This window comes from Macrotis lagotis, chromosome 1 (assembly GCF_037893015.1).
Source record: "Macrotis lagotis isolate mMagLag1 chromosome 1, bilby.v1.9.chrom.fasta, whole genome shotgun sequence".
NCBI lineage: Eukaryota > Metazoa > Chordata > Mammalia > Peramelemorphia > Peramelidae > Macrotis > Macrotis lagotis.
Window position 1 is genome coordinate 277,357,388 of NC_133658.1, and position 72,089 is coordinate 277,429,476.

Sequence of the window (72,089 nt, forward strand, 5' to 3'; positions counted from 1 at the left end):
AGAGGAGGGGAGACACATGGAACAGGTGCCTAGAGCCAGAAGGGATCTGGCAGTGAAGCAGATGGAAGGAGCAAGGTTGGTCAATCTTGTAAAAATCCTGTAAAATCTTGCCTGATCTCAGTTCAGGCCTCATCAGTGGACCCCTCTCAATTTCCCCACCCCAAGGTCTGGGCATCTAGTTACCCTGACTGCTTCTGGTCAGGACTGGCTCTCCCTTTGATGATTTCTACCTTGGCCAGAGCTGGCCATGTGGAAAACACGTGCATGTCCCACATATACAAGCTCAGTGTGTATACCTTATGCACCTGCGCAAACATACATCTTCATATAAGGTACACTGTGCTCTGATGGCTGGCCAAGGACAAATTTTCTTTCTACTTGGCTATGGAAAATGAGGCTATTGTACTCTCTCCAGCCTGACCCTGCAGCTCTAGCACACAAAAAAAAAGGGGAAAAAAGAGAGAGACAGAGGGACAGGGACGAAAGGAGGGAGAGAGAAAAAAGGAGAGAGGCAGGGAGGGAAGTTGTGTGCATCCTCTCCGTGAAGAGCCTGCATATTAGTGGAAATAATTGCCTGGATATAGGTAGAGGAGACAGTTTCTTTAATATTTCTGGAAATAAATGATTCTTTAGAAAGCACTTGGGAAAAGCTGCTTGGGGGGTAGGGGGTGGGAGGTGGATTGGAGTTTAATATCTGTAATTTTTCCCTCTTATTCTTCAGGACCTTTCTCTTCCTAATGAAGAAGAGACATTTCCTTTGGGGAAGTATAGTCTGGGTAGTTTGGGTTGACTTTGCAGGGATATGTCAGTGCTTGTGGTTGGCTCCTGAACTGCAGCAGGTGGAAGATAATAATGATAACAAATATGGGTATGATGATAAAAATAACATTTTATGCAGCCCTTAGGATCCAATGCTCAGCACTTTATATTATTGCATTTGATCCTCACAACACTTCTATTATCTACATTTTATAGATGTAGAAAGGGAGGGTAATAGTTTTAAGTGATCACCTCAGCCCTCAAGAAGCACAAGACAGGGGGCGTCTAGGTGGTGTAGTGGATAAATCACCAGCCCTGGCGTCAGGAGTACCTGGGTTCAAATCCTGTCTCAGACACTTAATAATTACCTTATCTGTGTGGCCTTGGGCAAGCCACTTAACCCTGTTTGCCTTGCAAAAACCTAAACAAAAAACAAAACAAAAAAAACCAGACTAAGGTGGGAAATTGTGCTGACATACATGGGTTCCTTGGGAAATAAAAGGACTTTGCTTATATTAGCAGCCTTTGTGGTTCAAGACATTTTATCCTGGGACTACTGGAAAGGCTTGTTTTTTTCCATTGGAGGGAAGGATAAAGATGGCCAAGCAATATCTGTGCCCTTAGGTAGTTTATAGTTTAATGGGAGAGAAAAGGATACAAAAGTCAAGTTTAATTACAATGCAAAGGAATTCTGGGCTATGTGAAATACCAAGGGAATGAGATGATAAATCTATAGAAGTTCATAGGTGAGAAGAGATTTTGGCAGGTTGAGTGGTACTGTGCAAGTAGGTTGAGAATGAGAACCATTACAAATTTCCCAGGTCTGCTTATATCACCCAAGTCTAAGAATTGAATTCAGGGTGGAGAAAATAACTTGAGTAAACACCACTTGGAACAGGTTGAGTTCAACCCAAAGCCCTTTGTATATGAACCTTGATCTAGGCTATTTAGTCTACCCCACCCTCCTCCTAGGGGGGAAAAAAGAGAAAAAAGGAAGGAAGGAAGAATGAAGGAAGAAAGGTGAGAAGAAAAAAAAATTGTGAGATTCTTCAGCTCTTTTGGAAATCATGAGCTAGTTGGAACAAACTTCAAGCACTGGTCATCACCCCCCCCCTTTCCTCCCCAAAGGTCTTGCAACCAGTAAAGCCTCAAAGATATTTAGCTGCCTACTTAGAATTATGTGGAGAATATTTATCTCTATTTCAATAAAGCTTGTGCAAATAAACCAGACCTTTGAATACAGTAGTAACACAAGTGGTCAGGCATACTTTCTTTTTTTTCCATTATGTAAATCTTTTATTTGTTTTCCAATTACATACAATGGTAGTTTCTACCACTCATTTTTTGGATGAGATTTTTACAATTTTTCTCCCCCCCTTCCCCCAACTGATAAGCATAGATTGAAACTCAACTTGTGAGAGAAGAATCAGATCCAAAAGGAAGAAAACATTAGAGAGGAAAATTATAAATTACAACTTTTAAAAATTGAAGATAATATGGGCGGCTAGGTGGCACAGTGGATAAAGCACCAGCCCTGGAGTCAGGAGTACCTGGGTTCAAATCCGGTCTCAAACACTTAATAATTAACCTAGCTGTGTGGCCTTGGGCAAGCCACTTAACCCTATTTGCCTTACAAAAAAACCTAAAAAAAAAAATTGAATAAACTTTGTTCTTGTTTAAATTCCACAGCTCCTTCTCCAGATGCAGATGGTGTTCTCCATTATAAATCCCCTAAAATTGTCCCTGATTACTGTTCTTATGGAAAGAGCAAGTCCATCATGGCTGAGTCAGGGATACATTCTAGAAGAAATGGGACTTAAAAAAAAAAGTAGAAGAAGTGGGACTTAAAGTGGGATTCAGATAGAGAGTAGAATTTGTACAGTTTACCTGCCTTAATCACTGGGAGTTTCCTCAGTCAAACAGATTTGGGAAAGACCTTAGTTTAAAAAGGCCAAAGTCTCTATGTCCTGATACTTATCTGGCCACTGAACCATGATGACTCTGGAGGAGAAAGTGAGATTGGTGATTTTGCAGTTCCCCTCACTTAAATACAATTCATTTGCAAGTCATGGCATCATCTCCTTGATGTCATGGCCCTCTGAGAAAAGGGTAAAAACAGAATATATAATGTATGTATATGAATGTATGTATATAGGGCCTCTTTGAGAACAAAGAACAAAAATTAACTATATGTATATGAATGTTTATATGTATGATAGCTACATGTTTATATATTCTAGATAATATGTGTGTATATATAACATATTACATATACACACATGTAATTAGCCATGTAATGTCTCTTCTCAAAGTGGCATGGATAATTTGATCTGGGTATCTAGCAAGGGATGTGCTAGAGACATCTCTGGGCTGATTGCTAAATTTTCATTGTGGTCATTTATCTTTAATAATCAACAAAGGATACACAAATTAGGGCTTGATTTATTGTTTTGTTGATTATTCATACATAACAGAAGTGTTAATGTAGAGTAAACTTAAACATGTATTTTGTGAATTTTTTTTTTCTGGAGAGCTAGTTGTTACACTTTTACCAGCACATTGCTGGATCAGATCCACCTGTCTCCAAAGAAGATTACAATTTTCACCCTTGTGGGGAATGAGAAGGGCCAAAGTAGGTGCTTGATTCTTTCTGTTTCTATTTCCTGAAAGTGTATATTTTTGTATCACTCACATATACACATATATGTATTTACAGAAAGGAGAAAATTATTTTAAAATTTTTACATTGATATCTATTTCCCTGGTCAGTCATCAACAAAATACCTTAAAGAGAAGGTATTTTTGCAGATGCATGAGGTATGTATATTGTATGTACATGTATGTATGTATGTGGTATATAAACTATATATGTATTACCTTTTCAATAACAAAAATCTTTTTTCCTCTCACATTCATTGAAGAAAAAAGACAAAAAACCTCATATAATAAATATGCATAGTCAAAAAAGCAAATCTCCATATTGACATATTCAAAATTATGTCTCATTCTATACTCTGAATTCATCACCTTTCTGTCAGGAAGCAGGTAGTATATTTCAGATCTCTAGAATCATAGTAAGTCACTATGAGGATCAATTTTAAAGTCTTTCAATGTTTTATCTTTACAACATTGTTATATAGATTATTCCATTATTCCCCCTGATTCTGCTCGATTCACTCATCTGTTCATATAAATCTTCTCATGTTTCTTGAAATCATCCATTTCATCATTTTTTTTTGTTTTTTGCAAGGCAATGGGGTTAAGTGACTTGTCCAAGGTCACACAGCTAGGTAATCAAGTCCTCCTGACTCCAGGGCTGGTACTCTATCCATTGCAACCTCTAAGCTGCCCCACACTCCATCATTTTTTTCCCCCTAAGAAAAGGATTTAGACTTTCTGATATACAGGATTATATGAATTAACTCTTGAATTTAGTGGCTAAAGGCAATATTTGAATGAGTTCTCCTTATGTTTATATTTATATATTTATATTTATACATTTTTTCTGTTTTTTTAAATGTACAAATATTTTGTTTTCCAATTATATAAGATGGTAGTTTCTATCTATTCATTTTTAGTAAGGTTTTGAATTTTATACTTTCTCCCCCACCTCTCTTCCCTCCTCCTGCCCCCCCCCACAGAGGGCAATCTGATAATTTTTATATTGTTTCTGTTATGCATTGATCGAAATTGAATGTATTGACAGAAAAAACATATCCTTGAGGAAAAGATAAAATATTTGAGATAGCAAAATTATGTAGTACACAAGTCAATTTTTTAAAAATTGAAAGTAATAATCTTTGGTCTTTGTTCACATTTTGCAGTTCTTTCTCTGGATACTGATGGTATTCTCCATTATAGATACCCTAAAATTGTCCCTGATTATTGCACTGATGGAATAAGCAAGTCCATTAAGGTTGATCCTCACCTATTAGGGTGTATAATGTTATTCTGGTTCACTTCATCATTTCTTAATAGCACAGTGGTATTCTTTGATATTCATATACCATAATTTGTTCACATATTACCTAGTTAATGGGCACCCCTTTAATTGCTTGAGTTATACCTATCTACCACACCTTTTATGTTGGTGGTCCAGGAATATAATATTTTGAGGCTCAGAATAAATATCACATTGTCTGATGATTCTCAAGGGAAGGGTAATTCTTAGCTTGCAATGGATAACTTAACTCGCTCCAATAAATTTCTGGTTACAAAAAAAGTCCACTGTGAATAGAAAATATACCTCTTCATCAAAGTAAGAAGTAAATTGAAATTAGAGAAATTATGCATATTAGAATAGATAAGTAAATGAACATTTCATCCTGTGAGTAAGATAAACACACCTCAATTTAAGCAACTTAAACAACTTGAGTCTCAGGAGTGTTAGGAATATGTTTTGGGGATGTTGGGAAGGGAAGCAATCTTAGCAGTTTCTAGGTTTGGAAGCTCTTAAATCAAGGGATAGGTAAAGGGCTTGCTCTTTACATGTCTGCAGGTCTGGGGAGATCTCTCTGCCATTCAAGAGTTTGAGTCTGTCCAAATGGGTATATGACTTAGACATAAAGGTGACATCATAAACAAATGAGGAGTAAGGAAGAATTACCTGTTGGATAGGGGAAGAATAATGACCAAATAAGAGATAAAGGTCACAGAAGGTAAAATGGGAAATTTTGATTACATAAAATAAAGTTTTTATACAAGCAAAATTAAAGCAGCCAAAATTAGAGAAGAAGCGGACAAATGAGGGAAAAAATCTTTACAGCAAGTTTCTCTGAAAAAGGTCTTGCTTTTAAGCTATAAAGAGAACTGATTTAAATTTATAAGAAGTATTCCTCAATTGATACCTGGTTAGAGTCAAGCTATCAATAACCATATAAAAATGTTCAAAATCACTAATGATTTGAGAAATGCTAATTGTTTTAACTCTAAGGTTCCATCTCATAACCGTCTAATTGGTAAAAGTTGATAAAAATGGAAAATGACATGCTGGAGGGGATGTGGTGATACTTGGTACATAAATGTACTCTTGGTAGAGCTAGTCCAGTCATTTTGGACCAAACTCTGACCAAAAAGTATTAAAACATGCATAACTTTTGACCTAGTGTTATGTCTACTAGATTTATAACCCAAAGATGTAAAATAAAAAGAAAAAAACTCATACAAACAAAAATATAGTACTTTTTGTTGTGACAATGGGATATTAAGAGAGTGCCCATCAACTGGGGAATGGTTGAACATGTCAAGAAAAGGATGGAATATTATTGTGCTGTAAGAAATGATGAAAAGGAATGCATTCCAAAACATACTATTTTCATTTTTTAAAAATCTGATTTATATATTTTTCTTATTGCTTCTTCATTCACAACATGACTAATATGGAAATAAGTTAAACAAGATTGTACATGAATAACCTAGATCAGATTACTCACTGTCATGGGGAGAGGGGAGGAAAGGGAGGGAGTTAGAAAAACTTACATAAAGATGAATGTTGTAAACTATCTTTGCATGTAATTTGAAACATAAAATAACATTTAGAAAAAAATTATTAAAGGGATGATTTTAGATAAATCTGGGAAGATTAATGCAGAGTGAAGTAAGCAGAACCAGGAGAACAATTTATACAATAGTAATATTGTTAAGACAAACAACTTTGAAAGACATATAAACTCTGATCAGTTCCAAAGGACTCAAAAGTAAAAATATGTTAGCCATCTCCTGATAGAAGGCAAATTGAGACATATTTTATGGGGGGAATAAGGCCAATGGGGAATTTTTTTTACTTGACTCTGCATGTTTGTAATGGAGGTTTTGTTTTTCTTGCTTTTCAATGAGGGAGCAAGTAGAAGGGAGAGTGCAGATCTGAATATAGAATAAAATATAATTTTTAAGAAGTCTGAGCCTTCCTTTCATGACTACTTCTCTCCCAATTATCCAACCATTTCTTCATGCTGACATTCATTATTCTCTCAGTCAATCAAAAGTCACATTTCCCAACATGTACAGAGTGCAGCAAGACTGTTGACAGAAGCTGTTGCTGAAAGCTTGGGATAAAGTGATACTAGAGAAGGAAGGAGAACCCATTGGATCAGATATAGCATAAGCCAAGGCAAAAAAGTAGGAACAAACTAGATTCATATAGGGAAGCACTGAAATCAAAAATTGAAAAGCACAGTGTGACCTAAGCTACAAGAACAGAAAGATAATGTCAAAAATGTGGGAAGTTATGTCTTATTGTAGGATCTTGGGTTTAGGACAATTTTCATTTTAATCTCCAGAGCAAGTCTTGACTAGAAAGGTGGGGGAAACCTATAAAATAGGTTTGGAGGCTGAGTCAGGTTCATTCCTACCTGCTTGTCAGTTAAAGAGCAAGAGTTAAAAATAAAAGTCCAACACTAAAGGTAGGTGAGCTACACAATTAAGGAAAATTCATTAACTTGGGATATTCTAGATTTGTCAAAGTATTTCCTCAGGTAACAGTGAACTCTACCATTTAGGCTTAAGTGACTCATCAACTCTTAGGTATAATTTTAGTTCTTTGATGAGTCACTGAAGGCATTGCAAGCATTCTTCATTATATGTGACAGATAATTAACTTCTGTAAAGAAAACCCCAACTTCATAATAGAAGGGAAGCTTTACTACCAGAAAAAATTAATTTCCCCAATGTATTCTAGTTGAACATTTTTGGTGTGACTTATAAAAAGTTCAAGAGATAAAGCTTCTAGGTAACTTACTACTCATGCTAGCAATATTTAATAAAAAGAGGTCCGTGGCACTTTGGAGATGACACCTTTATGGTATGCACCTGATGTTTCAGTCAAAACTCAGTCTTCCATTTCTCAACTCTACCTTTCCATAGAATGACTGTCTCCTATATTCAGGTTGATCACCTTTCTCATTTATTATAATTAGAAATTCTGAACTGACTTCTTTTAAAGGTCAGTTTATCTATCATGTCCCATTTATGTGTGTGTGTGTGTGTGTGTGTGTGTATTATTTGTTTTCATGTTGTACTTCTCCACAAAAGGTAATATGTTTTCATGTTGTACTTTTCTACAGAAGGTAAGCTCTTTGAGGGCACAGATTATTTTTTATGTTTGTATCCTTGATATATACCATAATGTCTTACATTGAATAAGTGTAGTACCCTTTTGGGGCTCATTCTACCAAGCTGTCCCTGCAGAACAATATTCTCAAAAGTTCTTGAAGGTTGAGTGTTTCTACTACTGTTGCTCTTGGGCCTCCAGTGGCACGCTCTCATCAAGAATCTGCCAGCACTCTCCATTAGCTTTTCAAAAAGGTATTTACTAGCATGTAAAAAATAATTGGTACAAAGCATCCCCTCAAAAAACTGGGATGCATTCTTCCCAAAATACAGTGAGGAGAGTAGACATAAACTAATGATAATGAAGCATAAATGTAGAGAACATGTTTGACAAAAAGTAAATTCATAACTCAGATACTGAAAGTCCTATTCTCCTTTTGTAAAATCCTCATAAAGTTCTTTAGGTGTAGCTCTCCACTAAAGGTCAGTGTCTTTTAAGAGGATGGGCCATGAAGAGTCACAAGGCCTGAATTGCTCCTGTTTTCAAATGACTGCATCTATCTGTAAGTCACTTCCTCTCCTGGCAGCCATTGTTGTTTGGGTGGGCATTACAGCTACTATCATCAAGCATCACCATCTACTGGTGGATCTTCTAAACTTATAAGATCATCACTTCCATCTTAAAGTATTCATCTAAGAACAAGAAAGGATAGACAATAAGAAAGAGGGGTTTATGAACTCCCAGCCACCAAGGCTAAGTAGGAAATGGTGAAATCACCCTTCGTTCCCTTCACCTGTCTCTCAGGGAGGCAACTTAAAGTAACCCTCCTACTTCAGATCCAAAAGGCTGAGAGGGAGAGATGGGCAGAATGCCCCTTTTATAATCACCCTGAGCTCCATATCTGCACCCTTGAGTTATCAGTTCTCCTAGCTTAGGAGTTAATTAGAAGATTCCCTGTCATCACACAGAACAAATCCCTCAAATCTCATAGAATAGGAAACTGGGTACCCTTAGTTCTGGGACTGGAATAAGATAAGGAATATCTGCTTATACTACAAGGACTGACTCCCACAAGGCCAGTCCACCCATGTTATGTAGGTACTCATAAAATGTTTGATTAGATAGGGCTTTTTTATATTTTTATGTGTAACAGAGTTTGATCACAAAATCTCATTTTGCCAAGAGATCTCCCTAATACTTAGCCTCCCCCCCAGTTTAAATATAATTGCAGTATAATGATTTTATTTGCATTATATAAAAGTAATTTGAGAGGCTTGGCATAATGGACAATGAGTCAGCCTTAGTCAAAAAGTCTTAGGTTCAAGTCAGGCCTCTGATACCTACTTCCTTCATGTGCCTAGACACATGACATCTCAGTGCCCCAAATAACTATCAAAGACAGTGGGTTACAAAGCAAGGGATGGTCTACATTAATAGTTTCCTCTGCACTTCTTACACATCAAATCATATAGGTCTGGGAGATGTTTGCATGTTTGTATGTATTTGTGTATAAAAACACACTCTCGCACACATACATATAAAATAACACCTCAATCAATTTTGTAAAATTTTTAAAAAATGAGTTTTCTTGGATAGAGGGATTAATTTGGACTAAATCGGCAGACTCACTGTGTAGCTCATTGTCTGAAACCCAGAAAGTGAATGCTGTTTCCTCAGGTGTCCCCAGTTTTTAAGGTCTCTGTCTCTGACATCCTGTGGGAGTTCCTTCATTGTCCCTGTTACTAATCCCCAACTGTAATGGAGTCTTGGCAGCTGTTCTCTTTTGAAAGAGAAAGGAAAAGTTCTCGGGAGGACAAGTTGGTCAAATATCCTGAGATACGGTTAATGCCCTCCTACAGAGCTGGCTCCAGGCTAAATAACCAGTCCTTTCTGTCTCCTCTCCTCTCTCTAGATTCCCATTGCCCTGGCAATGCTGGAATTTCTGTTCACAAAGGAAAGATGTGATAAAATGAGCTCACTAGAGGGTTTAAGAGCTGAATATCTTATGTGTCCTGGGTGTTACTTAATGGAACCTGAAGAAGGCAATGCTTCTCACCTAAAAATGGGGTTCTAATGATAAATAGTTTCATGTACTGGCAATCAGTGGTTGAAGAGAATAATTCTGGCAGGGAGTCAGGAAACTACCTTCCCTACACCCAGAGGTGTAAATGTTTAACAAGTTCTGTGGGGAAGTGGGGGTGAGGAAATGTAGATACAATACACTTTTAATACTAATTTGCAATATTAACATTTTCTCCATCACTTCAGTCTATTAAATCAACATAATAAATCAACTCTTAGTTGATAGCCGGATTTCTGAGGTGTAAATGTTCATACTGAAGATTTAACACTCAACCCCTCCACTCCACCCCCAACCCCAGCCATACTGAACTAGCTCCAACACAACTCTGATTTTGTCCCCAAATCTGAATCATATCCCTGACCAGTCCTACCCTTCTGGACTCAAACATGAGAATGAGTTGGAGCTTTGGACCAGTAACTCTGGTATTCAATATCCTCAAGTGAGACTTAGGATAGTGAGTTTCCGAGGTGTGATGGCTAAAAGCATGGGATTTGGGAGTCAGGAAAACCTGGGTACAGATTCTGCCTGAGCTTCTTACTAATTGTAGGACCCTAGGTGAGTTCTCTAACTTCAGTTTCTGCAATAAGGGGGTTTGGACCTGATGTATTATAAGCTTTATTATGTATGTATTATAAGTTTTAAAATCATGGTGCTATGTACTACTAGGAAGTTGAATCCCAAACTGGGCCCACAGATTTAGTCTCAATATTTGAGGTATGGGCCAGAGTTTTTCTTTTTAAATAAATTTATTTTTCCAACTACAAGTAAAGATAGTTTTCAACAACAATTTTTGAGTTCCGCATTTTTCTACCTTTCTCCCTTCCTTACCTCTCCCATTGAGAGCAAGCAATCTGATGTGGATCATACATGTATAACTATATTGTGGAAAAAGAATCAGAACAAAAGTGAAAAAAAACTATGGGGGGAACAAAACAAAAAGCATAAAACAAATTTTAAAAATGGAAAATGGTATGCTTTAGTCTGTATAGTTCTTTCTCTGGACATGGATGATATTTTTCATCACAAGTCCTTTAGAAATGTCTTTGATCATTATCCTGCTGATAAGAGTCCTAAGTCCATCAGTTGGTCATTATACCATGTTGCTGTTAATGTGTGCAATGTTCTCCTGGTTCTGCTCACTTCACTCACTTTATCAGTTCACGTAAATCTTTCCAAGCTTTTCTGAAGTCCAACCACTGATAATTTCTTACAGAACAGTACTCCTCACATTCATATATCATAACTTGCTCAGCCATTTTCCAATGGATGAGCATCCCCTCAATTTTCATTTCTTTGCCCACTTTAAAAGAATTGTTATAAATATTTTTGTACATATGGGTCCTTTTCCCTTTTTATAATCTCTTTCGGATATAGGCCTCGTAGTGGTATTGCTGGATCAATGACCTTGCATAGTTTTGTCCTTTGGGCATAGTTCCAAATTGCTCTCCAGAATGATTAGATCAGTTTACAATTCCACCAACTGCATCAGTGTTCCAGTTTTCATTTCCCATATCCCCTCCAACATTATTTTCCTTTTTTGTCATATTGAAGCAGGGAAATTGAGCAGAAAAAAATATTGCAATCTTTTCTCTTTTTTCTATATTACAGGCAAATGCTATAATCCTTTTCTCTTTCTTATTTGTTACAATACTTTCCTTACAAGCAAACCTAAGGAACATACCTAACAGGCTGTTAAAATAGTTAAATCTTTTGAAATAGTTAAACTTTATATTTATCCTGTACTAGTTTGCAATGTAATCCTATCTAAACTAGTGGCTCCACATTATCTTACCAGGTCCTCCTAATTATACATCATAAATTCCTTGAGGCTACCTTACTCCCTAATTCCCAGGCAAGCTGGGAGTAACTTCAACTAAGTTACTATAAATTATTTTTTTTGGGTTTTTTTTGGAAGGCAATGGGGTTAAAGTGACTTGCCCAAGGTCACACAGCTAGGCAATTCTTTAGTGTCTGAGGTTGCATTTGAACTCAGGTCCTCCTGACTCCAGGGCCGGGGCTCTATCTACCACGCCACCTAGCTTCCCTTAAAATTCTTAACCTTAATTTAAGGTTAATTTAACCTCAAGACCCCTCAGACATAGGCAGGAACACAGCCTATATAATGTATTAAACCACTTAGTCCTTCCCTACTACTACCCTGAACCCACCCCTAACTCTTTCCAGTCCTGCCCATAACTTTACCTGGTCTCTCCTCCAAAATCTGGCCTTAAATACTTGAAATTTACTTAGCTATGTGACCTTGGGCAAGTCTCTTAACTCTATTGCCTTGCAAATAAATGAATAAATGAATAAAAAGAAAAAGCCTATCTTTCCATCTTCAAGCTGCAGGATCCATGTTGATTTTAGCTGAGCCACCCAATCTCTGGCTGTTCCCCTTTTCTTTTCCCCCTTCTTAACAGATGTTCTCACCAACCCAGCTTGTAGCTGTTTCTTTTTTGCTTAAACTTCACTATCTTCTTAAAAAAAAACTCACTCTCTTTATCTTGCTGCCTCCTTAAAGAACTCAGTGAATTAACTTGTAACTTTTTGCAATAATTTGTGAATTAAAATTTGTCTTTTCTTACCCTCCTGAGTCAGAGAGAGACTTGTGATTTCTGCACTGATAAACAAACCCTCACTGATCCTTGTAAGCCCCCTCCCTGGAGCAATTCTCCCTGCTACAATATTAGCTTATCTAGGGGTGGCTAGGTGGCGCAGTGGATACAGCACCGGCCCTGGAGTCAGGAGTCCCTGAGTTCAAATCCCGCTTCAGACACTTAGTAATTACCTAGCTGTGTGGCCTTGGGCAAGCCACTTAACCCCATTGCCTTGCAAAAAAAACCTAAATAAACTAATATTAGCTTATCTGATAAGTGTAAGGTGGTACCTCAGAGATGTTTTAATTTGCATTTCTCTAATCAGTAATGATTTAGAGCTTTTTCACATGATTTGATTTCTTCATCTAAAAACTGCCTGTTCATATCCTTTGACTATCAACTTGGCTTGTTGTATTATCAATTTGACTCAGTTCTCTATATATTGACCTAGAGTTTTTAAAAACTCCTATCTGTTTATAAGGCCTCTAAGGAAGAGCAGCTGAACCAGATTTCTAGTTTTTTTCATACTCTCCTAACCAAATTCATGGTTCATCATGCAAATGTGTATTGCATGTGCAGTGTTCTCTTGGCTAGACACTGTATGGGTCTAAGAATACTAACTAATCAGACTGGTGAATTTCAAGCACTTATCCGTCACATTTCCAAACTGTCTAATAAATTTTCCAAAGCACTTTAATCACAATTCAAAAAGGTAGGTAGTGAAAGTAATATGACCTTTGTTCATTATAGATGATGAGACTGAGTCAGAAAGTGACTCAGCCGGGGTCCCACAGCCAGAAAGGATCCTGTGTGCCAACTATGGTTGTCCTTCATTGCTGAAGAAGACCAAAATGACACCACTATGTTGAGACTCAACTATGGTATTTAGTGAGAAAGGAAAAGAACAGAAATAAGACTAAAAGGAGTAAGTCGGTAGAAAACTCCTTTTTTTTGAAGGGATTTGGGGCATTTAGATGGTAAATAGTGCACTGAGCCTGGAGTCTAGAAAACCTGAGTTCAAATCTAACCTGAGACATTTACTAGCTGTGACCTTTACTGAGTCATTTAACCTGTTTGCCTCAGTTTCCCCATGATAACACCTACTTCCTTAGATAGCTATCAGGACCAAATAAGATAATAATTGTAAAGCACTTGGCACATAGGAAGCACTCTATTAATGTTAGCTATTATTATTAGAGTTTGTTTCCATAATTTCCTAATGATCTTTCTCTCCACCACCCTCAACAAGTCACTAGTGCCATCCCTTTTAGATTACCTTCCAACCACTGTAATTTTCTTGCATTTTCTGTTTTATTTTTGCCATCCTTCCATTAGAAGGTAAGCTTCTGGCTTCTGGAGGGCAGGACCTTTTTTTTTTTTTAAGTTTTTGCAAGGCAATGGGGCTAAGTGGCTTGCCCAAGGCCACAGCTAGGTAATTATTAAGTGTCTGAGGCCGCATTTGAACTCAGGTCCTCCTGACTCCAAGGCTGGTGCTTCATCCACTGCGGCACCCAGCCGCCCCTGGTCTTTTTCTTTTTATCCCCACAGTTAGAATGGTGCCTTACCCGTGCCAAGGGTTTAAGAAATGCTTGTTGACCAAAGGCCCCGGAATCATAAGAGTCGGGCGGGGCCTTGGTGGTAGCTTAGCCCAACTGGTTCCTGAAGGGGTGCCATGGAAGTGTTGGGCTGAGGGAAGAGGTGGCCTCCCGGGGGCGGGTGCACAGGCCGGGGGGGCCCAGTGCCAGAGCAGAAGACATCATCTGCTGCAACGCCCTCCTTTGCAAATGAGGAAACTGAGGGCCTGGGCGTGGGAAACTGGAGAAACCCCGGGGCTGCGGCAGTGAGGGGAGACCTAGCAAGGCCCTGGGAGGAGAGGAAGAACGTCGGCGAGCTAGTGACGTCGGCGGACACGTCGGGGCGGGACATCCGGGGGCCTGCGCGAAAGCTGGGCGGTGTCTCCCGGGAACTTTGGCGCCGGGGTGGTGTTTCCGGGCGGAGAGACGGAGGAGGGACCGGAAGCTCCCTGAGACTGGACGGAAGGGCCGGGCTTCCTTGGAGCGGGCACTGGTAGAACTGGAGGGATCCGGGGAAAAACCTGGTCCCGGGCCCGGCAGCGGGGCCGGGACCTCGGGTCCCCGGGGGTCGGCGGAGCGGAGTTCTGGGGCAGCGACAGCAGCGGCCGGAGGAGAGCGCGCTGATGGAGCGCCGGAGGCCAAGGCCCGCCCGGGGCCGGGCTCGGGGGCTGCGGGGGGAGCTGGGGCCGGGGCCACCGCAGCCCCAGGGGCAGGAGCCGGGGCTTCCTCCATGTTCGCCGGGTTGCAGGACCTGGGGGTAGCCAACGGAGAGGACCTGAAGGAAACTCTGACCAATTGCACCGAGCCCCTCAAAGCCATCGAGCAGTTCCAGGTGCGGGATCCCCCGGTCCCCCAGGACCGGCCTTCTCCCGGTCGGTTCTTCCTCCCTTTCCAGACCCAGAGCCCAAAGGGGCAGGATCTCCGAGGTGTAAGAGACCTCAGGGGTCAGTCGTCCAGGCCAGCCGGGACCCGAATCCTCAGTGCTACATAAACTGACGTGATCATGCATCCATTGTACATGAAGACCTTTAATGAGGGAGAACCCACTGCCTCCCAAGGCCTCCCAGTTCTCCTTTAGTTAGCCCAAGGCCTTAGGAACTTTTCCCCTTAATTAATCCCAAATCTACTTCACTTCCTTCCATCGTTTTTAATTATGCCTGCTGGCTCAAAGAACACACCTAATCTCTTGGCAGATGACAGTTCTTCAGACACTTGAAAATGCTTTTGTCCCCTTTACATTTTTTCTCTATCCTGAACATCTCTAGGGACTTGAACCAATTATTGTATGACTTCTGTTGCTCTGTGGATGCTTTCCAGGTTTTATTAATCCTCTTCTGTGGTGCTCAGAATTGGACACATTATTTCAGATGTAATCAGAGAGGTACTGAGAACATCGTGAAATTATCAGTTCCCTCCTGGACCCTCCCTCTTTTAAAGCAACCTTTACAGTTTTCATTTTACCATTCACAGCCGATTAAATTTGCTTTCATTACCTTTTTTTTTTTTTTTTGCTACTTCATATTACTAAGCTGACAATTCCACCAAAACTTTTAAATAACAACTTGACCCAGTGAAGTGAGAATAGTTTCAGGGTTGAGAATTCTTTGGGTACCAAAAAGGTTTTGTTGTTTTAGCTATAGTGGACCAAAAAGAAAGATCAAAAGAAGGCATTTAAGATTTACTTAGGATAGCTGGGATATTAAGAATTGAGGACAGAAAAGTCAGAATTGTTCAACTTTTTTTTCCCCTCTGTCAAGGACTTTTGTTTTGGAAAGGACAAACCAAAAATTTTATTATGGGAGTTGAAATCTGAGTAATGAGATAGTAGGGAAGGACCAAGTTGCTCTTGTTCAAATTTCCAGTCCTAAACGAATTAAAATTGCAAGATACTAGGGAAATAGGATTGTTAGAGGCTTTGTCAATGATCCATAAAAGACCATGGAGAAAGGGAGTACATGGGACTAGTAATGTCCCCATTTTAAGTGAAGATTTAATTTCTCAATATGCTCTTTAGGAGAGCCAAGGGAATCTTAACTTAAGTATGTTTCCCCAGAACAGAGGAAGCTTGGGACCTAGAGATGCGAGATGTGTGTGTGTGTGTGTGTGTGTGTGTGTGTGTGTGTAGAGAGAGAAAAGAGTTAATTATAAAAGGAATGTATAGACTGCCAGGTTGTATAGTAGTTGAAATCCGGAAGATCTGGATTTAAATATTGACCCCAGGCAACACAACTTCCAGCTTTTAATCTTTGATCTTAAGCCCCAGAGCCATAGACTTGGTTTTCAAATCATCCTTGAACCTTTACAATTGTGCATAGTGCAACTAAATGTGCTTGAGTACAGGTTTTAGGTTCCTGTCCCTTCCACTGGTTGTTTGAATCCTTCCACCCTTCCAGCCTTCCTCTCCCCTTTCAAGAAAGAGTTGAGTGTGAAGATTAACTCATAACAGTATCAGAGCTTGAGGGCCCTTATGTATCCCAATACCTTCATTTGGCTAATGGGGACATTGAATTCCAGAGAGGGGAAGTAATTTCAGGGGTCACACAAGTGAATGCTAGTGTCAGCCAAGACTAAATTTTTTTGACTCCCAGATTATTCCACCAGAGCAAGATTTTTGTTCCATGAATTAATGAACTGCCCAGATTTAGTACTCCTATAAACACTACATGATCTAACAAGTTTTCTTTCATTAAGGATCTAGCTATACCTAACCTGTACTAGACATTAGGGGACTGAATTCAAATCCCAGCTCTATAACTGTTTCTGTGTGATATGTGGACAAAGTCATTTCCTCTCTCTGGGCCTTAGTTTTCCTCAATAAAATTAAGAAATTGGATTAGAAATTTGGAAGAAAGAGGATGAATGAATTATCTGTGTGGGTCTGACTTTGTTATGCATCTGAAAGGAACAGATTTGTCTTTTTTTTTTAATTGAGCTTTTATTTTATTTTTTCCAATTAAAGTAAAGATGGTTTTCAACATTCATTCCTTTCCAAGCTTTTGAGTTCTACATTTTGCTGCCATCCTCCCTTTCCTTCCCCCTCCCTATGGCAGCAAACAGTCTGATATAGGTTATACATGTATAATCATGTTTAATAAATTTCAATATTAGTCATTTTGTGAAAGAAGAATTAGAACTAAGGGGTAAAAATCCTTGAGAGAAAAACAAAAAAGTTTTAAAAAGTGAGCATAGTCTACTTTGCTCAGCATTCAGACTCCATAGTTTTTTCTCTGAATATGGATGGCATTTTCCATATCAGGTCACTCAGGATTGTAAAGGAACAGTTTTTAATGATGATTGGAGTGACACTATAGCACCATCTTTGGGTTGTATTGTAAAGGTTGGATGTCCTATTGCCTGTTACTAAGTCATTTTTTTTAGTCAAGTCCAGCTCTTCATGATCCCAAATGGAATTTTCTTGGCAAAGAAAATGAATGGTTTTCATTTTCTTCTCATTTTTACAGATGAAAAACTGAGACAAATAGGGTTAAGTACTTGCCCAGAGACATACAGCTAATAAGTGTCTGAATCCAGATTTGACCTCATGAGTATGAGTCTTTGGATTCTAAGCCCTTTGTGCTCCACTGTGCTACCTATTTAATACATATTATGTATAGCACTTTTAAATTGTATAAAGCAGTATGTTATTTTCTGATTTAATTCTCATATTAATGAGATAGATACTATTTTTTTTAAGGTTTTTGCAAGGCAATGGAGTTAAGTGGCTTGCCCAAGGCCGCACAGCTAGGTACTCCCAAGATAGATACTATTACAGATAAAGGCACAGTCTTAGACTATGGCTTGCCCGTGGTCAGATAGCTAGTAACTCTGACTCTGTGTGTAATACTCTTTCTGAGTTTGTCAGTAGTGATTTAGATTATTCAATAACTGAAAAAAATTTGGGAAATATTTATTCTCAAAAGACCTGAGCTCATACTGGGCAAAATTAAATGTATTTCTCCTTTTTTTGTTCCTCTATAAGATGAATTTTATTTAATGCCAACTTTTGCTTTATCAGACAGAGAATGGTGTCTTACTACCATCATTGCAGTCTGCTCTGCCTTTCTTGGACCTGCATGGGACACCACGGCTAGAGTTCCACCAGTCAGTTTTTGATGAGCTAAGAGACAAATTGTTGGAGAGAGTGTCTGCCATTGCTGCTGAAGGAAAGGTTGAAGAAAGGTAAAAATCCTGAGAAAGAGTATAGCAGGGGCTTTCTATCTTTAGTGCCATACTTTTGTACTGATATAAACAAAAAAGCTTTTCTGATTACTTCAGTCAGGTGATAACTATCCTTATTGCCATCAAGACTCTTATTCTAGATAATAGCAGTCTGAGTGCAGACATAGGAAACATTTTCTGAATCTTATTTTGTTGTTTTACTTATTCAGTTACACTAGCAACAAGAAACAGGTGAATTTTTAAAAATATTTTTCTTTGTTTCATATATTTTTTATTAAGTCAGTGGGGTTAAGTGACTTGTCCAAGGTCACACAGCTAGGCAATTATTAAGTGTCTGAGGTCAGATTTAATCTCAGGTTCTCCTAACTCCAGGGCCAGTGCTCTGTCCACCTAGCTGCCCCTATTTCATGTATTTTTTTTATTTCATTAACTATTTCCCAATTACATGTAAAAACTTTTTTAACAATCATTTTTTGAAATTTTAAGTTACATATTCAAACTCCTCCCTCCTTGAGAAATAAGAAATTTAATATGGATTATTCATGTGAAGTCTTACAAAATGTTTTCATATTAGCCATACTGTAAAAAAAAAGACAAGGGAAAAAATATTTTTCCCTCTGCATTTGTCTATTATAATTATAACCTAATGTATTTCTAGGTACAAGAAGCTAGAAGATCTCTTGGAGAAAAGTTTTTCCCTGGTGAAAATGCCCTCCCTCCAGCCAGTGGTGATGTGTGTCATGAAACATTTGCCAAAGGTAAAAGCAAGTATTTCCCTTAGGGCACTTGGTAGTCTCTTCATTAGACTTAGCTGAATTACAGGTCTTTTTATTGTTTCTCGACTTAGGGTCTCAGTATGTTGGTGCTTTTTAGCTGTTATTCAAAGAATGCCTATGTTTCCACCTCTTGAAGTAATGGGGAGGTAGAGCACATGTATGTTTGTATTTACTTTGATTTTTTTCCCCCATTCTGCATTCCTTTCAATATGCAAAATTCAGAGGATTTAGAATTTTGGAAATTAGAAATTTATTCTATAATCCTTATAAAAAAAGATTTTAAGAAGTTATTTTTAATTAAGAAATGGTAAAATTAGTACTGTTGCTAATGTTATCGTTATTTTACACTCTGAGCACTACACCTAAGTTTTAGGAATACATGTGGCAACCTTCTTGGAAGATGGGTTGTTGTGTCAGCTGGATTCATGGTATTTAACTTAAAAGCTGATCAAGAAAAAACGTTGCTACTCAAATGTTTTTTCAGGTTCCTGAAAAAAAACTGAAGCTTGTAATGGCCGACAAGGAGCTGTATCGGGCATGTGCTGTGGAGGTAAAGCGGCAGATTTGGCAGGATAACCAAGCTCTCTTTGGCGATGAAGTTTCTCCACTGCTCAAACAGTATATTTTGGAGAAGGAGAACATCCTCTTCAGCAATGAAGTATCTGTTCTGCACAACTTCTTTAGTCCATCTCCTAAAACAAGACGTCAGGGGGAGGTGAGGACCAGAGGGAAATATGTATTTACACTGTGATTCCTTACCTTGCTTCTCTGCTTCTGCCATAAGCCCTATGTGTTATTCTGTCCTCTGCTGTTGTCCATCAGCTTGGCCTTAAACACGCACAGGGTGACTTTCCTGGACCTTATTCTGAGCTAATCTGCTACAATGATTGGTCGTGGTGTAACAATGGTTAATCATTAATCTACTGAACATAATCCTTTAGAGAACAGATGTGATTATTTATTTATTATTTATTTTATTTTTTAGGTTTTTGCAAGGCAATGGGGTTAAGTAGCTTGCCCAGGGCCATACAGCTAGGTAATTACTAAGTGTCTGAGGCCGCATTTGAACTCAGGTACTCCTGACTCCAGGGCTGGTGCTGTATTCACTGTGCCACCTAGCTGCCCCAGATGTAATTTTTAACTAAGAATTTAACTTGATTCAAAGGAGTGAGTTTTTTTTTTAAGAAAGATTTTATTTATTTTGAATTTTACAAATTTTCCCTCATTCTTGATTCCCTCCCCCAACCCCCCACAGAAGGCATTCTGTTAGTCTTTACGTTGGTTAGGAGTAAGTCTTAATTGTGAGAATTTCAGGCTCCATGATGAACATTAGGAATGATGGAGTGGGAATTGTAGCCTGGCTGGATGAGCTCCTGAAAAAATTCTATGGAGGCCACTGTGCCCTGGAGAGGTACAGCATTCAGAACATGGGAGACGGTAGTTCCGCCTGCTGTTCTAGAATAGACTGGCCACCTCTGGGGGAGTGTGTTCAGTTCTGGTACTACATATTAGCAAAGACCATTGATAAGCTGGACTCTTGTCAGTGAAGGGACCTGGATGGTCAGGCCTGGCTAGTAAGACCTTTTCTTAGGAAGATTATTTGAAGAACTAGGGACGTTTATTCTGGCAAAAAAAAAAGTGTAAGGAGGCTCTGGTAGCTATTTTTAAGTATTTGAAGACCTGCTATAAATTAGAGGGATTGCACTTGTTTTATTTTCCCCCATAGAGTAGAACTAGAAACAACTGTAGAGGTAAATTTTGGCTGTTTTTTTTTGTTTTCAAATAGTTTTTTTCGATTAAAAGTATTTATATTCTGTTTCAACATCACATAGAACAAGTGTATTCTGTGCATTTGCATGGACTTTTAGAATGCATTTGGGTCATTGTAAGTTATATTGTGATGTCTAAATCAGGCCAGTCAATGTACTATGATTATGATGTGGAAACAATTGATGACTTTTAAGCCACACTGTATGTTTAAAGTTAATTTGCACAAACATGTTTGTACCTGTTGTCTTGTCCTATTTGTAATTAAAAGTATTTAAGGATGAAGAGGAAAAAAAAAGTATCTGTTTTCTATCTTCTCCACTACATTGGAAAAAGAAAGACACTTTTTAAAGATAATTTTTAACTGTGTGGCCCTTAACTACTGCCTGCCTCAGTTTTCCCATCAACCACCTAATTCCCAGGATTGTGGTGAGGATTAAGTGAGATATTAATTATAAAATATCTGACATGCATTAGGCACCATATAAACAATGATTGCTATTATTATCAGAAACAGAATTAGATCAGATAATGTCAGAGATGGGATGGACAGACTGAGGAGGCCCTCTACTTCTCTGAGCTTGAGGTATAATCCAGCTCTGATCCCCTGATTTGAAGTCTAGGGACATGTGTTTAACATTCTGCCATGCCTCTGATCTAATCCTCCTCATGACTTCTGTCCCCCAAGGAGCATGCGTTTTACCGGGAGTCAAAGAAGGATCTTTTTTTTGCCAAACAGAATCTTCACTCTACCACTGGCCCTCTGCTGAAAAAGGGATAGGGTATTTGTGGATAAAACAGTGTTGCCAGAAGTTTCCTGAGAGGATGTTTGCAGTATCTTCTGAGGCTGGAGGATGAGGCTTTGGAGCTAGGGCCTGAAGACAAGGAAGGAGCTGAATCAAAGTAATCATCCACCAGATCCTTGTCTAGAAGATTTAGAAATATAGTTAGAAAATGACCTTAGTGAAGTTCAGTTTCCCCAACTCTTAAAATGGATTTGGACAAGTTATTTTCTACATTTCCTTCCAGGAAACTCTTACCCTTCTATGCTACCTACAGATGTGGTTCATACCCTTCAACTTGTTACTTGCATACATTCAATTTCCTTGTCATACATTTTGAAATTCTTATAATATCATAACCCTTTTTCATTCTATCTTTCCATGTGTGTTACAACCACTAGCCCTGTGCTGCCCCCTCACTCTAGCTTCTTCTCTCCACCATGAAGTTCTTTCCTGGGCTCTTAACCCTGGACCGGAGGCTCCTTCCATCCCTCTCCTGATCCCTTAAGAAAATGAATCAAGTCAGCTAGTGGTGTCAGACTGAAAGAGACATGGATTTCCTGCAACATTATATTGTTTTATATTTTCATTTATTTTATTAAACATTTCCCTATTACATTTAAATTTGTATGATACTTGTGCTCTACCCTGCAATCTTTCCCCCCAAGTATCATGTAACCCCAGTCTACCTCTTTTTTTTTTAAAGTCATGTCCTGATAGACTCCTTGGTAATATGCTGAAAACTACTTAAGGCTACAGCACATTTAATTGTTGTTTTTTGTTTCACTTCTAAATGGGCATTTTTTTCACAATCATAAAATGAATTAATAGAAATAAAAACAACCATTTGGTTGATTTGAGATAATTGGGTGGTTCAAACTTAATGTTTTAACTGATACATATGTCCTATATTTACACATTTTTAGATGGACTATTTGTAGGATAGAGATACCACATCAGTTGGTAAACATAAAGAAATTGAGATTAGGGTAGTAAGAAATGTCTGAGGACCTCCTGAAAGCCTGCATTGGAATGATTCTCATAGGTGAATGAGCAAATACGGGTAGGCCCCCTGCTGTCAGTTACATATGTTGAACAATATTAATGTGATTCTTTTAGAAAAATAAATCATTTCTTTTTCTTTTCTTTTGAATGGATTTTGAGCTTAGGTAGTGCAGAAACTGACACAAATGATTGGGAAGAATGTGAAGCTCTACGACATGGTATTACAGTTCCTTCGGACCTTATTCCTTCGGACTAGGAATGTTCATTATTGTACCTTGAGGGCTGAGCTGCTAATGTCATTACATGACCTGGACATCAGTGATATTTGCATGGTGGATCCCTGTCATAAGGTACTAGTTATAAATACTATGGGACCTCCATCAGTTTTATATTACTATGTCAGCATATGCCATATGCAGGCTGTTAAGCTGCTGGTGGTGTTGTCACATGACCCCAAATGGGAAAATAATGATATCATTACAGACAAAAGCATAATGACATCTGCCTTTTCTATTTTTGAGTTATCAGGTTAGTAAGGATTTCCCTAGACTGATTGGATTTTCATTTTGTCTTTTTTACCTCCTGATACTTCTTAAGCTTACTGATTATGGGGAACCAGTTAACATTGATGATAAACAAGATCCAGTTGGCAGCCATTATTTTAGCCTTGGAATTGTATCAAAGTATTGGGTTTGCAAAACTCTTATGTAGGGTTTATTGCTAAGATTACAGTAGTCCAAACATATGTGAAAGACAGTTGCTGGGAAATATTAGCCAGATCTTAATGTTTCCTAAGCCAAGCCTCTGTGCTGGAGCTTCTTGGGCAGGAATTGTAGTGGAGGAGGATCCACTGCTCATGAAATTCTGTTAATTTTAAAAGAAACAAGACTACTAAGAATCCTTACTAACATTTGTCCTTGGAACTCTAGAACTTCATTGTTCCTATATTAGAAATAAGAAGTCCATAGGTTTCACCTCTTAAAACTATAACTTTTTCAAAAGGATCAGAAATGTCGGGGACAGCATTTTTATTTTAGACTGATCCTTTCTGATCACTTTAGACCTCTCTTTGTATAAAGTGATACTGTCTGAAGAGTGACAAAGAAAAAGGTTATTCCTGCTCTAGAGGAAAGGAGCTACCTATGGAACCTCCAGATTTTTTTATTTTAGGTTATTTTTTAATGTGTGTTTTTTATTTTTAAAAGCATTTATTTTCTTTCCCACTACTCTCTCCCCATCCCCTCACCAATTAACTAATAAAAGAAAAATAAAAAATAAAGACCTTATAACAATTATGCATAATCCAGCAAAACAAATTTGAGCTGTTCTCTTTTAACATTTTAATGGACTGTCAGAGCTGAGCTTTCTGTTTCTCTAAAATGGGCAGTTAATGTTATTGTTTGTTGTTATTTTATGGCCATCCTTTGTTTTTTATGCAATTATTTCTCCCTTAATTCTTGTCCACTAATTAAACCTTCCCTTGACACTAAAAATCCATTTAAGCATCTACTGAATTTGAGAGTGTATATCTAACAATCATAGTCCATATCTGGAGCCCCCATCCTCTTTACTGATAGGAGAGAGCTGTGTTTTACCATCAATTTTCTGGACTTATATAAGCTTTTTGCAAGGAGGAATTATTTCATTCTTTATACATGCACACCCATGTATATAGGACTTAATAATTGCCTTTTAATTCATTAGACTGAGATTGGTTATTAACACTTAATCAGTTTAGACCTAGGCTTTTTAACTTTATAGGGTTCTAATACTTCAATTTCACCCATAGAAGGAAAGTTAAACCCTTCTCCCAATTTTCTCTTAAAATTTCAAAACTAGTTCTACAAAATAATATATTAACTTTTTTATATTTATTGAATAACTACAACAAACAGAAAAGAAAATTATATACTTTTCCTTGGGTCTTAAGTAATTCTAATTTGAGAACTACTTAAACATTCTTTAGTATCAGCTAATTAAACTGAAAAAACACCATTTTTTGCTTAGAGTATTTATGTTCCAAGGTTTGGTTTAGCCTTTAGTAAAAAGATGAATTTTGAAACCTTGTTACATTTAGAAAAAGACCTGTATATAATCCTGAAATTAGAAAAGATAGTCTTTGAGTTTGTCCCTGTGATTTATTATTCATCATATAGTTCACCTGGTGTCTTGATGCTTGCATTCGAGAAAAGTTTGTTGATAATAAGAGAGCTCGGGAGCTTCAAGGATTCCTGGATGGAGTGAAGAAAGGTCAGGAGCAAGTACTGGGGTGAGTAGAATTGTCTCAGGCACTTATGATTTCAGAAGGCAGAGAGGGGAAGGATATTCTAAACTCAGAGAGTTGTTGAACAAATACACAAAGGCAAGAATATCCATGAGGGATGTATGTGGGGGGGATGATGAAAAGACTATTTGACCAGGGCAAGGGTATGTCCAAGAAGGAAAAATCTATAATAGAATAAATAAATGAAAGCACAGTTTGTGGTTAACATTTTTTTAAAGTTAATATGCATCTATAGGGATCCTTATTTTTTTACTTTGTGGCCCATACTTCAGTTTGACACCACTGCTGTATAGCACTGACTTTCTGTGAGTCATGGTTTAAGTGCTTTTCTCTCCTAGGGCCTGTGCTATGATCATTGATTAGAAATGAAGTAATGTTTCTTTAAGAACATGAATAGATTGATTGTTAGTTCTGTGTGGGTTGTTTTTAATCTGGGAATATAAATTTATCACTTGTTCCTTTCAGTGATTTGTCTATGATTCTATGTGATCCCTTTGCGATTAATACCCTGTCTTTGAGCACCATAAGACATCTGCAAGAACTGGTGGGTCAGGAAACCTTACCCAGGGTGAGTGGCAGAAACTAATGAGGACATAACTTGAGTTAGACTTGCCCTTGTTATGAAAGCCGAACTAGCTGATGGAAGCAGCTATCAGTTCTTGTTCAACTAGTGGTCTGAATAGTATTTGGGAGTAGATTTTTTAGGCAAATACTTGCTACGATCATCATAGATGGTAGCTTAAAATAAAAACTCATGTATAAAAAGAACAAATCTTTGCAGCAAGTTTCTCTGATAAAGGTCTCATTTCTAAGATATTTAGGGAACTGATTCAAATTTAAGAGTCATCCTCCAGTTGATAGTCAATGAATGTGAGCAACCAATTTTTAGAAGATGAAATCCAAACTATCAAAAACATATGAAAAAATTCTCTGATCACTAAAAATTAGAGAAATGCAAATTAAAACAACTTTGAGGTTCCACCTCACACTTATCAGATTGGCAAAGTTGGTGGGACAGATGCTGGTGGGACTATGGAAAAGCAGGTACATTAATGTAATGTTGGTAGATCTGTACAATGATCTAGCCATTGTAGAAAGCAATTCATAACTCTACCTCAAAAACTATTAAACTGTGCATACCCTTTGATCTAACAGTACCATTTGTGATGGCAAAGAATTGGAAACTGAGAATGTGTCCATCTTTTGAAATTCTGATATTATGAATGTGAGGTAATTCATATATTATGCCATAAGAATTGATGAAAAGATAATTTCTGAGAAACCTGAGAAGGCATATATGAATTGATGCAAAGGGAAGTGAGCAGAACCAGGAGAACAGTTTATACCATAACAATAAATATAAAAGCAAATGACTGTGGAAGATTGGAAAACTCTGATCCTTTAATGATCAGCCATTGTTGTAGAAGATTCATGATGAAACATGTTACCCACACTGAATGGAATTTAGTCTAGATTGAGATAGAGATAGATATATCTTTTTGGATTATGGCCAATGTGGAAATTTTGCTTTTCTATACATACATAAATATAAATATAAATATAAATATATATATATATATTATAAAGGTCTTTGTTTTTCTTTTTTCTTTCAAGTAGAGGAGTTGGGAAGGAGAGAAAAAGGATTTTGGTTAATTGAAAAAAATGTAATAAAAAAAACCAATGTAGGGCGGCTAGGTGGCATAGTGGATAAAGCACCGGCCCTGGAGTCAGGAGTACCTGGGTTCAAATCCGGTCTCAGACACTTAAAAATTACTTAGCTGTGTTGGCCTTGGGCAAGCCACTTAACCCCGTTTGCGTTGCAAAAACCTAAAAAAAACCAAACCCAGTGTAGAAGGAATAATTCACCTTAATAGGTTGAAATGTTGACTGTTGTTGCAGGAAATAACCAGTTCATGTAGGTAGAGGGTGAAGCTGACACTTTTTTAATTGAAATTTTCCTTCTTAATATCATTACCACTTCCCAAAATGCCTCCTACTTCTAGAAGAATATTGTTTTATAACCAAGAATTATAGTTAAGCAAAATCAAGGAACATGTTGATCATGTCTGACAGTATCAACATTAGTCTGCACCACCACCTTTTTGTCAAAAAGGGAGAGAAAGAGGGAGAATCTTCTGAAGTCACTGAATTTATCATTGTTTAACGTCTTTCATTGTTATTATATTGTGTGGTCATATAGGCTGTTTTCTTGGTTCTGATACTTTTAGCAAAAGTGAAAATAAACCAATTTCTTATAAAAGTACACTGATTAAAAATTGTAAATAAGTAGAATGAAAGCAGTTGACAAAACATATTTTTTCCCTTATTTTCAGGAAAGTCCTGATCTGCTTTTACTGCTAAGAATGCTTTCTCTGGGACAAGGGGCTTGGGACATGATTGACAGCCAGGTCTTCAAGGAACCAAAGATGGTAATTTGTTTTATTTTTAAAATTATTTTAATTTTCTTTTTGGTTAGGCATAGGGGTATAATAGAAAGAGTATTACTGGAATTTAGGAGACTTGGGTTCTGGACTCAGCTCTGTCTAATTATATGTGTTTGGACAAGTCAATTCCCTTTTCTGAGACTTTTTTTCTTTCATCTTTCTGATGGGGGTGAGAGGTTAAAGTAGCATCATGTGTTCTCTAAGGTCTCCTCTAGCTGTAACATTTTGAGTCTAATTCCATGACTAGCCTCATGATTAGACCCATGGTGGGGGCATGGGTCAGTTCTGCCTTTGGAAGTTGATTTCTCTGTCTCAGAGGACAGAACTTAGGGTAATGGCTTGAAGTTGTAGAAACAAACTACATTTTTTTTTTTGAATGTAAAAGGTAAATTCCTCACTATTAGAATTGTCCAAAAAAGTAAATTTCCCATCACTGCCTGCTTCATATGGAGATTTGCTGACTTACCTGTTAGTGATGGTGTAAAGGAGATTCCCATTTAGTTGTAGGTTGGACTAGATGACTGCAATGGTTCTTTCCATCACCCTGTGACTTTGTACTATAATTACCACATGTCCAGACTCTTATTTATAGTAAACTGTCTCTCTGAGTAATACAGGAGATATTTCTAAAAGGTTAATCTTTTGATCTTCTTGGTCTGGCAGAATTATTTTTTAATGAATACACTTTCTGGTGCTATCAGTGAGCATTTATGCTGAGACTGGCTTCACATGAGCACTATTTGGAATTTTGGAAGCCCTTTGTATTAGAATATAACATTACATCAGAAAGAATATTTAAAGCTTGACCTTTTCATTTTAGGTTCCCCCCCCCCCCCCAAGGCAATGAGATTAAGTGGTTTGCCCAAGGTCACAAAGCTAGTTTAATTATTAAGTGACTTGCCCATGGTCACACAGCTAGGTAATTATTAAGTGTCTGAGACTGGATTTGAACTCAGGTTCTCCAGGCTCTAGTGCCCATGCTCTCTATGTACTGCTCCACCTAGCTACCCAATTCATTCTAAAATGAAACCTATGATTGAAACCCCTGTCTTCTGGACTTTTCTGTCAGCATAAAGTAAACAAATACTTTGATATTGTACAGTCATAATAATAAATAATGATAACAAGTAAATTATATAATATTTTATAGCATAATTTTGATATTTTAAGTATTTTGTGATTCTTCTTGTGAGTTCGTTAAACAGAAGCTGGTGCTATCCTCCTCATTTATGAGTTGAGAAAATTAAAGTTCTGTGAAATTAATTAACAAAGGTCACAATGTTTGTTGCTGGCAAAGATGGCATTTGAACCTGGTTTAGTTTCCATTTTGCTGCTGGGCTGCTTATCTGAAGTGTCATAGCAATACTTATTCCTTTGAATGTGTCTGTCCTGACTAAGACTCCAATTTGGGCGATATCAGGAGAGCTTTCCTTAAAAGCTTACACTGACTATATCATTTGAATTTTCTTTTCAGTCAGTTTTGTTTTTAAACTAGCATTTAAGTTACCTTTAGTCTTTTTTTTTGTTTGTTTGGTTTTTTTTGGCAAGGCAGTGGGATTAAGTGGCTTGTCCAAGGACACACAGCTAGGTAATTCTTAAGTGTCTGAGGCTCGATTTGAACTCAGGTATTCCTGACTCCAGGGCTGGTGCTCTATCTATTGCGCACCTAGCCACCCCTACCTTTAATCTTTTTTTTTTTTTTTTTTTTTTTTTTTTTAGATTTTTCAAGGCAATGGGATTAAGTGGTTTGCCCAAGGCCACAAGGCTAGGTAATTATTAAGTGTCTGAGGTTGCATTTGAACTCAGGTACTCCTGACTCCAAGGCAGGTGCTCTATCCACTGCGCCACCTAGCTGCCCTCCCTCCCTTTAATCTTAATTGTATATTAAATAAGTCTTTATTAAGCATTTACCGTAGGCAGTGCCTTGTGCTTTGCTATAGCAGGTTCAAAGATGTATGGATTTCTGCCCTATTCTTACTGGGTTTGCTACTCTCACAAACCAATGAGAGGATAATATAGAAAGAAAATCTGTAGTGCTTAAGTGTGTGATCCTGGAATAAGGACTTTAGGAGTACAATATTGAAATAGGCTGCAGTATTCTGGAAAGTACTTAGAGGGGATATGTCTGAAGGATAAGTAGAATTTGGGTGGGGGGTGGCATAAAGGAAAGGATGCTCTAGATAGGTGGCAGGAGATAAAGCAAGGTACTTGCTTGTAGGAAATCAGCTTGAGTGGGAGATGTGTTAGGGGAAAGTAGAAAATAAACTTAGTTAAAAAGGATTGAATGATTATGGAAAGTCTTCAGTGTTTGGGTGGAGAATTTGGACTTGAACAGGATTTTGTTAAACTTGGGCTGAAAAGGATCTTTAATCTAAACTTTTTGCTTTCTTCTCCAGGAAGTAGAGCTGATTACTAGGTTTTTGCCGATGCTTATGTCTTTTGTGGTGGATGATTATACTTTCAATGTAGATCAGAAACTACCAACAGAAGAGAAGGCAGCAGTCACATACCCTAATACCCTTCCTGAAAGCTTTACCAAGTATGTTAATCAAATGATCAACAATATTAAAAAGAATATCTACAAAATAATGCAAAGTCTTTGGACAATGAGCCTCATAATAGTTCATTCTTTAAGGCATATTAAAAACTAACTTTTTAAAAATATACTGAAAAGGAAAAGGTGGAGCTATATTTTTTAGTGAATTCCAGGCAGAAATGTATTGTAGTGAATAATTTCTCTAGTCCTAAAGATTAGCTAATGCTGTTATTTCAGATAAGTTGTTAGAAATCACAGAATTGTAACCTCTGTAACCATTAATAATATACTATACCATTGGGTATAAAATAAAATGTAAAGTTCATTGGGTATCACTATGGGCAGATAAGCAAAGATAATGATGTATTGATGATGTGATCTCTTCGTTGTTATCAGGTTCTTGCAGGAACATAGGATGGCTTGTGAAATGGGGCTTTATTATGTCCTTCACATAACAAAGCAAAGGAATAAAAATGCTTTTCTCCGACTTCTGCCTGGATTAGGTGAGTCCTAGCTTGTTTACTCTTTTTCCTCAGTGTTATGGGTGAGACAAAAGGGAATTTGTATCAGAGTGATGTCAAAGGGCCCTAATGTAAGGTACATTCTAGGATAGGGAATAGCACATTATAAAAAAGAAAAACTGACATTTATAATGGTGTAATGACAAAGTACTGTGGACATGGCTTCAGGAAACCTCAAATCCTCCCTCTAACACTGGTTAATCACACTGAGTCTCAGTTTTCAAATCTGAAAGATGATGAAATACTTACCTTATGGGGTTCCTATGAGGATCAAGTGAAATAAGGTATGTAAAGTGCTTTGTAAACCATAAAGCACTATATAAATTCCAGTAAATTTTATTATACAGGGTTGTCCTCACAATAATCATGAAACATTGTCATTATAAGTATTATTATCTCTTATTTTAGATAAAATAAAACAAGTTCAGAGAGGTTGTGACTTGCTCAAGGTCACACAATAGTAAAGTGGCAGAACTAGGACTTGAAATCTTATCTTTTGTTTCTTAAGTTCAGTACTCTTTCCATTATGCTCTGTTGTGGAAAGAAGCTTCAAGGAAACAAGAGTACAAGACCTTGAGTTTTGACAGCATGTACAGAAGTTGTATTCTTCGGGGGTCAAGCTTCATTTTGTGTTTGTAGAATCAACAGGAGTTGGGGGGTAGGAAATCTATTCTCCAGGCTTGGTACTGGTGTCAGAAATATAGGTAATCAAACTTAACCCAAAAGCTTACAAAAAAGATAAATGTTGAAAAAATATCTTTGCATGTAATTGGAAAAAATAAAATAACAACAGAAGTACTGTATGTATTCTTGATGATCTGATACCAACTTTTCAACCCAAGGTAAGGCACACTTACTATGTGCCAGACACTTTGCGAAGTACTCACTACTGAAATAAGCAAAAAGAAAGACAGTCTCTGCCTTCAAGAAGCTTATATTCTAATGGGAGGAGATAATACACCAAAGGAGCCTAAAGTGAGATAGAGTAGAAGAAAGGTATCCAAGTGGGGGCAGAAGTGTGGAAGTCTGGAAAGGCAAAAGCAGGGCCAGAAGGGAAATGAAGGTTGGTCAGTCTGGATCCCCTCAGGGCAGACAAATCTTCAGGGTTGAGAAGCCCACAGGAGTAGATAGATATTTTAGTAAGTCTCAGGCATGAGGGAAGTTTCAGGGTGAAACTACAACTAAGGTACATTTCAAAATTCAGAAAGTCAGAAGCAGAACTAGGGGGAGGAAGGTAATTCACCCTATCTTTAAAGACTTTTCTGGAGTAAGACTGGTAGAGGAGAAGGGGAATGAATGGATGTTGTACATTTTTCAAATAGAATTATTATTAATAATTACTATGTTTTTGGACATGGCCAAGGTGGAATTTTGTTTTGATTGACTATAAGTATTTGTAATAAATTTTTTTTGGGGGGTGTTTTTTTTAATGCACAGAAGAGAGCAGATTTTTTTTAATGCACTAGAAGGAAACAGACAAAAAAAGACACCTTTGAAAGTTAATATGGTGAATTTATTACATACTTAAAAGGAAAAATAAACCATAATAGAGATTGTCAGTTTTGTGTTCAATTTTTGTACTTAAATGAAGAAGTGTTTACTTTATTTGGAGTTTGTTAAGTTCAGAATTTAAAATTTTATTTTTTTATAGAAAGAAATTGATTTCTTGATGACTCTCTAATTAATTAACCCTACATCAATTGCAGTGGAGACATTTGGAGATCTGGCATTCAGTGATATATTCCTTCACCTGCTCACTGGCAACCTTACTTTACTGGCAGATGAATTTGCTGTGGAAGAATTCTGTACCAGTTTATTTGATGGATTCTTCCTCACTTGTCTTTCAAGGTAACTTAGTTGTAGAACTCTGTGTGTGTGTGTGTGTGTGTGTGTGTGTGTGTGTGTGTAAAACGTTTACAAAATATTGTATTGCATCCTTTTCAAGATAAGAACTGGATCATTTCCCATAATTCTGAGTTTTTCTCAGTCTTGAATATTGTTCATCTAAAATGCCCCATGTAGCATTCTCTTTGAGAATAGCACTTTCTTTAGGTATTTGAAGATAAGAAAGAATTAAAGCTAGCCAGTCTCATTGAAATATGTCCTTCATGAGAGATTTCAATGTTTACCATAGTGTTGAAGAACAAGATGTTTCTGAATAGAGAAATGTGCTACAGCTGGAAGAGACCCTCTTACTAGACAGTCTCACCTCCATTTTTCATTTTCCTGGAAAACTAGCCAATCTACCATTACTTTCTTGGATACCTGCCTAGTTCAGCCACCTATTCCATCCTAAGGGGAGTAGAAATGATACTTGGTTTTTTTTTTTCTCTAGAAAGGAGAATGTACACCGCCATGTTCTCAGGCTCCTGATCCACTTGCATCACAAAGTGGCCCCTACTAAACTGGAGTCCCTCCAAAAGACTTTGGAACCTACCAGTCAGGTGAGCTTGTTAGTTAGCTCTTGATTATATTTTTAAATGCTTGAAGAAAAGTGCTTTTAGACTTGCAATCCAAATCCTGTCCCCAGGCTCCTGCTAAATGGAGAATATCTGCTCTATTTAGATAGCAGCTTCTGAAGTGTAATTACTTTCAAGTTTTAATTAATCTTAAACACATCTCAGTTGTCTGTGTTAAAATACTTGAATAATAATAAGATTTAGTGTTTTTGGTAGTAACAATGTAAAAACAATAGTATGCTTTTATCTGCTCTGCCTTCTTTTTCTGCAGAGTGGGGAGGCTGTAAAGGATCTTTACAACCAGCTTGGAGAGAAACTGGAACACCTAGAGCATTGCAAACCCAGTCCAGCCCAGGTGGTGGAAGCTCCAGCTTTAGAGCTACCTCTTCCTGCTGTCCCAACCCCAACAGTGCTTTGAGGTGCTCTAATCCTGGGCTCAGTTATGGTTTTGGTACCTAATGGCATCTACCTATCCAGAGCCCTTGAGGTTTGGGAAATTGTTTGTCATCACTACACTGTGAAGAATTTCCTGAGGACTTTACATTGAACGCTGAAATTTTTTTTAATGTTACAAAGTCTGTGCAGTTAACAGACCCTATCTAGCTTCATCAAGCTCAGTGAGAAGGGGGTCTGAAGATAGTGTGTATGTATGTACCTACACATAAATCCAAGAGGTTTCCTCATCATTAGGGAATAAGTTGGTGGAAGATAAAGAATTGTTTACCTCTTTTAACCTGAGTTATTCAGAGTGGTTATAGTGATTTCAGTGGAATACTAGGTGAGTGGCCATGATAAAAAACAAAATGGCATAGAGTCTCCATGAAATCTCTTTGGTAGATAAGTACAGAATTGAATAATCCCGTAGTCCAGGTGTAGAGGATTGGAATTATTTGTTTAGAATTCTATTCATTGTTCCACCTCTGGCCTACTATTTAACTTTTATATAGGCAACCTTTGTGCCTTAGTTTCTCCATCTGTGTGGTGAAGATTATGTGTGCCCCTTTAGAACTAAGTCAATCTTTAGTGGCTGATGGATTTAGAGAGTTTTTAAAAACTTCCCTGTCCCCCCCCCTTTTTTTTAATCCTAGTGGGGGCCTCTCAGGGTTGGAGGAAAATATTTTAAGAAATTCTCCCCCCCCCCCCTTCAGACTTACTGTTGCTTCTGGATTCCTTGAATTGGGTCATAGAACCAGAAGAATACTTTTCATTTTTCACTCTCTGACAGATCTCTTGAGACCTTAGCTTTGATATTGTGTTTTTTACTTTCAGCCTCAGAAGTCTTTTTTTTTTTTTAAATAGTTGATCTCTCTGTCTCATCCAGCTATAAGAACAGCAGCCACTTACAGATCTGATTTTGCTGCTGCTGAGAATGGAAGCTTTGACCTGCTCTGTTTCCAACCCGAGCTGGTTCACTATTCCTTAGGCAACTTTGTGGTTCTCTCTTTTTTGGAACTTACCATATTGGTGGGAGACTTAGTGCAGACACCCCTCAGCTTTAGCTCTTCCTACTGCAGCTCAGAACTCTGGAACTCAAGTGATCCTCCAATTTCAAACATCCCCAGAAACAGGGACTATGAGTGTGTGCCATGGTGTCCAGCCTCTCAGAATCCTATGTGTTTTCTTATTTTTTTAAATACCTTGGAAAACTTCTTGCCTCCTGTTTTATTTTGTTGGTTTTTAATTTCTGTAATAAAACTGGAAGAATAGTAATAACATAGATTAAAAAGACAATTTCTATTTTAACAAGAAAAGAACCAACCATGTGCTCACACAGTGATCTCCATCTTGGAGGTGTTAGAACTGAACCTTGGAATACTTCTTTTAATGAAAGAGCAATTAGGTACTTAGGCCTCACTAGAAAGGACTTCACTGAGAACTGTAAGCTCTCTTCTGAATCCTCACATTGGCAACTTGTGGGATTCAATAAAAGGATGGGACTATTTCAGTCTCATTTCTCAAATGGATGCTGAATTTAAACTACATTAGTTTGGGAGGAATATACTTTGAACTAGTAAACATTCAAATTATATATACTGTCAAAGAAATAGTCTGGTACTTTCCATTAAATATTGGAACTAGTGCTAAATTTTGAAGCATTGTTAAGTAGAATTTCTTAGATGACCATTAGGAAATTAGTAATTTATATAAAAGTGAGTGCTTCTATAAAAATTGGAAACAATTTATTCACAATTAGGTTGGTCACCTGTTTCTGTTCCTACCAAACAATTTTTTTTTATCCCAATAATTTGCTTATTAGCAAGTTATTTATAGTTTGTACAAATCTATAATCCAGGGACTCCTGGAGGAGGGAAGGGCTTGATGCAGAGTCACTGTTGCACTTGACCAGATTTCTTTTCACTTTACAGATTCAAAAGCCGCACCTCAAACCTCTATCAGTTTGAGACTTTGCTTTCTTGTTTCCTCACAGAATAATTCTCCTCTAGCAATGTTTTCTGTAGCCATTGTTCCCTTTGATCCTAGGTCTAATTCCTGATAAAAAGGAGGACTGGACTTTTGATGTCATGGGATAGGGAATTTTAGATGAGGTAACTCCTACCAGGACAAGTTCTCACTTTCTCTATAACTTCTAATCCTAGAGAATCCCCTTTGGCATGGAGAGATTCAATTACTTGTCTGGGACACACAGCAGCTTTGTCCATGACAACATTGCCTCTAGAGTTCCAAATACATATAATAAAAGACTGAAATGGTTATTCTCTCACAGTGACATAAATGGATGTTGATATGGCTTTATCTTAAGACCATAATCGGCAAGACCACAGGAAAAAATGTACCAAGTATATTCTTTGATTGACTAAAGATTCTGTTTTACACAGGTGGTCTACTGTGAATAAATAAGGATTTCTCCTATTTTAGGAACATCTTGTCTAGATGAGATAATTTTTCTGAGGGGAAAATTGCTAAATAATTTGATTTTTATTATTTATGAGATAAAATTGATTTTATTAAAACCTACAAAAAATGTTTTTCTTGGGCATGATAATCACATTAGACAGAAAAAACTGGATGTTTTAGGGGAAAAAGGACTGAACCTGTTTCTAAGTGACTTGCAAATCGTTGGATCTGCCACTCTGGTTGATCTTTGGTCCTATCCCTCCAGTACTCTTGAGGTACAACAGGGTTTTTTTGGCTAAAAAATGAGGTAATGAGATTGGATGGGTGATACTAAAGAGTCCTTCCAGCTTGGATATTTTATGACTCCATGAGTTGGAGGATTTGACAATGGACAGCAGAAATTAAAAACTAAAAACCTAGGGCAGCTGCCTAGATTGCATCTAAGTGCTGACATGAAAAATATTAATGTGCCTCTATTTGTAAGTGTGTGTGTGTGTACTAGCATGTGCATGGGTAATTAGCATTGGGTATTAATTGTTCCTTCCAGACTGCCAGAATCTGAATGACACATTTTATTTTTCAAGAGACCCAACAATTCTAGTCCCTAAGAAGGTAGACTGCAGAGGAGAATTTTTCAATTTTTCCCATAATGAGAGTGGAAAAAAAGAATTGTGTGAGCATGGAGATAATTTATAATTAGAATACTTTTAATATTTAAAATGCTTTTATGAAAAATGACAATATAGGGGTGGTTAGGCAGTGCAGTGGATAGAACACCGGCCCTGGAGTCAGGAGTACCTGGGTTCAAATCCTGTCACAGACACTTAATAATTACCTAGCTGTGTGGCCTTGGGCAAGCCACTTAACCCCGTTTGCCTTGCAACCCCCCCCAAAAAAAACAAAAACAAAAAAATGAAAAATGACAATATATAGAAATGCATATTCAAAATCTTAGAACTACTTTGATTTGAACAAATAGTATTTTGTCATTTACCTATTATAATGAATCTTCCTCTGAAGGTAATGAGAATCTATCATTAGAATTGTTCAAAGCCTGCATTCCTGTTTCACCAGATGTTAAAGCTATAAGGCACCTCTGAAGTCTAGTACCTCTCCTTTGTGGTGAAGTGCTTTGCCCAAGGTCACATTTGTAAGTGGCAGAATTGAGATTTGAACCCAGGTTTGTTAACCAATTCTAATGTCTGATGTCTTCTTTTTACCATAGTATACTTTCTGGTTGAGAAACCTAAGAAGATTCTTGCATTCAAAGTAGAGATTTTTTTTTTTTTAGGTTTTTGCAAGGCAAACGGGGTTAAGTGGCTTGCCCAAGGCCACACAGCTTGGTAATTATTAAGTGTCTGAGACTGGATTTGAACCCAGGTACTCCTGACTCCAGGGCCGGTGCTTTATCCACTGCACCACCTAGCCGCCCCATTCTTGCGTTCAAAAAGGAAGGAACTTGAGACTAGACAATATGGTCCTGTGTGATTTGGTGTTACTAATTATATTTCTCTTCAGTGTCACATGGTAGAGATGTATGAGTGGCTGAGAATATATGCCTGGCCTGATGATTGCTAGGAGTCTGCACAGGAAGTTCTTCATTTTAGACAAGCTACACAGTCAGATGATTGCTCACTGATGCTGCTAGTTGGAGCAACAAATTTTTTTCCCCCTTTGGAGTTGGTGTTGCCAGTTCTTTTCCCCTAAAATACTCTATAACCTGAGACCTCCCACCTTGACATGCTCTGCCTTTGCTTTCTCATCTTACTTATAATAAGTCTGTGAGACTTCAAACTAATATTAATGTTCATTTGAATGGTCTCTGGATTGTGTGGACAAAACAGATAACTACCCTGCTATTTTTTCAGGGATTAAGTTTAGGATATACCACTGAGAAATATCTTCCCACTGGCCTTCATGGTGCCAAAAATTCCCATCATTAGAAATTTATTACTTTGGGTTAAGATTTCACAGGACTTCAAGAGTCCTCTGTTAAAATGCTGGCCAGGAATAATTGGGACAGAATCAAAGTGCAGGGGCTAGCTTAAAGGGTTGGAAAAGAGAGTGGTCCAGGTTGTGGGCCAGTGCCCTCAGGGGAGCAGACAATGGATTGAGACAACTAAAGCAGAGATCCTGGTCTAGCCTTAGATATTAGAGGGGAGAGACTGGAAGAGGGAAAAGGGCTATTGAGGATGAGGTCAAAAGATATCAAAAATAAATTTAGAAGATCCCACCCACCAATACACAAGTTTTATCTCCAGTTGGAGAAAGAGTTTCCTATCCTTGGGGGGAGATAGCATGGTATACTGGAAAGAACTGTGACCTTAGAATCAGGACCTTGCCTGGACTAGAGAACTAGTTCTGACACTTCTAACTTGCAATGTGACCTTGAGTAAATTATTTACTCCTTTGAGCCTCAGTTTACTAAAATTCATGATATTTGTACTACCTTCATGATAGGGTTGTGGGGAAAATACTTTGTAAATCTTCAAGGACTATGTAAATGTGGGATGTTATTATGTTCTTATTCTTTACTGCTTAAACAATTACTAGAATGTATATAAGCAGTAAGGTTTTGAGAGGCATCACATGGTATTACTGCTTCAAGTATCTGGTTTAGATACTGACTTATTCGCTAATATTGCTAGTTGGAGCAGCAAAGTTTTTTCCCCTTTGGAGAAAACGTGGAGCCAGCATTGTTGGTGTTGCCAGTTCCTTTTCCCCTTAATAATCTATACCCTGAATCCTCCCTCCTTGACATGCTCTGCCTTTGCTTTCTGATCTTACTTCTGAATAAGTCCGTGAGAAGATGCAGTCTTACCTTTAGTCCCTCAACCTTCTGTAATGCTTTGAGAGTGTTAGAATTGTTAGAACAAACAGAGATGCAGGTGAGAAGCTGGATTCCACATTCAAGGAAGAACATGAGCAGAATAGAGGAAGAAAAGGGCATGAGAATGTGAAGATATAAGTGGGGGGTTCGTGTAAAGGAATTAGAACTTTTAAGTCTGAGGTTAGCATCAGATTAATAAGTATCTCCTTTTGTAATTCATAATCCTAAGAATTGAGGTTAGCTAATCTAGTTGCCACTCCTCTATTTCATAAATCAGCAAATGGAACCAGATAGGCCCAGTGATTTAGTCACAGTCACATAGGTAAGGCAAGTCAAGTCATCTCTATGTTTTTTCATATATATTTGGTTTATCTGGCTTCTATATATGAGAAACAACATTAGGTAGTGGAAAAAATATTAAATTTGGATTCAGTAGACCTGCGTTCTGGTATTAGTTGTGAGACCTTAGGCAAATCACTTTTGGGGATTATTTCCTCACTTGTAAAATAGGAGCAGTACAGAAGTCTAGGAGGTCCTTATTTCCTGTGTATATACAGCACCATCCTTCCGTTCTCCTGGCCTTACAATTTAGATGTCTTTCTTTGACTCCTCACTTTTTCACAACCTCACCCCCCCATTGTCAAACTGTTGTCAAGGCCTGTTAATTCATCTCTGCAACATCTCCTAAATATGCCCCCTTCTCTCTGACACTGCTCCCACTCTAATGCAGAGCCTCCTCACCTCATGTCTGGTGGGTGGACCTGCTTTAAATCTCTCCACTGCAGTCCATTTTTCATTCAGCCATTAAAGCGCTTTTCCTAAATTGAAAATCTGATCTTGTCATTTAGGGATATAATTTCCAGCATAAAATACAAAAATCTCACTTTCAAAGCCCTTTAAAACTGATCACCCTTTTCCCCTGCCCCCACATATTCTTTTCTAAGCTTATACTTCTCACCTTCCCACCATGTTCTCTTCAATCTCGTGTCACTGGCCTCCTGGCTGTTCTAACAACAAGGTACTACATCTCTCAGCTCTGACTCTTCCCCATGCCTAGGATGCTCTCCCTTATCTCTGCTTCCTGGCTCCCCTTAAATTCAAGCCTCAAATGAAATGCTATCTTCTGCAGGAATTTTCCAAATCTCCCAATTTTAGTGTCTTCCCTCTTATTTCCTATTTAATTCTTTCAGTGTTGAAAAAAATTCCTTTTATTCTAGTGCTGAATATTTTGGGCCAAATTTGGGCCAAAATAAGAATTTCCCAAGGGATCAACTATAGTTGCAATGTCTTTTAAGTTTTTTTCTAACTACCCTATAAATGAACCTAAAACAACAAAACTTGCAGAAAATAGGTATTTTTCAATCTAACACACTCCTGCACTGAAAGATGTATATCTTGTTCATTTCTCTTATCTCCTCTATTAGATTATGAACTCTCAAAGCTGTCTTTTGCTTCTTTTTTTTATCTCCCTAACAATTAGCACAGTACTTGGAAGATTGAACCTTAATATATATTTTATTGCTATCACAGTCCCTTATCCCCAAATTTGATTTAGGCTTAGCATTTTTGAGGACTGGAGAAGGAATCATTGGTCTCTCAACTGACTCTTAAGGAAATCCACAACTGTTCTGGAAAAGCTTCCTTATCTCTTTTCAGATCAAAGCATAGAGAAAGAAACTTTCTCTAAGCAGTTATCCCTTTTGGTGTAGCTGTTGGGTAGTGAAGAATCAAGGATTGACTCCTTGGGATGTCTTTTGGCTTGGGTCCCACTGATCAAATGGCCAGCTGTCTCCATATGTCTTTTGATGCTTCCCTCTGCCAAGATTCTATACTCCCAGAAAGGATTTGTTTATTAAGTGCTAGACATTAAGAACTGGAGTGACTTCTGGGTTTCTATAGTAATAAATGGGAACTGGAAATATCTACTGTTTTTTAATCCTAATAGTATTTTATTTTTTTCCAGTAATATGTGGAGATAATTTTCAACATTCATTTTTATAAAATTTTCTCTCCTTCCCTCTCCCCTCCCAAAGGCAGCAAGCAATCTGATGTTACACATGTACAATCATGTTAAAGATATTTCCATTTTAGTTATGTTGTGAAAGAACAATCAGAACCAAAGAGAAAAACTTCAAAAAACAAAAAAGATTTTTAAAGAAGTGAAAATAGGGGGCAGCTAGGTGGCGCAGTGGATGGAGCACCAGCCCTGGAATCAGGAGTACCTGAGTTCAAATCCAGCCTCAAACACATAATAATTACCTAGCTGTGTGGCCTTGGGCAATCCACTTAACCCCATTGCCTTAAAAAAAAACCTAAAAAAAAAGTGAAAATAGTAGGCTCTGATCTGCATTCAGACCTCAGTTCTTTCTCTGGATATGGATGGCATTTTCCATCACAAGTCTTTTAGAACTACCTTTGATGCATTGCTGAGAAGAGCTAAGTCTACTATAACTGATCATCACACAATGTTGCTGTTACTGTGTCAATGTTATGGTTCTGCTCACTTATATAAACTTAAGAAACTTCAGTTTCTGTAAAGTCTTTCCAAGTTGTTCTGAAAATCATCCTGTTAGTTATATCTTAAGGAATAATAGTATTTCATTACATTCATATGCCACAATTTGTTCAGTTATTCCCCAATTGATGGACATCCCTTTAATTTCCTAATCTTTGCTACCATAAAAGGAATTGATAATAAATATTTTTGTACATGTGAGTTCTTTTCCCTTTCTTGTGATCTCTTTGGGATACAGACCCAATAGTGGTATTACTGAATCAAAGGGTATGCACAGTTGGATAGCCCTCTAGGTGTCATCTTTTGTTTTAGACCAGGACTGTCTAACCCAACTTTTCAGACATTATATTTTGATTTGCCATTTTAACTGAGAGCTCTGGCAGTATCTCAGCTTCCTTTAGTAAATCAAAGATGGTTTCTTCAAACCCACAGGAGGCCCATAGATTGCATCTTGGATTTTTTTTTTTTGCAAGGTAATGAGGTTAAATGGCTTGCCCAAGGCCACACAGCTAGGTTATTAAGTGTCCCAGGTCAAATTTGAACTCAGGTCCTCCTGACTCCAGGGCCAGTGCTCTATCCACTGTGCCACCCCACGTGGGTTACATTTTGGACAGCCCTGTTTTAGATGCATGATTCTGAGCATCAGTAATTTGTGATTATTAAATAAATACAGGATGAATGTGGGCCATGCCTGACCAAGGGACTTCTGTACTAGGTATTGTATTCACTTAGTACATTTACAAAAAGCAATCATTTTGGACCCTACCCATCATGGGCCAGCGAATGGAGCTGAGAGACTTTCCTTTCTGGATAAAGTTACTGGTACCCCCCCCCTCCACCTTGTGCCCTTTTGCTTTGGAGAGAAAACAGGGAGAGGTTGAGTGATATGTAGAGAAAAATTTGCCTTTTCTTCCCAACTTCATTGTTCCTGCCAGGAAAACTACTGGTTTCCACCTATATATCTTCTATGAGGACACACCTCAGGCACTGGGATCTGTGGACATAATGGATGCTTTTTAAAAATTAATAAGGCCTTGCCCTGGAGCAGAAATCAGCCCTGTTTTATGGAATATAGTCCCATTCCTCTAACCCAGTTCCGGCCCAAGGACCAAGATCTGAAGTTCGTCCGAGGTGCTTTGGGGCCCTTTTGCTGGAACCCATCCCATCCCACCCCCCACCCCCCCGGCATCCCAACCACTGTCTGCCCCGGCTCTGCTGTGGGCACGCTGGAGGGCTGTCCCGGCTCCGCGTCCTGGCCCGGCTCCGCATCCTGGCCCGGCTCCGCATTCTGGCCCGGCTCCGCGTCCTGGCCCAGGTCTAGCCCGGCCGCGCAATTGTGACTTGTTGGTCCCCGGGGTGGCCAGGAAGCCCGCTTCCCAGTCCCTGCGGGTCTGTGGGAAGCCGACCCCTCTCCACACCCTCATCCCCGTCTGTAAACCAGTGGACGGGGAGTGGGCCCGAGGGTCTCCCAGGGCCTTCTGGCTCCAACACTCCCCATTTTAGGGCCGTGCGCCTCTGCCGCCAAGCGTCCTTGCTGCGACCACCTGCCGGTCGGGGGGAGCTTGCGGCCGGACCCGGACCCGGACCGCGCCGGTCTTTAAGAAGGGGCTGGTAGCTCCGGCCCGCGCCGGCTCGGGAGGGGGGATGCGCGTTCAGCGGGGCGCGGAGGGGAGCGTGGGCTGCGGGCGGCGCGTGCGCGCGCGGACCCCGCCGAGTGCCTGCGCCCGCACCCTGCGCCGCGGCGGCGGCGCCCCCTCTCCTCTCAGCCCGCATCCCCGGGCCCAGCGGCCATGGAGACCGAGCTGCCCCGCATGGACCCCCGCGTCCTCCTCCTCCTCCTCTACGCGGTGATCCTCCAGGAGCTGCTCTGCGGTTGGATGGAGCTGCAGCGGCAGCGGGCCAAGCCCAAGAAACAGGCGGGGCCCGTGTGGTCAGCCAGGTGCGGGGCGGCGTGGGGCCGGGGGCTGGGCGGGGAGTGGGTGGTGCGGGCCTTCGCTGAGGAGCCGCTCCTGGGGGAGGGGAAGGGGGAGCAAGGCAGGGACCGAGCCTCCCGGGGGGGCAGTGCTCTCTTGGGAGAAAGACCGCATGCGCCCCCTCTCTGGGGGAGATTCGGGGAGTCGTTAGTGAGCAGGTGCAATTAGAGCACGGTCTCATTATTTTGTTTTGTAATAAGGGACTTGAATGCGGGCATAGAAAGCTCTAATGGTATGTCAGATCTGCAGGTGCCCTCAACCGGGGGTACGTGGACAGACACCGGATAACAATCCTAAGGCTGGAATCATAAATTGAATCTAAGGAAACGTAACTGGATTAAATGTAAAACCTGCACCTGAGTTTAAAAAAAACCCCAATTACCCAAGTCTGGGTTGAAAAAGATGGACTAGACAGCAGTCAGTGTGAAAAAAGCTTAATTTATCATAAATGTGATTGTGGATGAATGAGCATTATGAGGAGGCACCTAAAAAAAGCTAATGCAAACAAATTACATTAATAGAACTCTAATGTTCAGAATAAAGTAGCCGATAATTTGATTTTTTATCCTGGTCAAACCCCAGCTAAAGTTTTGGGTCCCTTTTGAGGTGCCACCTTTTATATGGGGGAATTTTGATAAGCTGGATTGGGTCCAGAGCAGGGTGACCAGGATCTTGAGGGTAATGTGAACCCATGTCATGTATTGGAGATGTATAGCCTGGAGAAGAGACAGATTTGGGGATGACACCGTTGTCTGCAAATGTATGAAGGATTAAGCATGGAAGAGAGATAGACTTGTTAAATCTAGCTGCTAAGAACTGGTTGGTTTTTTTCAGCCTGCCTTACTCCTAGCCCTCTTCCAGGCACAAGTTCCATCAGCTCTAACCCATTAGGAAAAGTAGCAACCTCGTTCCAGTCAAGCTCTAGAGGCTCCTCAGTTCTAGTGTCTAGGTTTGAGAAGACAAGTTCTTATTTTCCTCTTTGTCTTTTCTGTGATGGTCCAGTGTTTGATCTTGTCCTTTGCTCAATTGGCCCTGCCCACACCAAGAGAGAATCACTTTGTCCACCTGTCTTCATGTGGTTGTTCCCACTGCTGGCTTCATCCCTCAGTCTTTGTGGCTATTGTTCTGAGACCTTCCCTGCTTTGTTAGTTCTGTCCTGAAGTGTCAGATCTGTGTAGAGCCGTTCAATTGCAAATACATGGGGTTTAATAGGAGAAAAAGATGTTTCTGTTTTGGGAGGCTCAGACGAACAACGCCATAGAGAGTGGTTTGAGTGACACAGAGACAAAAGGACACAATTGTCTATTAATGGTGGTGTTCAAGTGAGGGATGCCAGTGATGTTATATGGAGCATTCCTGTTTCAGGTAAAAGTTGCCCTCTGAGATATAACATTCTCTGATGAAAAGGACAGAAGAAGAACACAACATGACATTGTTGGCATACAAATAAAGATATAAATGAATCTTGAGTTAAAAAAATTCCATTGCCTAAGCATTATATTGCACAGGGAGACAATTTTTGAGAAAAGGGCTTTAGAGTTTTAGTGGATTTAGTCAAAGCTCAGTATGAGTCAATAATTGGATGAGGCAGCCAAAAAAGCTTTGGTTTTAAGGTTCAGGAGCCAAAGCAAAATATCCAGAACAAGGGAGGTGGTTGTTCTTCTGTTCTCTGGCCTGGTCAGATCCCACTTGCATTATTTTGTTCAATTTAGGACCTCCTATTTTAAGAAGGCAAATTAGAGACCAGAGTAAGGTGACTTAGGATGGTGAGAGAAGTCATGCTGTATGAATAGTGATTGAAGTGTTGGAGAAGAGAAAATACAGTGGAAGGATCCATCTTCAAGTTACTTGAAAAGCTGTATTGTGGAAAGAGATTAGACTTGCTCTTGGCAGTAGGGAGTAGAATTAGGGCCAGATAGGTGGGAACTTCAGGGAGGCAGATTGTGATTCAGTGTAAGGAAGGATTCCCTTATACCATTGTCCATTAATAGAACAGCCAACCTTTTCAGTAGTAACTTTACTGACTCTGGTAGTGTTCATGCAGGGAGTGGCAGGATTCTTGCCTCAGGTAAAAGTTGCCCTCTGAGGTCCAACATTCTTTCATGAAAGGGACAGAGGAATAAAACAACATGTCAGAGTTGATATTTATATAGCTCTTTTCAGATTTACAAAGCGCTTAATATCCATCATCTCTTTTACAGTGATAGATGGGATGCTACTGTTATTTTATATATGAGGAAACCATTCAGTTTATAAATTCCTGAAGCAGGAATCAAACTACAAGCTTCCTTGATTTTAAGTTTGATGATGCTCCTACACTTCAGCATCCCAACGTGACATGGAAGGCCAGTGGCTTGACTTGAAAGACTTTGGGGATTTTTGGTGCTGGAGGATGCCCAGTGACCAGATCTCTGTCCAATGCAGCTTTTCTAGGTCTCGGTCAGGTCAACCTGGTTTCTCTCGGCCGCTGGTGTATTCTCTGCGCAGGGAGAGGCTGCGGGACTGGCGGAAGGCTGGCAGGATCATCCGAAAGGCCTGAGGGATCTCCCCCAGTGCTTCCAAGAACCTGCAGTAGCTTCCCTGGGCCTGAAGGAGGATGATGAGATCTGAAGCCCAACAGGAAGGCCATTCATGTGAAGGATGAGTTTACCCAGAGAACAAATCCCTGTCTCATTAAGGGAAGCAGAGACAGTACCCCACACACTTCCCCATTACCCACCCCAGGGCTGATATCCATTGGCCCACAGGTCTTTGCAAAGCAAGAACTTCCTGTTTTCATGGAAATGCCCAAGCACCTGGTATCTCCTGGAGTTGGTGTTCTTTGAGGACACCTGGGACCAGGAGAGGAAGGAAGTTGGCCTAAGCATGGGAGTGGAGAGACCTGAGACTGTACTGCATTAGGATGGAATGTGTTTATGTAGGAGCAGGGGAGGAGAGGGATGGAGAGAGGAATGTGCTTCCCATCCTCAGTCCCAATTTGGAAATCTCCCAGCTGGCTCAGAGTGAAATGGGATATGGTCCTTCCTCTACCAACCTGGGTCCAGGTCTTCAGACCTCTAGATTAGTGGTCTTGGCCCTAAGGTATGGGGGAGTGACCTTAAGAAATGAACTCAGAAAGCCTAGGAGGAACATCCAGTGCAAAAGAAGGAAGAGATGGGGCTGAGATGCTCAATCCCAAACTCATCTATTCTGTGAGGAGGTAGAGGAAGAACAGACCAAGACCCTGCCATCAGGGAACTCACAGGTCTTGGGAGACAAGAGGAAGCCAAAACTGGGTCTTGCCTTCATGGAAATCAGTAATAGCATAGACTTTCATTTAAAAAACAGAGAAAGGTACAGGAGAGTATATATATATATATACATATATATATATATATGTATATATATATATATATTCATGTAGCAGAGTGAGTTGTGTACCCCTATGGTGCCCACATATCTGTTGCACAATGAACAGTTTTTATAATAATTTAATAAATAGGACTATTAATTTGTATAGATAAAATTTAAAATCTTCACTTAGACTGTTGGGACACCTTGTATCTATTTATTATTTACTTATACACACACAAACATACATATGAGGACACATACAGTATTGTATCCAGCCCCATAACGGAGGATTAAGATTAGGAAATCCTTTCAGGGGATTGCCTGTCCCAATCTTCTTTCCCTACCCCCATGGATTGATCTAATTTAAAGGGCAAATCCCTAAATCCCCTCTACTTTTACCTCTCCCTCCAAAACCATCTCTGCCAAGTCTTAGACTCTCCCACCCTAGCCTCTGGTTCACATCTGCAATGTTACCGCTTAACTACTTTCCTATATTATCCTCCACTCCAACCAAAGCTAGTCCCTCACTATCCCCCCCCCCAAAAAAAAAACCCTACAACATTATGCTGATCCCCACCTCTGAATCTTTGCTTTTGCTGCTCCCTCTCCCAGGCCAAGCTTCAAAGCTTAGCTCATCAATCCTGTGGAATCTCCTCCGAGCACCCCACTCCATTCTGCCTTAGCTTTTAAAGCTCTTTACCACCTGTCTCTATCTTCCCTCTCTAGCTTTATTACATATTCATCTCTCCTTCACAAACTGGACTTCTTCCTCTTTGTCCCATGAGGAATTCCATCTGTTATCTGAGTTTTCCCTGCATATGCCCCCTGCCTGTGATGTACTCCATTCTCAACCCTCTTTCTAGTCTTGCTTTCCTTCAGGAGTCAGGTCTTTCCCTCATGCAACCTCTAGCACCTTCACTAGCCCTCCACAGGCTTCAGGATCTCTGCACCCATAGAGGAGCCTTTTGTCTCCTCATAGGTAAACTCAAAGGAATGACTAATTCCCCTTTATCTTTCTTTCCTCAGGGTCAAACTCTAAACTGGCTCATAGGAAGTGCTTGATAAATGTTCAGATTGCTTGTTTAAATTCAACAGATATTTACAATATTAACCAAGAACTATGTGCTAAAAAGATAGACAGATAAAATATGGACCCTGCTGTCAACAGCTATCATTTAAATAAGACTTCAAAGTTTTCAAAATATTTTTAAAGTATTATCTCATTTTATCCTTACAATGACCCTATTGTTTCCATTTTACAGATGAGGATACCGAGGCAGTCAACTTGCTCAGGCTCACACAGCTATTAAGTATTTGAGGCAGGATTTGCACTCAGGTCTTCCTGACTCCAAGTCCAGCCCTCCATCCACTTTTTGACCTGGCTGCCTAATAATCAAATAGTGAGAGCTATACTGCACACATTACTCTGATATAAAGGAAAGTGAGATGAGTACAAAGGTGACGTCAGGACAAAGTGCCATGAGAAATTTGAGGAGGGAGAGATCTTTTTTAGAAGGAGTTGGTCTTTGAGAAAATCTTCATGGAGTTTGTGAAATTTGAGTTGGGCTACGAAAGAAGGAAAGGACTTCAGACAAAGGGTGAGGAGTCATGGGAGGGAAGTTCATTCCCCAAAAGGGGAGAGTATGAACAAAGACACAGAGATAGGAGAGTGAAATATGAGAACAGAGGGACAGAAAAATTGTCTCATTTAGTTAAAATTTAGAGCATGTGAAAGAGGGCGGTTTAAAAAAAAAAAAAGACTAGAAAGGTAGGTAGGAGCCAGGCTGTGAAAGCCCTCATTTCTCTGGATCAGGAGTCTGTATTTCACTCATTGGGCAGTAAAGAGCTATTGAAAGTTTTTTGAGTAATGAGAGGATCAAAGAATTAGGAAGATTATTGGAAGCAGCAATGTGTAGGATGAATTGGCAGGTTTTATGCGGTTATATATCAGAGTAGTCAAAGCAAGAAATGAGGTGGGGCAATGGAAATGAGGAGACAGTTGTGACAGCCACAGTCCTTCACATGAAGAACTCTGGAACCGTTATTGTTTGTGATGCTTACTGTGATTTGCTCAGGTTCAACCAGCTGATCATTTTCTTTGGCAGGATTGGAACTCAGGTCTTCCTGCCTCCAGGTCCAACATTCTATCCACTGTTGTCTGTGCTGCGTATTGGATACCTATCACCATTATCTTTTGTCACTTTTTCCCCGTGTGTTTATGCCTATGTCTCCAAGGCAGGAATTGTCTTCTAATTGTATGTATCCCTTCTGCCTCACATGGCTCCTGTGTTTGATAAATACTAAGGAAATCTTTCTGGCCCAGTTCAGTCTACTTTTCAGATACTGGGTCTAGCTGGCTTGAGATGTTTGGGTGGGGAGGGAGGGAGAGATGGTGGCAGAGTAGGAAACAACTGCTGTCTCAAGTAGGAGAAGGAGCCCCTTGAACCCCATTATCAGCATTGTCCAGGAATGGGTGGGATGGGAGGGTGGGGGGTGGATAGCATCATGCAGGCTGATATACAAACAGACTAATAGAGGGAGCTCCAGAGTAGTCATCAGCCGGTTTATAGGAAAGCTTCCCTTTGGGAGTTAATAATGGAGCCCCCTTTTCAGCAGCTAGAGCTCCATATCTGTGCCACTTACCTAACCCTGGTCCTATCACTCATAGCTAATGATAATATTAATATTATTATATCAAACTTAAAGGTTTACAAAGCACTTTACAAATGTCATCTCATTTTATTATCCTCAAAACAGCCCCAGGAGGTAGTTGCTATTATTGATCCCAATTTATAGATAAGGAAACTGAAGGAGACTTGCCCAGGGTCACTCAGCTAGTTAGGACCTGAGGGCACACTTGAGCCAGGTCTTCCTAATTCCAGGTCCAGTGATCTATCTAAGCTGAATCACTGAATCACCTAGCTGCCTCTACCCTGGACTTTTAGGCAAAAAGAAAAAAATTTCCTTGTGGCCATGGCAGAGCTAGAACCTGGGCTTTACAGAGGTTTAGGGTCTGGAGCAGTCGAAATAAGTAGAGGCATTTCAGGGAGGGGACAGGGTGTGAAGAAACACGAACAAGCAGGGTCTGTTTGGGGGCAATGAAGAGTTTGCATAAGGAAGCAGTGGGAGAGCTTTGTTGAGATAGGAAACCAATAGGGGGCCTTGAATGCTGGGCTGAAGAGTTCACATAGGATCTAAGAGAGAATAAGTCATTTGCTAAGCAAGGGAGAGACATGGCAAAAGAGGAGTTTTAGAAAGACCATCTGCCCTTGAGAGGCAGGGGACTTACTGGATGAAGAGCCAGCCTCAGGGTCAGAAAACCTGGGGTCCAGTCCTGTTCCACAATCATGGCTGTGTGACCCACTCAGCAGGTCCCTCTTAGGGCTGTGGGCAGCCCCCTAGTTGCAGGGAAGATACTGACTACATCAACAGAGGAGCTTCTTCACATGAGTTCAGAATAAGAAAAAGACCCCACAAAACAACAAAACCTGTTGGCATAAGCAGGATGAAGGGGGAGGGGGTTGAGTTAGGAGGCTGCTGAGGCTGCAGCCAGATGAAGGGGGAGTAGGACCTAGATAGAGGGGATGACCCTGAAAATGGAGAGGAAGGAACAAGGTGAGGGAAAGAAGGGAGAGAACTTTGTGAGTGGAGAGAGGAATGGAGGGGAGGGAGGAGGAATGAAGGGCAGCTGGAAGGCTGGGGCACTACTGCCAGGAATAAGAAAGTTAGGAAAGCAATAAATACAGTGTGCAGGGGGAAGGTCATGACTCTCTTTTGGGGTATGTTGAGTTCCAGGTGATGATGGAGGCGTTCCAGAGGCAGCTAGCCTTGTGGGGCTCCAGTCCTGCTACAGATATGATGACGTCTGGAGCAGCACACTGTGAAACTCCCGGGTCAGGGCCCTCCAGCTCTCAATACTATGGAGTCCACAGGTAGGTGGAGGGCCTCTCACAGGCCCTGGGACCTGATGTCATCAGGACCGGTTTGGTAAGAATAACCCAGAGGTCGTGGGATTACTTGTAGAAAAGCAGACCATTTCCTGGTTTCCAGTCTAAATAAAGAAATACACCAAGGGGGAAAGCAGGTACATTCTCTGAGGTAAGAAGCCTGACTAATTCACTGATAAAGTGGAGAACATCCATTGGAGAAACTGGAATAGTGAAGAGACTTGATTTAAGTCCCATAGGAAGATTGAAGGAACTAGGGATGCTCAGCCTGGAGAAGAGATTTCCCAGGAAATGTGATGACTGTCATTATGTATCTGAAAAGCTATCTAGTGAAAAGAGATTTATTCTATTTAGGTCCAGAAGGCAGAAGGAAAAACTTTGGATAGAAGTTACAAAAAAGTAGATTTGGGCAGGATAAAAGGAGAAAAAAAACTTCCTACTAATAGAGCTGACCCAAAGTAGATGGGCTGCCTGGGGAATTAAGGTTTCTTGCTCTCTGGGGATCATTTGGTAGAGGATGGATGACCACTTGTGGTTGTGGGAAGGTTCTTTTTTGGGGGAAGGAGGATATATGGCTCATACAAGGTGGAGCAAGGTCTCTCCCAACTCTGAAATTGTTTTTCTTTGACTCTATGGAGAGGTGCAGTGGCTTTGAACTATCTTATGGAAGTTTGGGGGGTGACACTGGGCCAGGCAGTGGGAGCCACATGAATAAAGACTTTCAGAAATTTAAGGTCTAGAGCTTTAGAAATAAGAAGAGTAAGAAATAAGGGGGGTATGAAGAAACAGGAACAAGTAGGGTCTATTTGGGAGCAATGAAGAGAACAATCTGGCTACGAATGATGGGCCATCTGGTCTGGCAGAACTTAGAGCATCACCTAGGGTTAGTGAAAATAAGACCTTCCCTGTGGGGTACCACATGCATAGGTACCAGTAGTCTGTGTTCATAAGAAGGGCAAATTTTAAGAGCCTTGTTTTACAGAAGAGGAAACAGGGTTTCAGAGAAAGAGGAATTTACTTGCCTAAGGTCTTATAGCTAGCAAATAAGTGGTGCCAGGAACCCAAATGCAGATCTCTGGACTTTGAAAGTCCTGGACTTTACCCTAGTTTAGCTCAATGAGTGTTGATTAAAGGGTTGGGTGTGGAGGGGCTAGTTTGAATATATATATGTGTATATATATATATATATATATATATATATATATATATATATATATACCCTGGGAGATAGATCCCTACTGAGCCCCTGGGTATCTGTCCCCTTCCCCTCCCCCTGGGCCCAGTAATCTGGGCTCCTCAGTATCTCAATGTAGAGGACCCACAGACTCAGGTACCTTGCCAAGGCAGAGAGGTTGGAGCTCCCTTCAGACAAAGTGGGGGTAAAATGTGATGGAAATGCAGAAACTGAAGTGGGGCAGGGCCTAGTGATCCCAGGTTGGGAGAAGGGGTGAGGAACAGGTGAAGAGCCAGAGCAGGGATGGGCCTTAGAAGGTAGAAGCTCATGAGAGGCCAGGAGAGAGGGAATCAGGCCAATGAGGGGGAAGGAGGGGAAGAAATCCCTGCATGATGCCCACAGTCAGCCCTCTAGAGGCAATAGCCTTGAGTCCAAGAGGAAGTGTCCTACACAGGCCGCCCTCCACTCTCATGGACTGGAGCCAGTGTAGTTCTTGCCCTCTCCCCAAATACATGACTTCTTCCCGATTTCCTGGGGGGAGGGGAATGGGAGAGGCTGAGTCAGGTGTAGGGGAGTGGTTCCAGGGGGGCCAGTGGAAGGTCTAAGAACATCCATGGGCTAGAAAAGGAAATGGAGAAAAGAGTGAGAAGTCATCCCAACTGAACAGTCTGGAGTGATTCCTGTGGACAGGGATGACCCCTCCCTCCTGAGGTGAGGGCTCCAAGGCCTCAGTTCATTCCTCCGCGTCCCGCCCACCCCCCCTGACTCACTTCCTTTGCATAGAGGCGGAAGCCTCTTCATCAGCTTCCTCTCCCTCCTGGCTCTCTCCGACAGGCAGGTGTCCTGGTCTTGGGTCCTGGCTGGAGATTTCCTGAAGCCCGGCTGCCCCGATGGCTCTGATGGCCCTGAATGCAATCTCCTGACCTTTTCCACTAGAGCTCTCTCCTCCCTCCGCAAGACGGCTGGGGAGCCCCCAGCCCAGGGAGGCTTTGGCATTTCCTGCTTCCTGATCAGCTGGAACGACTGGCCTCTTGGGAGGCGGGCAGAGCAGGGGGCCGGGGCGCCCTGGGGTGGCTGGTTCAGGGCCCTACATTGATCCTACAAGGTAAGGACTGGTTGGGGCTGGGAAGGCTGGCGCCGTCCTGGCTCTCCCAGCCAGCTGTGACTCTTGCTCTTTTGTGTCTACCTCTCTCCTGTCTCATTCTTTCTTTGCATCATTCTGACTCTGACTCTTTCCTTATATCTGCCTCTGTGTCTCCCTCTGTCCCTCAGTATCAGTCTCTTCGTCCTTTTGTTTTTTTTCCTTTGTCCCCGTCACTTTTCTTTTTCTTTCTTAATCTATTACTTTCTCCTCCCTCTCTCCCTGTCTCTCATGTACACACACATAGTCTGTCTCCCTCTTTCTCTCCACTGTGTGTGTGTGTGTATCCTTGTGTCTCAGTATCTCCATCTCTCTCCTTGTATCTATCTCAAATGGGGGATTTCTCCTACCCCAGTGTATGAGTGTAGGTAGGGAGTTTTAGGGCATTTTAGAAGATGGGTCCATCCTGAGGTATTTGGGAGACCCTCATACTGGGAGCTAACATTGGACTGCATCCCTGCCTTTGTCTAGCCCCAAGAAATGCTCTGGGACTTTCTTCCCCACCTCCCACCCCTCAGTTCTCTGGGATCTGCTTATGGTGGAGGTAATACCCCTCTCCTAGCCTTTATCTTTTACTAGTGACTATGGTAAAGGGAGAAGACCAGTTTAAGGAGGGAACCCAGGGGGACAGTGTTTGTTTATCCAATTATAGGAATTAGGGAGCTGGAACTTTCATGGGAAGGGGATTGGCAATATGCCTTCCTACCCTCTTATCCCTTGTCCATGTACCACCCCCACCCTCAGCCCAGGAACCTCTTTTCCTAAAAGCTCAGTGATCATAGCATTGGTCCTGGGAGGGGGAGGAGATGGGGTCAGAACCTTATCTGCTCCAGGACCCTGCCACTGACCCTGCCACTGTCAGGAAGCCTTCTAGGCAAGTAAAGCCACAGAACCACCCATCCCTCCCACTGTCAGGCCCAGCCACTTCCTCATTCACTAGGCAGAGCTGCATTTATTCCTTTCTGACCTAAAGGATTTGCATGTGGGGCCCAGGCACCCTTATGACGGGGGTGAAGGCTTGATTCCCACCCACTGCCTCCTCTAGTAAAGACACTGCCGCCTCCCAGGAGAGCTCTGACAGATCTTCTGAGATCATTTGTGATCTCTGGGAACAGCCAAGGTTACCTTGGCTTGGTTACCTGCTCTGCCCAGTAGAGGAGAGCTTGCAACCTGGAAAATTGGCTATCCTGTTGTCCAGTGGAAGGGGCCTTCCAAATTATCTAGTCCAACTAACCTTGTCATTCTGCAGAGAAGGAAATCCAAGCCTTGAGAGAGGAAACCAATTTGTTCAATGTCTTAAATAGGGGAACCAGGATTGGAACCTACAAATTCAGGTTTTCTGGGCCTGGACTACTTCTTGTAGGAGGAATGTGAGAGTTCCATGGAGAAAGGAAGGAAAGAAACAAACATTAGGTGCTTAGTGCTTGGCAAATGCTACTTCATTTTAACTTTGTAACAATTTTGTGAGGTCGGTGCTATTTAACAGTTGAGGCAGATGGGTTAAGTGACTTGTCTAGGGTCACACAGCAAGTAAATATCTGAGGCTAGATTTGAACTCTTTCCAGACCCAGGGCTTTATCCACAGTCCCACTCCCTCTGCCACCTCCACCCCCACTCCACTCCTTCTTTCTTTGTAGCTGAGATGTTGGAAAGATGGAATCAGGTTGGGATGAATGGACTTGAGGTCTAATATTCTTAAAATGTCATCATATTTCTTTCTAAGCCTCCCTTTAGTTGTGAGTTGTAGCCTTATGCCAGCTATGGAATTGCTTAGACCAAGAACACAGGCCATAAGGGGCCAGAGACACCTTGAGACTTCCATAGCTGACCTCTGAGAAGGCTCTTTAATCTTCTTGTTCTAGGAAAGACTACCTGAATGGTGTGTCCTCGAGAGCGATGGAAGGAGGTCAACCAAGCCCCCAGCCTGCCCAGGTTCCCTCAGGGGCCATGGTCTCCTCATCCGTTAGGGCTGTCATTCGTCTACGCAGGAAATTCCGGATCCTGCGCAAGAGCCGCATGCGATCTACCCTTCCTGGGGAGTCATCTCTGTCTCTGACCCCTTCCCCATCACGGCTGCTTCAGAGACAGATCTCCCTGGACAGAACCAAATTGGGCAGCACCCCCGTGTCCCACCTCCACCACTCCAGCTTCGAGAAGCCCCAGTATTTCACCTTCGAAGCCCCCGTGGAATCGTCCTTTCGGAGGAAGAAGAAGCGCCGTAGATCCCGGGTGGTGTTGTACCCTGAGAGCTCTCGCAAGTACCTCCCAACAGAGCAGAAAAGCAAGGCCAAACGCTGCCTGCTCCTGTTGGTGGCCATTGTCTGCTTTCAGATCCTCAATGCCATCGAAAACCTTGACGACAACCTGCAAAAGTATGATCTCGATGGGTTAGAGAAAGTCCTGCAGCGAGGTGTCTTTGGTCAGAAGGCTGCCATGGACAGCATCATGGAACTCTTGCGGGATTATTTGGCCACACACATTCACAGCCAGCCTCTGGTCATCTCTTTCAATGGGCCAAGCGGAGTGGGTAAGAGCCATGTGGGCAGACTGTTGGCAAAACACTTCCGATCGGTGATGGAGGGGGATTTTGTATTGCAGTACTATGTGATGCATCACTGTCCAGACCCTCAGGATGGCCTGGCCTGCCAGGAGCACCTGACCAATAGAATCACTGACATGGTGACCCGAGCAGAGGTGGAAGAGAAAATTCCTGTGTTTATCCTGGACGAAGTGGAGTTCATGTCCCCGGGCCTGCTGGACACTCTGCACAGCTTCCTGCAGCCTCGCCAGTCCAACGAGTTCCTTAATGCCATCTATGTGCTCATCAGCAGCATTGGCGGCAGTGAGGTCACCCGTTTTGTGCTGCAGAACATCTCCAGTGAGCTGAGCCCACAGCGCCGTAGGGAGGAGCTCAGCCAGTCTGTCCACACCCTCCTGGTAGGCACCCACCCACTCTGGGAGGTGGCTGAGGTGGTCCCCTTTGTCCTGCTTGGGAAGTGGGACATCATGAACTGCTTCCTAGATGAGATGGTGGGGGAAGGCTTCTACCCAGACCAGAGCCACATCGAGAGCCTGGCCGGGCAGCTCAGTTACTATAACACCAAGGCAGGGGAGTTTGCTATCACGGGCTGCAAGCAGGTGGTGGCCAAAGTCAACCTCTTGTAGTGGACACCTCGCTCTTCATGCACCCCTCCTTGCCTATCCTCTTCACTCTTCTATGGACTGTGACATAACTTAGGGTGTGGAATAGATGTGGAATAGAAGGGCTCAGCAGGCCACCCTATCTTCCACCAAGCTCTCACATTTCCTGCCTTGCCCATGTGATTCCAGGCATGGACAGTGTTCACAGGCTTATCTTCAGGAATCCTGCCTCTTGGGGTATGGCAGAGTCCAAAGTGCTGCTCATAGGAGGAAGACCATGGCCTCTATTTATACACAGAACTTTATAGCTGCTTCCTCAAGGGTTTCCCCTCCAGGCTGGGCAGCAGATATCTGGATTACTGGCTTCTCTGCAAAAGCAGGACACATGAAGGAACTTCATGGAACTCTTGTTGAGGGAAGGGCTGATGCTGGAAGCTACAGGTCAGACTTGGGGAGCCCCTCCCCACCCTACCCCAATTCCCCACCTCCTAAGGCTGACATTCAACTCCCTTGATCAGAGTGCCAGATGTTCTGCCCCACTGAACACCTAACTAGTAGGGGGTGAAGGATGGAGAGATGCTTCCTGGAAACTGAGACTCTGGGGAAGGGGGGAGGGGGGTTGTCAAGACTGCCACAGCCTTCCAGATTCCTAATAAATGTCTGCCTGGTTATCTTTATTATGTTTGATTAGTATTAATGATAATCATGGGTTCATATTTCACCTTGTTTCCCCAGCCACAAACTGATCTAACCTCAGCTACAGACTGATCTATACACCTGTAAACCTGGCCATAGACTATTAAGGAACTCTGTGACTCCAGACTGATCTGTGTGGTCAATCATGGACTAGCTTTGACTGCAGATTGAATCCCTACTGTGATCACAGACTGGACCTTGACTCTAACCACCTTTAAGGGTGCGAATGTTGGAGTTCAGCCCATCCCCCCCCACTGGCTGGGCATCTTCATTCACCAAGGGTCAGTTTGTGATTCAAGGGGCTAGTGGTAGTTATGGAAGCCTCAAACAGAGTCACAAAACTTTATCACATCAGCTTCTAATTCTCCAATCCACCCTTACTGATGAAAGCTTTGTTGACGTGTGGCCAAGCAGCAAAATTTATGAATCATTATGCCCTAGGTTCTGTACAGTTAGGAATACAAAGAAAGGTAAAAACAGGATCCCAGGTCTCAAGGAACTCACATTCTAATAGGGGAGACGATATGTAAATAACTATGGAAGCTTTCCCCAATCCCTGTTCATTCTAAGATCTCCCTTCTGTTAGTCGGTTACTTTTTATCCTTATAGAGTATATATTTCTTTGCATGTTGTCTCCCCATTAGATTGTAAGCTCCTCGAGGGCAGAAATTCTTGCCTTTTTGTATCCCCCCAGTTTATTTAGCAACAGTGTTTTGCTATACAAAAGCACTTAATAAATGTTTATTTATTAATTTATTGATCATTTGATTCTTATATACAATGTAAACAGAAGTAATGTTAGGGGTAAGAGGATGGGGCTCACGAAGGGCCTGGGAAAGACACCCATCACCCTGATGGTGGGATTTTACCTGAAAGGAGAGATATGAAAAGACGGTAGGGAGACTGAGCGTTGAAGCAAGTAAGAGTAGGTGGTGTGGAGGGGGGTGAAGAGTAAGAAGACTGGAGAGGTAGAAGGGGGTCACTGTGCGCAGGGAGGCCGAGGTGTTTGGTTTTTATATTTGATCCTGGAGGTAAGCAGGAGCCCTGCAGTTTCTTGGCAGGGGCCCCAAAGCCAAGTGAAGTATGGACGACCACCATGCGCCTTTGGCAGGGCCGGTGTGGTGGTGACCTCCAAATCTAGGCCTCTTCTAAAGAGAGGAAATTCTATCACTTCCCTCCCTTTTCTATTTTTGTTTTTTTGTTTTTAGGTTTTTGCAAGGCAATGGGGTTAAGTGGCTTGCCCAAGGCCACCTGGCTAGGTCATTAGTGTCTGAGGTCGGATTTGAACTCAGGAGCCGGGGCTCTGTCCACTGCAGCGCCCAGCCGCCCCCTTTTTCTTCAGTGCAGGATGGGGGTGGCACCCTGCCACAGGCAGCGTGAGGGGCCGGTGAGGGGGTGTCCCGGCCACCAGAAGCGCGGGGCCGCCCCCCGCCCCGGCCGGCACCCCCAGCACCGCAGCGGAGTCTGCGGCCCCCGCGGGCAGCGCACGTGGCCGCCCCCCAGCTGCGCGCCCCGCAGGGCGGGGGGCGGGGGCGCGGAGTCGGCGGCGCTCCTCTTCCCGCCCGGCCCCTCCGGCTCCGCGGCCGCGGTGGCGGCGGCGCCTGTCTGCGGCCCCGACCCGAGAGCGAGCGGCGGCGGCCGGGGCCGTGAGCGCGCCGCCCCGGGCGGAGGGGGGAGGCAGCGAGCCTTGGGTGGCGCCGACGTGCGCCTCTGCCGGTGCTGGGAGGGCTGAGGCCGGAACGCCGCGCGGCCCGGACGCTGCGGCCGAATCGGAACTCGGGTCCTCTGCACTGAAAGCTCCTCCTTGCACCCTGTAGCCGGGGCTGTGGCCGGAAAAGGCCTCTGCTTGTGTCCCAGGGCCCAGAGGGGGAGCCCGGAGGCCCCAAGGCAAAGGATCAAAAGGCAGGGGAAAAGGGGGAGAGGGGACCGAACAATCCAAGCATCGCTGGAAGAAACCATTTGTTCTGGTGCTGCTGTGGCAACTGCGGGGACGACTCGAAATTCAGCAAAGCTAGGAAATAATGAATGAATTCAATTAAATAGTTGACCAACTTTAGCAAGCTAATTTTTAACTTGATAGGTTTGAATGGCTCTTTAATGGTCTTATAAATATCCAAATGGCCCTTGCCAGAAAAGTTCCCCCACCCCTGATTGATGCTAGCCCAATTCCCATGCAATTCTTTACCTCCTAAGGCAATCCCATTCCAATTATTAGAGACAACTAGATGGCACAGTGAACAAAGTATTGAACCCAGAACAGGAAGCCCTGAGTTCAAATTTGACCTCAGATACCTACTAGCTATTTGATCCTTAAGGCTATAAATCTGCCAGCTATTATTTTTAGCAAGATTTCACTTAAGCATAAATCTGCGTCTCTGAAACATCTATCCATTATACTTTAGGATCAAGAAAAATAAGCCTAATCCCTCTTCCACAAAAGTCCTTCAAATACATAGATGATGTTCTCCTTAAATCTCTTCTCCAAATTATACATATACATTTCTTTCATTTAATTCCCTTTGGATGCTTTTCAACTTATTGTTGTCCTTCCTCAAATGTGGCAAGGAGAACTTGACTATCCAGGTGACTGTTCCTAGGCTAGGTCATTCTGCTTATTGCTGGATTGGACTAGCTCCTCAGCCGGATTGTCTCAACTGGATAGACCCATCCAAGGCGAGGTTGCTTCAGGGCTAGGCTGGGCTGCTCTTTGTGATCTTTGCCTGAGCTTGCTCCTCAGTGACAGCTGTAATCTGCCAATTCCCATTTCAGAGAACTCTCTCCTTGGGTTGAGTTACAGAGACAAGGGACTCAGCCATTGTACAGTAGCCTTTCTGAGCTGAGATAATCGCTAAGTGCTAAGATTTTTTTCAACCTGTTCTCAACAGACAAATATGCTGGTTGTGAGTTTATCTTATTTATTTCCTTCAACTCCAAAGTGCAAATCAGTAGACATATAGTTTAATAATCCTGATAGTTGAGGGTGATGTGAAACTACCCAACTGCTTAAGAACCTTACAGAGCATCTTGAACAAGTCAACTGTCTCTCCAGATATTGTTCAGATGAAAAGAGAAGCAGATATGTAAGGGCAGCTGGCTCCTCTGCATTTCAATTTATCTACTAGAGACTTAGAATAGACCTCTTGGGTGAGATGTTTCTCTGTCTTGACTTGAGCTGAGAGATGTTATCTCACTCTAAGTGAAAACCTAATTTATTCATATATTTTCTGATAGATTTTAATCTATAGCACTTCTCCTAATTTCTGTCTACTGGTTTGCTTAGATAAAAGCATTTACTTGCTGTTCACTCTTTGTAGTATTCTTTTGTGTTGGGAAGGTACAAAAGTGATGAGTATACTAAAGTAAGTAAAGAGCAACTAAAGACTCATATCCCTAGACCAGAGATATTTTGGGAGGGAGCAATGAAAAAGACTTACCATATTTCCCCATGTATAAGACACACCGTTTTCCAAAAAATTTGGGATCTAAAAACCTAGTGGTTGTAGATTTTTTTACTTGCATTTCCCACTTATTCTCACTTGTCTTTGCGCTCGTTGTTTCACATTTGTTTCTGGTATATTAGGTTACATTTTGCCACATTCTGCCCAGAAATGGCTCAGAATAGCTTGTCATCCAGTACTGAATTCAATTTCAAAGTGATCCAGTTTGCAAGTGAATGGAAATCGTGCTGCTGTACATCAGTTTGGTCCTCCTCCAACTGAGAAAACAATCCAAGATGGGCTCCGGGAAGAAGAAGCCCTACTGAAAATGCTGTGGCAGAAGGCCATTAGAGGCAAGTCAGCCAAATGGCCTGATTTCAAGAGGGAATGAAGCTATGGATTGAAGAGCAGAGCCATTGGAATTCCTGTGTCCACAAAGATAACAGCATGAGACCAGAAGAATTCTGATGAAAAAGAAGTGATTGATTTCAGAGGAGGATACAATCAATGTTTCAGGTTCATGGAATGGAATGGACTAAGCATGTGTCCACCATGTATCAGACTTGCCCAAAAGATGCCTGAAAGCTACAAGCAGGTCCTTGAATTTCATTATGAATAAAACTTGAGTTCAATAACTTTATGTAATATATTTTTTTTCAAATTTGGGGCCCCCAAATCAAGGTGCATCTTATACATAGGGAAATATGGTACATAATTTAGCCAAGACTAGAGAAAAAAGGATCCAGTCTCATGGCACTTCTGGGGACCCTCCACCCCTTCATTTCCCAACTTCCCTCCCTTCCTACTTCCCATTCACCCACCCAGCCAGCTTGCTGATGAGGCTCTCCTCCTTTCCTCAGAACAGCACAGCTCTTCAAAGCTTCCCCAGGCTGAGCAGAAGCAGAATTGCATGGAGACCCTCAGGTTAGGTAGTATAGGGGCATATTGAATCAAGTATAGGTAAACTCTTTTTTTTTTTTGGATTTTTGCAAGGCAATGGGGTTAAGTGACTTGCCCAAGACCACACAAATATTAAGTGTCTGAGGTGGAACTTGAACTCAGGTCCTCCTGACTCCAGGCCTAATACTCTATCCACTGCACCATCGATAAACATTTTTTTTTTTTTAGGTTTTTGCAAGGCAGTGGGGTTAAGTGCCTTGCCCAAGGCCACACAGCTAGGTAATTATTAAGTGTCTGAGGCCGGATTTGAACCCAGGTACTCCTGACTCCAGGGCCTGTGCTCTATCCACTGTACCACTAGCTGCCCCATTGATTTCTTTTTTAAATAAGTTTTTTTTCCTGATATCTTGCATCATTATAGTTATCCCAAATATTCCTCTCCCTAACTATATAACAGATAGTATTTTTAGAGGAAAGAAAAACAATCAACACAAATGATTAAAAAAAGCCCCCAAACATGTGTAACATGTAACAGCTGTGGACTTCCTATCGCCATAATGCAGTGAGTTGGGAGTATTCTCTCCCATCTCTTCATTCTGAATCTTATTTGTTATTTATAATTTTGTGAGTAGTTGTTCTTTCCATTTACATTATTGAAATTGCGATATATGTCTTTTCTTCTTCTGCATCAGTTCATATAGATCTTTTTCATGCTTTTCTGTTTTCATCACATATATCATTTCTTACAGAACAGTCATATTCTGTTACATTTATGGACCAGACTTTGTTTAGCCATTCCTTAATTAATGGGGTCCTTATTTTGTTTCCAATTCTTAGCTGTCATAAAAAGTGCTGCTGTATAGCTCTTTTTGTAGTGGCAAAGAATTGGAAATTGAGGGGGTACCCATCAACTGGTGAATGTTTAGACAAATTGTGGTATGTGTATGTATGTGATAGAACACTATTGTTATATAAGAAATCATGAGGGACAGGATTTCAGAAAAACCTGAAAAGACTTGCATGAAATGATGCAGAGTGAAATGAGCAGAACCAGAAAAATATTATACACACTAACAACAACATGGGATGATAAACAGTCATGATGGACTTGTTCATTTCAGCAGTACAATAATCAAAGACAATTTTAAGACTTGTGATGGAAAATACCATCCATATGCAGCAAAGGAACTGTGGAGTTTAAAAGAAGACCAAAGCTTATTATCTTCAATTTTTTTAAACTGTCTTAAATATGATGTCATTTTTTCTCTCTCTAATGTTTTCTTCCTTCCTTTTGTATTTGAGTCTTCTTTCTCAACATGATCAATATGGATCTATTGTTTAGCTTGGTTATACTCGTAGAGCCTATATCAGATTGCTTTCTTTCAGGGGGAGGGAGACAATGCAAACCTCAAACCCTTGCAAAAAAAAATGGATAAAAACTACTTGCATGTAGTTGTTTTTTTTTTAGTTTTTTTTGGCAAGGCAAATGGGGTTAAGTGGCTTGCCCAAGGCCACACAGCTAAGGTGTCTGAGTGTCTGAGGCTGGATTTGAACTCAGATACTCCCGACTCCAGGGCCCATGCTCTATCCACTGGGCTACCTAGCCACCCCTGTTGCATGTAGTTGGGAAAACAAATTACTAATATATATATATATATTTTTTTTTTTTTTTTAAAGTGCTGCTATACAGAACCAGGAGAACATTGTACACCATAAATGCAACATGGGGTTGATGATGAACCTTAATGGATTTGCTCCTTTCATCAGTGCAATAATCAGGGACAATTTTAGGGACAATTCCATCTATATCCAAAGAAAGAGCTGTGGAGTTTATATTACCTTTAATTAAAAAAAGTTGTCTTATGTATTATGTAATTTTTCTGTCTCTTATATTTTATTTTTTCCTTAGGGATATGATTTTTCTCTCAACACATTCAATTTCAATCAATGTATGGCATGGAAACAATATAAAAACTATAAGACTACTTTCTGTGGGGGTGGGAGTTGGGGAGGGAAGCAAGGTTGGAGGAAAAATTGTAAAATTAAAAACATTACAAAAATGATAGAAATCACTATTGTATATAATTGGAAAACAAAGAAAATATTTATATTAAAAAAGTGCTGCTATAAATATTTTGGAATACATGGGGATTTTTTCTTACCAATGGCTTCTTCATTTGGGTGTGAGTTCATTTTGAAGTTATTTATTTAAATAAATATTTATAATTTTACAATTTCCCCCCCTAATCTCACTTCCTTCCCCTCACTCTCCCAGAAGGCAGTTTGTTAGTCTTTATATTGTTTCCATGGTATACATTGATCTAAGTTGAATGTGATGAGAGTGAAATCATATCTTTAAGGAAAAAAAATAAAGTATAAGAGCAAAATTATATAATAAGTTAACGGGTATTTTTTTTTTTAAATTAAAGGTGATAGTCTTTGATCTTTGTTCAAACTCACAATTCTTTCTCTGGATAAAGATAGTATTCTCCTTCACAGATACCCCCAAATTGTGCCTGATTGTTACACTGATGGAATGAGCAAGTCCATTAAGGTTGACCATCACCCCGCCATGTTACTGTTAGGGTGTACAATGTTCTGGTTCTGCTCATCTCTCTCAGCATAAGTACATGCAAATCCTTCCAGGCTTTCCTGAATTCCCATCCCTCCTGATTTCTAATAGAATAATAACATTCCATCGCATACATATACACAGTTTATTAAATCATTCCCCAATTGATGGCCATCCCCTTGATTTCCAATTCTTTGCCACCACAAAGCTGCTGCTTTGAATATTTTTGTATAAGTGATATTTTTTACCCTTTTTCATCATCCCTTCAGGGTATAGACCCAGTAGTGGTATTGCTGGATCAAAGAGTATGCACATTTTTGTTGCCCTTTGGTGTAATTCCAAATTGCTCTCCAGAAAGGTTGGATGAGTTCACAGCTCCACCAACAATGTATTAGTGTCCCAGATTTCCCACATCCCTTTCAACATTAATTATTGTCCTTTCTGGTCATATTGGCCAGTCTGAGAGGTATGAGGTGGTACCTCAGAGATGCTTTAATTTGCATTTCTCTGATGATTAGTGATTCAGAGCAGTTTTTCTTATGACTATGGATTGCTTTGATTTCCTCATCTGTAAATTGCCTTTGCATATCCTTTGACCATTTGTCAATTGAGAAATGGCTTTTTTTTTTATAAATTTTTCTCAGTTCTCTGTATATTTTAGAAATGAGTCCTTTGTCAGAAATACTAGTTGTAAAAATTGTTTCCCAATTTACTACATTTCTTTTGATCTTGGTTACAGTGGTTTTATCGATGTAAAAGCTTTTTAATTTAATGTAATTGAAATTATCTAATTTGTTTTTAATAGTGTTCTCCACCTCTTCCTTGGTCATAAACTCCTTCCCTTTCCAGAGATCTGACAAGTAAACTATTCCTTGATCTCCTAGTCTGCTTATAATATTGCTTTCTATTTCTAAATTCTGTATCCATTTGACTTATCTTGGTGTAAGGTATGAGATGTTGGTCTAATTCAAGTTTCCGCCATACTAAATTCCAATTTTCCCAACAGTTTTTAATCCCAATAGCTGGACTCTTTGGGTTTATCAAACGATAGATTACTATAATCATTTCCTGATATCTCATTTGCAACTAGTCTATTCCACTGATCCACCACTCTATTTCTTAGCCTATTACAGACAGTTTTGATGACTGATGCTTTATAAAATAATTTTAGATGTGGTAGGGCTAAGCTACCTTCTTTTACACTTTTTTTTCATTAAATCCCTGGAAATTCTCGACTTTATTTCTCCATATGAATTTACTTACAATTTTTTCTAATTCATTAAAGTAATTTTTTGGAATTTTGATTAGTATGGCACTAAATAGTTTAATTTTGGTACAATTGTCATTTTTATTATATTAGCTCGGCCTATCCATGAGCAGTTGATATTTGCCCAGTTATTTAAATCTGATTTTATTTGTGTGAGCCATTCCCCAGTTTGTAATTGTTTTCAAAAAGTTCCTGAGTTTGCCTAGTATTTCCCAAGTATTTTATATTGTCTGAAGTTACTTTGGGATTTCTGTGAGGTCATTTTGATGACTACTACTTTACAACATAGTTTGAGTTCTGGAATTTCTTTTATATCCTTGTGCCTCCTTTTTATCATTTCCCTTGATATTCTATATCTCTTGTTTTCAAAAAAAAGAATTTTGCTATTATTTTTTCATGTTCTGTATAGTACCTTGGTATAGCATTAAAAGTATAAATTAATTTGTAGAGTTATACTTTTTTATTATTTGAACCCTGAATATTCCTCCAACTATCTGAGTTGATATTTATTTGTAATTGAATCCAACAGGTCTTTTGTCTTCATTGGGAGGTTGATCCCTATATATTATACATTTTGTAGTTATTTGGAATGGGATTTGACTTTTTATTATTGTTTCTTGTATTTGGTTGTTATTATATAGAAATATTGATTTTTTTTTGCAAGGTAAATGGGGTTAAGTGGCTTGCCCAAGGCCACACAGCTAGGTAATTATTAAGTGTTTGAGGCCAGATTTGAACCCAGGTACTCCTGACTCCAGGGATGGTGTTTTATCTACTGCGTCACCTAGCCACCCCAGAAATATTGATTTTTGATGATTTATTATGAGGTTATTTTTCTCTATTATGTTTTTATTATTGTGTAAAATGTTCTAATTCTGCTTACTTTGTTCTGCATCAATTCATATAAGTCTTCCTACTTTTCTCTGAAACTATCTCATAATTTCTTATGGCACAATAATATTCCATTACACTTGTGTATCGATCTGTTTAGTCATATTTCAATAGGAGGATAATTCTTTGGTTTCTAACTATTTGATACCATGAAAAGAGCCGATAAAAAATTTTGTATAGATGTTTTTCTTATTTAATTGATTTCTTTGAGGCAGAGCCCTAGTAGTGGTTAAAGGAAATGCTTAATTTGGTAAATTTCTGGAGATAATTCCAAATTGCTCTCCAAAATAGTTGTACCCAATTGAAAGAGCTACCAAAAATCCATCAGTGTTTCTGTTGCTCACAACCCCACCAATACTTCTCATTTTTCTGTTTTATCATCTTTGATAGTCTGATCAGCACAAACCCCAAAATTGCTCTGTGTATTTTTCTAATTATTTAGCCTTTCCACCCCATATCATTATTTTATTTTATTTACTTATTTATTTGTTTGTTTGTTTGTTTGTTTGTTTTTGCAAGGCAATGGGGTTAAGTGTCTTGCCCAAGGTCACACAGCTAGGTAATTACTAAGTGTCTGAGGCTGGATTTGAACTCAAATCCTCCTGACTCCAGGGCTGAGCCACCTAGCTGCCCAATTGCATCTTTATTGATAGCTTGGATTTCTTCCTTTGAAAGCTGACTATTCGTATCTTCTGACAATTTAATAATTGAACAAGGGGTATCAATCTTAAGAATTTTAATCATTTTTTTCTAATTCTTGGATAGAAGATATTCATAAGAGAAGCATACTGCAGAGATTTTTTTCCCCAGTTACCTATTTACCTTCTAATTTTGACTACATTTGATTTTTTTTTGGTGCAAAAATTTTAAGCTTTAGGTAATTAAAACTATATTATCTTGTCATAAACTCTTTCCCTATCCATAGATCTGAAAGGTAATTTCTTCCTTTTTTTCCTAATTACTTTTTATATCTATATCCCATATCTATTTGAACCTTTATTTGGTATATAATGTGAGGAGTTAGTTTAAACCTAATCTCTGTCAGACTGTCTAGTCTTCCCAACAGTTATTGTCAAATAATGAGAGCTTCCCTCAGTAACTATAGGCTTTGGGTTTTTTGGATACTATGCTACTGTTTATGTTTTGTACCTATTCTATTCTACTGATGGTCTTTACTTTTTTTTTTAATAAACCATTGACAAATTGTTTTAATGATTATTGCTTTGTATTACAGATTGAGATCCAGTACTGATACAACCTCTTTTACTTTTTTTTCCATTATTTTCCTTGTGTTTCCTCTTTTTCCTTCAGATGAATTTCACTGCTGTTTTTTCCAGAACTAATACCTTAAATTGTTTAACTGGCATATCATTTAATTAACAAAGGAAGTGTTATCATTTTTAATATACTAGTTTTGACTTACCAATGAACAATTAATATTTATCCAACAGCAAGATAGATAGAGCATCAGATTTGGTCTGAGATACTTTCTGTGTGCCTCTGGGCAAGTCATTTAACCTTGGTTGCCTCAGTTTCCTCACCTGTAAAATAATCTAGAAAAGGAAATGTCAAAGCACTACAGTATCTTTTCTAAGAAAATCCCAAATGGAGTCACGATGAGGTGAACATGACTAAACAACAACAATAAGTAGTGTATTTCAAAATATTTAGAGCTACCTTTAATTTCTACAAAAAAGTGTTTAAAGCTGGTTCTGATAACCAATCATGGTTAATAAACTTACAAATATTTTGTGACTTCTTTAATTATTTTGAATGGAATTTCTCTTTCTTTCTCTTCCTACTGAATTTTGTTGTTTATACATAGGAATGCTGATGATTTATGTGGATTTATTTTATATCCTATAGTTTTACAAAAGTCATTAATTATTTTAATTAATTTTTAGTTGATTATCTAGAATTCCCTGAGTGTGCCATCTTATTATCTATAAAAGTGACAATTTTGATTCCCCTTTTGCCTATGCTTATTCTCTCAATTTTTTTCTTATTGCTTTAACAGTATTCATATAATATTACAAGTATTTCTAGCATTATATTATATTAATAATGGTAAAGGTACTTGCTCTATCTCTTGTCTTGTTGGAAAGACCTTCAACTTTTTCTCCATTATATATCAGATATGCTCTTGAATTTAGACAAATGCTCCTACTGACCTTTGGTTTCGTAAAACACTTTTTGGTATCTACTGATATATAATCTTATAGTTTTTATTAATTATATTATTAACATAATTACATTTCTAACCTTCCTTTTTTGAAGCAACCCTGAATTTTTGGTGTTAATTCAACTTGGTAATAGGGCATAATCTTCATACTATGTTGTTGAAGACTATATTTAATTTTAACTTGCTTGCATTAATGTTCATTAGAGATGTTGGGGTGTGGTTCCTATCTCTGCTTTGTCTTTCAATGGTTTAGGTAGCCAGATATATTTGTATAATAGGAAAAGATAGGAAAGGTATCTTTTTAGCTTATTGTTGCAAATAGTTTTTGTAGTATTGGAATTACCTTTTTTTTTGCCTTTTTTGTTTGTTTGTTTTTGTAAGGCAAATGGGATTAAGTGACTTGCCCAAGGTCACACAGTTAGATAAGTATTAAGTGTCTGAGGCTTACTGTGCCACCTCACCACCCCTTAATTACCTTTTGAATGTTTGATATTTAAACATTTTTTGATGCTTTGATTTTTGATTTGCTTCTAACCCTGCTTCACTTTCTGTTTTCTTCCCAATGGACCTACTTCCATATTTTGGAAAGATGACTTTTCATTGCAATAGGCTCTTGGATTTATAGTCCCAATATGTCTTTAATTTAGCAAATCATAGGGTCGTAAATTTAAATCTCCTCAAGATCTTAAAGGTGTTTTAATTTAATCTCACATAATACAGATGAGGAAACTGAGAAATAGATAAATTAAGTAACTTGACCTGAGTCAGACAAACCACAAGAAAGTGAGGCAAGATTTTTAATCCAGAACCTCTGATTACAAATAAAACATTCATTTAATTACCCGAGGGATACAAAGGTTAAGTGATTGATCCAGAGTTGCATAACTAATGTCAGAGGGAGATTGAGACCAGCCTTATGCCATGCTAACTGCTCATGAGAACAATAATTTAATTGTACAGTGCTTTAATGTTGATAAAGCATCTTCCTTACAACCACTCTGGCATGTTAATCAGGCTAGGATTTTCTCTGTGTGTGTGTGTGTGTGTGTGTGCCTTGTGTTTTTTTATTCCAAAAATGCACATTTATCCTGAGTTTCCATCAAGAAATTTTTAAATAGATTGCAGGCTGCTGGGGAAGTATTGTCTTTTATTCTGTCTTTCTACATTTGCCTAAAGCCTACAGTCTGTCCTCCTTCTTTTCTTTAACACTGAACCTGAAGCTGTCACTCTGGTTCATTCTCCCACAAGAATGTGGAGGTAAATTAGCTGTGACACCCCCAGTTAGGTCCTGCACTGAAGACCCAGTCTTGATGGGACGAGAGCAGATTTTTTTGGTGACCCTAATAAGAGTAGGGTCAACTAGAACCATGGGAGACAGTTGGATTATTTGGGTTTAATGAGGGAAGGAATACTGCAGAATACAGACAACAGATGAAGCCTCTAATCTACTCACACATAAATGATAAAACAGGATCTCCTAATCCCCTTGAAGAGTCATGCTGCCATGATGAAAGGTATTATTATTGTTATTATTGAGTGATGGTAGCCATTGAAGAGCAGAGGCATCTAAATTAGCTATGACAGTTGCTCCCAGGAACACCCCATGTCACCCCAAAATTGGCTTTGCCTTTTAACAATAGCTCTTTTAAAGAATGAATGGTTGTGTTATGCAATAAATGTGTAATTATATAATTTAGATGTTCTAGAAGTATATAGAAAACCTATTATTTTCTGCATACATTTCTGCTATTACAATGCCATATAACCATTGATCTTACCCTTCTCTTCCAACCATTTTTCTAGAAAACTATTTGACCTGTTTGTTATTTTGTTCAGTTGTTTCAGCCATGTCCACAGTCTTTGTGACTCCATTTGGGGTTTTCTTGGCAAAGATAGCAAATTTATTTACCATTTTCTTCTCCAACTTATTTTGAAGATAAAGAAACTGAAGTAACCAGGGTTAAGTGATTTGCCCAGGGTCACACAGCTAGTCTATTTAGTCAAATAGGTCTATTTTACCTATAGAAGCATATATATATATATACATACATATATATATTATATAACCTATCTTAGATTACTTTCTATTGGGGGAGGGGAACAGAAGGGAGGGAGGGAGAAAAATGTGAAACTGAAAATCTTACAAAAAAAAGATTGTCAAAAACTATTGTGCATGTAGTTGAAAAAATAAATAAAATATTAAAATGCAAAAAAAGAAGCACATGTATTAGGCATTTATACTATAATGTCAGGTTTATAATCTTTGTTGCTTGTACTCCCTTAAATAGTATAGGTCTATTCTCTCAATTATGGAATACCTCTTTTCTATTATAGAATAAATTTAAGATAAGAAAAAGAAAAATGTCAGGTGAATTATAATAAATATACTGATAGTATTGTATTTGCCCCAGATACCTTGAAGACATGAAAATGCTGCTGCTATAATTTCACTAAGTGAAATAAAATGAGTTTATGAGCAATAAAAATTTTCTCTTTTTAAAGACTTTTATTGATCTTTCTCTCTTACATTTCTTAGTTATCCAAGTATTCCTCTCCTTCCCCATAGAACAAAGTGTTTTTTTAGAGAGAAAAAACAACCAGCACATCTGATCAATAGACAAAAAAATCCAAAAATATGCACAATGTACATGTTAACCCCTGGGGATGAACCACCTCCATGAAGGGGGTGGATTGGGGGAGGGGGTGTCTTCTCACTTCTCTTAATTCGTCATCAGATATTGATCTTTATAATTTTGTTACAGCCACTTTGATGTATAATTCTTTCCACTTACATTATTATAGTTAATGCATATATTGTTTTCTTGACTCTGCCTCAGTTCATATAGATCTTCCCATGCTTCTTTCTATATATCACACACATCATTTTTTTTTTTTAGGTTTTTGTAAGACAAATGGGGTTAAGTGGCTTGCCCAAGGCCACACAGCTAGGTAATTATTGTCTAAGGCAGGGATTTGAACTCAGGTACTCCTGACTCCAGGGCCAGTGCTCTATCTACTGTGCCATCTAGCCAGCCCATACACACACACACACACATACACACACACATCATTTCTTACAGCATAGTAATATGATCAGTCCTCAACTTTTTCAGGGAAAATGTTCCTAGAAAATGGTGCAGAAGACAAATATACGAATGATGATATATTGAACCTAAGGGAAAAAGGGAATTAGGTTCCCACAGCATCAAAAGCTATAATTTTCACTAGTGCTGAAAATAAACTTTTCTGTAGACAATTCTTTCTAATAAAACATTAATTCTGATAATTGGCACTTTTCCTAACACAGTAACATGAAATAACTCATAAAATTCAGTGCACTAATAAAATCGGTAATAGACAAAACATTTTTTTCTTGTTAGCAATTCCCTAAAATTCTGTGACCTTTTATACTAATATCTCCACTTAAAAATACATTGATTTTTTTACAATAGTCACTTTTTATTACACATGAAATCTTCAAAGCCATACTTTAGAGCAAATACAATTGTTAAAACTAAAACATTTTTTACCTGAATTTTACCATCCAGTGTGTCAGATGGCATATTGCTGTAAACCTCTCTCTCTGTACTACAGTCATCCTTTGAAAACCAAGGGAGAGTTTTTTTTAGTCATATGTCATTTTGTCATTGCTGTTGGAAGATGTGGAGACTGGAAATGTATCAACATCACCTTAGATGTCCCAGTCTTGATGGGGACTTTCATTGCACTTATAGAGGCATAATTATAACACAAAACTTTAGTTTTAAAGTCAAACAATGAAATCTGCAACACATGGGGAGTTTTTAATTCTACAACAGTAGGGTGAACAAGACCCGTGAAGAGCTTAGTAGGCTACCAGCTATTCCTCAACCTGCAAGCATGGCACCTCTCATTTTTAACTCTATTGCTCATAGCCCTGTATGTGTGAGGCTGACAGTGTAAAAGTGAAAACAAGGTTCCTAATAAAAGCACAGAAATGCTTGAAGTGGTAAAAGTTAAATGTATGAATGTTAAGGATTGACTGTATTCCATTACATTCATATAACAGATATTGTTTAGCCATTCCATAATTGATGGGTATCATACCTTGTTTCTAATTCTCAGTATCCCAAGAAGCTGCTATAAATATTTTGGAACATATGGGAACTTTTATGTTATTGATGACTTCCTTGGGATATTAGCCCAATAATGTAGTCTCTGAATCAAAGAGTATGGACATTTTAGTCACTTTCTTTGCATAATTCCAGATTGCTTTGCAAAATGGTTGTACCATTTCATAGCTTCCCCAATAGTGTGTTTGGGTACCTATCCTTCCACAACCCCTTGAATATTGAATATTGACCTTTTTTGTAATTTTTGCCACTTTGCAAGGTGTGAGAAAATCTCAGAGCTGTTTTGATTTGCATTTCTCTTATTATTG

The 72,089-nt window shown here is 39.8% G+C and overlaps 2 protein-coding genes across 4 annotated transcripts; both read left to right on the forward strand.

Annotated features, from left to right (window-relative positions):
• The first annotated feature begins 14,502 nt into the window (after positions 1 to 14,502).
• On the forward strand, positions 14,503 to 41,368 carry NELFB (negative elongation factor complex member B). The gene is made up of 13 exons (XM_074210594.1): positions 14,503 to 14,893; positions 18,077 to 18,240; positions 18,899 to 18,998; positions 19,501 to 19,731; positions 22,735 to 22,920; positions 24,727 to 24,839; positions 25,320 to 25,422; positions 27,188 to 27,283; positions 29,695 to 29,837; positions 30,231 to 30,337; positions 32,062 to 32,203; positions 32,691 to 32,799; positions 33,086 to 41,368. Exons 1-13 carry the CDS (start codon positions 14,792 to 14,794, stop codon positions 33,230 to 33,232), a joined length of 1,743 nt encoding a protein of 580 aa, XP_074066695.1. The 5' UTR covers positions 14,503 to 14,791; the 3' UTR covers positions 33,233 to 41,368.
• A 7,595-nt stretch (positions 41,369 to 48,963) lies between these two features.
• On the forward strand, positions 48,964 to 57,167 carry TOR4A (torsin family 4 member A). 3 transcript variants are annotated; one of them, XM_074210596.1, is made up of 3 exons: positions 48,964 to 50,253; positions 52,277 to 52,547; positions 54,446 to 57,167. In XM_074210596.1, the coding sequence occupies exon 3, from the start codon at positions 54,480 to 54,482 to the stop codon at positions 55,746 to 55,748; it is 1,269 nt and encodes a 422-aa protein (XP_074066697.1). In that variant the 5' UTR covers positions 48,964 to 50,253; positions 52,277 to 52,547; positions 54,446 to 54,479; the 3' UTR covers positions 55,749 to 57,167. The 3 variants fall into 3 exon arrangements, with proteins under 3 accessions (XP_074066697.1, XP_074066698.1, XP_074066696.1); XM_074210597.1 differs by lacking the exon at positions 48,964 to 50,253 and having other exon boundaries at positions 51,503 to 52,547; positions 54,446 to 55,520; positions 55,914 to 57,167; XM_074210595.1 differs by lacking the exon at positions 48,964 to 50,253 and having other exon boundaries at positions 51,504 to 52,547.
• The last annotated feature ends 14,922 nt before the right edge of the window (positions 57,168 to 72,089 follow it).

Coding starts and splice junctions, on each gene's coding strand:
- NELFB (XM_074210594.1), top strand. CDS start 14,792: ATGTTCGCCGGGTTGCAGGACCTGGGGGTAGCCAACGGAGAGGACCTG. Junction 25,423..27,187: donor GTCAGGAAACCTTACCCAGG/GTGAGTGGCAGA, acceptor CCTTATTTTCAG/GAAAGTCCTGATCTGCTTTT. Junction 27,284..29,694: donor TCTTCAAGGAACCAAAGATG/GTAATTTGTTTT, acceptor TTTCTTCTCCAG/GAAGTAGAGCTGATTACTAG.
- TOR4A (XM_074210596.1), top strand. CDS start 54,480: ATGGAAGGAGGTCAACCAAGCCCCCAGCCTGCCCAGGTTCCCTCAGGG.